Source organism: Solanum verrucosum, unplaced genomic scaffold, assembly GCF_900185275.1.
Source record: "Solanum verrucosum unplaced genomic scaffold, falcon-dt-bn FXZP01000262.1, whole genome shotgun sequence".
Taxonomy (NCBI): Eukaryota; Viridiplantae; Streptophyta; class Magnoliopsida; order Solanales; family Solanaceae; genus Solanum; species Solanum verrucosum.
The window spans coordinates 2,334,396-2,395,343 of NW_026020366.1; the positions used below are offsets into that span (position 1 = coordinate 2,334,396).

Consider the following 60,948-nt stretch of genomic DNA (forward strand, 5'->3'; position numbering starts at 1 on the left):
AAGGGCTGAGAAGTTTTGGGCCCAGATTCCCAAACAAATGAAAAGGCCTCATTGGTTCAATGTGAAGCTTTATCCTTTTTATTTTTCATTATTTTCTTTTTATGCTATTTCTTCTTCTTTTTTTCAATTTGTCTTTGTTTAAATTTATTAGCCACATTCTTTATAAATTTTTCTTTAGATTCTTCTTATTTATATTTTTCATTTTGTTTCTACATAGTTCTCTTTATGTGTACTAAGTTGCAGAAACGATAAATTTTTATTAAATTTTAAAGTGAGTTAGAAAAAATATTTACATAAAATAAAGTAAAATTAAATTTATCCGAACGAAGAAATATTAAAATTGTGAATAGTTTTTTAAACAAAATCTATTTAATTTAATTTTCTTTCTTTAATTTCATTGTATTTTTTTTTTCAATTTTATTCTAAGGAGATGAAAATTAAACTAATCTTATTTGATTTATTGATCATTTGTTTTTTTACAAATGACTAACCTAGTAAATTGAATTAATTGAACTAAAAAAAAGATGATGTCATTTATTTATTTTCTACATATGTCAATATTTACCCCTTTAAAAAATCTTGGTGATTTTTATAGTAACATATGATTGAAAGGGCACTAATTCAAAAAAAAATTAATAAAAAAAATCAAAATAAAATAAAACATGACAAAACTTAAAGAAAAAAAGAGCACAAGAATTTGAAAAAAAACCTCGATGGAGCAGGGTAAAAAGTAAGAAAAACCTAAACGCGGCATAACAAGACAAGTTAAATTTAGCGAGTTAAGATTAATATTTTTCTTTCCCATCTCATGTATTTATTACTTTATACTTCGAACCCCCTTGGCGAACATCCTAGCTCCGCCATTGCATTCAAATCCACTTGGATATCATGCATCTAGAACATATTACACTTAATTTTGACCTCATGTATCCCGAGATACATGTATATGGATGTATCTAGACGCACCAAAATTTGGTAAGATTTGTAATATTATAACCTAATGTATAAGTAATTAGCTTCTAAAGTAGTGGTTCCATAAGTTTTCCAATATAGTATAGTGAAATTTTGGCTTTGAATCTTACTATTGCAAGTTCCATGTGCTTTATCCAAAAGTATTTGGCTTTCCGTGAAAAAAACATGTCAAAAAACTTAAAATAAGCAAATACACATTTCTATCTTATTTTATAATTTAAAGTTGTAAATGGTAGATTCAATAATATTTGCAGATCTTTATGTAAAATTCTTAGAACATGGAAAGTTAAAATGTAAACTGCAAATTTGTCTAAATTGTGAAATTGTTTTAATATATTTCTTTACATATGATTTCCATGGCTCACTCCTCATGAGTCATGAGTGCACTCTATTTTTCATGGGTTGGTTGGTTGGTGCATATTCTTGTTGGCCAATAAATATTCCTTATTTATTTCTTTCATAGTGTTTAATGAAATGGACTATACATTTTCGTAATACATAAATTCTTCCTATTATGTAGGAGTGATAGTCATAGTGCAGTTTACTTTTACTTCTCCATTATTTCAAAATTAGATTTTACTTTTATTTATCACTTTAACATAATAATAAAAAAATTATTTATTTTCATATTTATCATTAGCATTAATTACTTATTTCTCAATTTAATTTTCATGACTTAATACTTATTATTACTCTCTCCGTCCAACAATAGTTGTACACTATACTATTTTGGGATGTTCAACAATATTTGTTCACTTTATGAAATTAATGGATAATTTTACACTTACTTTCTAATTTACTCCTATCATTAATTATAGTCATTTCTCTATTACATTTTACAAGACATTGTATTTATTACTCTTTCTATCCCTAATTACTTGTCCACTTTTGAATTGACACACCTATTAAGAATATAATTATTGACATAGTGAGTTTACCATTTAGCCCCCTATTAATTATGAATTGGATGAATTAAAAACTTAAGATTTTCAAGTAATTTTATATTTTTAAAAGTAATTAATTAAGGGTATAATAGGTCAAAAAAATTGTCATTTCTTGATTTGTTAAAATGGACAAGTAATTAGAGACTACCAAAAAAAAAAAAGTGGACAAGTACTTAGGGACAAAGGGAAAATATTCAAAGGGTGATATAGTAAAATTACTCTTCTATTTATAGTTTCTTAAAAAGTGTGCAAAGTCAATAATGAACAACTATTATTGGACAAATCAATAGAGATGATGTGATAAAATAACCATATCAATTATTATTTTTTAATAAATGTATTAAATTTAAATATGACAAGTAAAACTTGAGCAGAGAAGGTATATTAGCATGTATAGATTGACTTAAAAGTTGGTCAAACATACTTTTACGTCACTTTTAGCTTTTAAAAGTGTTTTGACAAAGTTAAAAATAACTTAAAATAAGTTTTAAATGACTTTAAGAAAAAGTTAAAAATCAAAAGTAAGACTTCTCTACTTTTTATTTTTTAACTTAAAAGTTATTTAAATTTGACTTTTTATTTTTTAATTTAAAAACTACTCATTTAAGTCTATCCAAATTCCAAACAGAGTCATATACCTCTAACATCATGATAAATTTTGTGGGCCAAAGGAATTTATTGCATCAGATTCAATTTGTTTTTTGCACTAAAGATATAGGACACATGTACTCCTTTTTTTGGAAGGGATACTTCCACTTAACTCAAAAAAAAAAAAAAAAAGGAGAGTTGGATATAGACCTAAATTTGTGTTGTGCCAATAAAATTTTAACAAAACATGCATATTCGAATACGTGTAGGATTTGAACATAAAAAAAGTACTTGTAGGAAGAGGTGACTCAAGTTTTTTCCCAAATGGTGCTTTGAGATAGCACATCCCAGTAATTGTTGTAAAATTTTATTTGAATTTGATTTTATATTTTTAAAACTCGACAGTATTTGATTTGCTTTTGATTTTTTTCAAAAAAAATTGAAGAAATAACTAACGAACTGACAAATTATATACATATTTTTTTTATAATTATATATAAATAATATTTTTTTTATAAATAATTATAATATCTTATATATGTTTTCATTACAATTTATTTATAATTTAAGGTAGAGTTTAATGGAATCAACTTGAGGCATGATCCTGTTGTTGGCTCTTTCAGTTTTGATTTCATTTTCTCAACTGCCAATGAAGACTCAACTTGAAAGAAAAAAGTTTATTATGACGAATGATCCTGACATGTGTCTCTTTGCTAACTAATTTGTTTGTTTTTTTTTAGTTTCGCACCTTGTCTTTTGATTTTCGTGTATGGTTAGTAATGGAATAATCGAATAAAATTGAACCAAAATCGATATCAATGTGGCATTCAAATTCTAAATTATGCTTTTCTGACTGACCTGCCTAGCAAGTAAAATTCATGAGTACCGATAGTAATACAATCTAGGGTTCTAAATTCTATTCATGGAACTATGCAAATATCTTTATTTAGATCGTGGAAACTATAGCAACTGAAATCACAGGGAATCGCAAAGGTTTTGGAAACCTTAGGTCTGAAAAAATTAAGAGAAATTGAAGAACTGACTAAATTCTAGGGACCTAATGGGTGAAAGGAACCCACTAGTGAAATCTTACATACCTGGTGACGAAACTACAAAGGAATCCTTTAGATTTCGGGGTTAAATTTGAAGAAGACCTCTGCTTGTTCTTTGGAAACTATCATCTTCATTTCTCTTCTTTTTCTTCTAAGTTAGATGATTTTTTGGAGAATGAGGGTTCTAGGTAGTTTCTGACTAGATTATTAAGCTTAGATTGAGTAAAGCGACGTAGTTTAAGTACCAAACGCATAGGAGAAAAGACCAATGCAGCCCCTTGACTTAAAGCTGACGAAGTGGCTTCAAGACATGATTCATGGGCCGTCTAGAGCACCACAACCCATCAAGTGGGTCGTGAAGATGTTCTGCCCCACATGGCTTCACTATTTCGAGCATAAACTTTTACTCCGAGCTTGAAATTAGGCAACTTGGTGGTGTTGGAAAGAAGATTCAGAGATCTTTAATTTGATAGGTTATGAGCTATCACATTCATTGTGTGCTAAAATATGTGACCGTTTGAAGTTTCCCCAACACTAAAGACCTGACTTAGGTGCAACCTCCTTGACTAGGTGACTTGCACGGACCCCTAGATGGACCGTCCAAGTCACCACGGGCCGTCTAGGAGACCCCTCCCAGGGCAGTCCTGGATGGTCACTCACGACATCCTTAATGGATTGTGGTCCCCTACACGGACCGTCTAGGATGTCGTGAAGGGTCTATGGTCCATTTTGGATTAGTGGACTTGCCCAAATTTCCCCTTTTAGCCCTTTATGGAAGTCCGAGGTGTTACAAAAAGTCTCGTGGAAAGTAAGATGAATTTTGAATTTCTGAAGTTGGTTTTACGGTTGACCAGTACGAGCAGTAGAAAATCCTACGGACCGTAGGTCTCAATTGTAGATCACTTCCGACAGTTATTTCTTAAAGGTATTTGAGTTTTTTCCTATGAATTTAATATATATACTATGTCGTTTTGACCCTAATTATAAGCCCTATAACTACACTTCAACTCCTAATTCAACCCAAAACCCTCTCAATATTCTCTCAAATCCCTAATTTTCATCCAAGTTCATCCTGTTCAATTCTTTCTCAAGCTCAAGGAAGAAAGCTAGGGTTTCAAGCCTCAAGTATCATTTTTCCTCCATTGCTTTTGGACTTTTAATATCAAGGTAAGAGGGGATTCACCAATGGATTCCATTCATCCATTGGGTTCAAAAGATTTCCAAGTTTTTCCAACAAACATGTGTGAGTACAACAAACACAATCGCTTGACACCCCAAAATATATAGAGTGATAGCATGGGTGACATGGAGGATACTAACATGAGTGACATATACCCCTCAAGACCGTTCACACATAGTCAAGCAAAAGATATCCATGACCTACCAACAATGTTTATGAAAAAGAAAGCTTTGGAGGAGCTTGAAGGACATCAAAAAAAGACATACACCGTGTGGAAGTCCATCAAAGTGTAGAAAAGAAAAGTTTTGTGTGTACACGGTCATCTCATAATAAATTTAAGAATTCACAAAAAAAGTCAACCAACTCATTTAGGGTAAAATTATAAATGAGAGTGACTTGTTTATTGTCTAAGTATAAATAGTCGTCTTTTGTTATGTTGAAGACTTAGCTTATGTTGAATATTGAATACTGCTAAATTATAGTGCTACTTTAGTACTTAGTGTAACTCCCTTAAGAAGTTAATAAGTGATTAGTGGTGAACTCGTTATTGTTAGTTAACTTATTTACTTAGTTAATCAAATGTATCATCAATTTGTGGAATTTTGATTTCTCTTTGATTATTGAGTAGGGTTAATTTTAGATATCGAAATTAATTGGAAAGTGAGGATTTTAGTCCCTTATTACCGACAATTTAATTTTTTAAATTTTAATTCACACTTTTTTTTTTCTTGTTTTCTTTAATTGTCCCTTCAAATTTATTAAACACAAAATCTAAATTCAACCCATAATCTAAAAATTCAAATCAAATATAAAAAAAAACTCAAATTTCGATTAAATTTCGGATTAGCCCAAACTATATCCACCCTTATATGTGTCACATACTATAGGTCACCGTCTATAAAAAAAAAAAAAACCCATCCTAAATAAAGATAGAACAAAAGGATAAGAATGCTTCCATAAAGAATTGCTTAAATCCTCTTCTAATCTCCAATGATAAAGGAAGTTTATTGTTATCTTATTAGTCCTTGTCTGGCTTCTTGGATTACGAAATCTAACTTTGTAATCAGTGTATTAACAACGGTTTAATTTATTGTTATTTAATAAATTAGGAAACTTTGAATATCTCTCCCTATCATACAGCAAACACCTGTGCACTTACTTTATATAAACAAATAACAAGAAGCCAAAAAGACCATACACCTGTCCATCTGGTGACCTAAAAAATCACCTTTTAAAAATCAAGAATCTTTGGGCTTTATATATGTCACATATAGATTTGTGCTAAAGTAATTTAGCTAGTCCACAACCAGATGTGGTAAAGCGGAGGAGGCTGCTAGAGGTATCAAATTCGAGTTTTTGATTTGGAAAAATTATTAGAAGGGAGCGCCTTTTTCTGAATGAAATTCTACATAAAACGAGTTTAGAATAGTCAAACTCCAATATAAATATAAGACACCGGATTCTTGAAACAAAAAAAAAAAGTTAGTCCAACCACCCTAACCATTATAGGAAATTAACTTCATCGGGATAATTTATTTAATTTCGTTAGTATCTTAAATTGTATATAGGCTTCATTTAGTAACTAATGATTATCTAAAAGTAAGTTATGATTTGAAAAGATTTTTGGTATAGAATTTGAAACTATATTGTGGCCTTAGATCTTGAAATCTACTTTTTAAAATTTTCAAAAGATTTTATCCATAATAAAATTAAAATTGAAGACTAATTTTTGGTTAATATTGTAATTAAATTTTAAAAAAACATTAGAGAGAAATGGTACCAATCATAATATAAATATTTTAGAAGCTAAAGAAATGTTTTTATGTTGTACTTTCTCTTTAGGATTAAACTTTTCAGCATTTCGCTTTCAGTTACTTCTTTGACAAGTTGGTCAGAAAATTGGGCACACATACAACCTATGTTATTTTTTATTTCGATTTATATGATACTAATAGAATTTGAAGAGTCATTCAATTTTCTAATATGATTTTTAGATATATAAAGTTGTTAATTATTGTAATTTATAATATTTTTTATGTAACTTTTAATAGTATATGTAGTCTCTTTATCCCAATTTATATGGTAGTCATAGATTATATCTTTTTTTTAAAAAAATTAAGTTATTAATTATTGCGACTTATAGTACATTTTAGGTCATTTTTAAATAATATATATTACTTACTTTGTTCCAATTTATGTTGCACATATAAAATTTTGAGAGTCAATCATAATTTTATTTATCTTTTAAATATTTTAAATTGTTGTAATTTATAATACATTTTACGTAAATTTCAAATAATATATGTTACTCTTTATGTCCCAATATATGTGGCATTAATAAAATTTCAAGAACCATTTAAAATTTTTATGTCTTTTAAATTTTTAGGTTGGTAATTATTTTGAGTTATCGTACCTTTTACATCATTTCAAATAATATATGCTACATTCTTTTTTTCATTTTAAGTTGCTAATTATTGGTGATTTAAAGTATTTTTTACGTATAAATTTAAATTACTAATTATTGTAATTTATAATATTTTTAAATATTTTAAAAAGTAAATTAAAACAGAAAAAAAAGAAGCAAAAAACAAACACATCAATGGACAACTACGGACTTTTAGCCGCTGAAGCAATCGAAAGTTGCTTAAAGTCTTTTTTATTAATAAATAGTAAAGTAAAGTAAATTGAAATTCTGATAAATAATTTCTTAGATTTTCTAATCCAGATTTGCTTGATTAAAATTTCAAAATACCTATTATTTACTAATTTGTTCATAAAATCCCTTATTATTAGAGAAAAACATAGTAGAATTTTAGTTGATCATAAATATGAGTGTTACCGTCTAATTTCATTAAATCATGTATTCCACATGTTGTTGTTGTTATGTATTCCACATTTTAACTTTTCTATATTAGAAAAAAAAATATTTCAATTGATTGGCTATTTAAAAGTTCAAATCTCACCTCATAATAGCTTTTTCCATTTCTTTTTTTTCTACAACTAACTATTTTTATTTTTAATAAAATAAAATCTTCTCTATCTTGTGTGGTAGTTTGTATACTAATTGCGCCATCAAATGACTTTTGATTATCGATGTTTATATTTTATGATAGTGCGTCAAGAAACATGCACTATGATTAACAAATATTGGCCTCTTAGATTATTAATTATGAGAAATGTCATGCCACTCTACATATACACCACATGTTATCAATTTGAATTGACTCATTTTAGATGTATTAAATTAAAATAGTTTTTAAATATATTTTAATACTAATATTTAGGTAAACTTAAAAAGTATTTTTTAGCATTTTTTTTTTAAAAAAAATTAAACAAAATTAAAAATATAAATTTAGAAATCTCAACTTCTAGCTTTTGACTTGTAAGTCATAAACTTATATGCTCATTCAAACATGCTTTGAACCGGTTTTCCTTCTTCAAGTACCTTTCGTTTTCCAAATTTTCATAAATTGCAATGTAATTTTGATTTATTTTTTAGCAAAGTCACACAACTATGTTTTCTAACTAAAAAAAATCATAATTTTGTTATCCTACCAACACAAAAATCACATTACCAATCCAACCATCTGATGAATGAAAAAAATTTACTCTACATTTAAATCTATTTTCAATATTAATCTAATAAATAAAGACTCTTGAAATTGGATTGGGTCTAATAAATCTAATAAAGGTCTAATAAACCTTAATAAGTCTAATAAATTTCAATATTAATCTAATAAATAAAGTTTTAATTTATTTTCAATTTTAGAAATTGGATTGGGTCGAGGCAATCCTCTTTTCATTGAGGAGTCAGTATTTATAAGATAAAAAAAAGGGGTTAAATATAGAGTAAAAAATATCACTACATGGAAGATTGAATTTCTGGGAATTATGATTTTTGTGTTAGTAAAGTCAAAGTATTGTTATTTTTCTGTTAAAAAAATATAATTTTGTGACTTTAATAAAAAAAAAAACATTATTATATCATTTTTTATGAAATTTAACCCAAAATAAGTAAAGAAATATTTTGACTTTTTAAAGTACTATTTTGAGTAAAGTATTTCCCATTTCTTCAACTTCAATATATGAATAAGGACTTTCTGTAGTTACTAGGTAGGAAGGACTTTCTTTTATTGCCAAAATCAATTGTGCTCCAAAATTATATACGTACAATAAAGTTAGGCATAGATAATATGATGTGACATTTTTCTATGGTTATGATTTATTATTAATATTTTTATTTATTTATTTTAATTTATATGACATTTTAAAATTTTAAAAATTACTTTTTTTTTTTTACATAATTGCACTAACTTTAAAGAAAAGAATCGTTATTGTATAGAGCAAAAGTAGACATGACATATGAGCAAGTTAGATTTTGATGCGTGAAAAGATAAAAGAGCAATGAATCAACACCGTAGGTGATCCATCTCGAAGAAGTAGAATAAATCAAAAGCTAAACATCAAATCAAATTAAAGCTCAAACACATGGAGAGAGAGAGTCATCAAAGAACGCTAATTGTTGTGTAATCGATTCAGAGATCATTGGACATTATTATGTATATTCTTAGATGTTATTTAATTAATCATTTAACGTAATTAAGAGGAAAATAAAAGCAATAGAATCATTACATTGTATGGGATAAAATTCTATTATTGATACTTTTTTAAAAAATTCTTCTATTATTGATAGAGAAAATCTAGTAGTAAAGTATTTACCAACATCATTACTTGTTTATCAGCTTTGAGCATTTGCCAAGTTCGTCGAGGGTATCTTCACCGAATATATCATTCAATCAAACCGCATGTGCTATATTTGCTTAATCTAATTAATTCATCAATTTTTTCTTAGTTTATCTCTTACTTATAACTTTTATTGCTTATATATTTCATTTTCTTGATCGATTCAATTCATGTGTATTTTGCATACAAATTAATTGTACGTTTTTTTCTTTTTTGGATAAACAATGTGACGTTCATCATGGGGATAAAGTTAATTGTAGTACTGTTCTAATTCTGTTGAACTAATACTAACAAACTTTTTCTTTGTGAAGCTAAGAAACCAATTAACTTAATGATTGACGCTAGAAACATTGATCATGCCAACATCAACATAATACCAATCCCCTCCTAAATGATCCCTTTCGTTTAATTTCTTAATATGGTCTTGGGCAATTGAGTTATAGACAAAATGTGAGAAGGTATAGAGATCAACGTGCACTACTTCAATAATACAATTTTTCCTCCAAAAGAGAGGATCTTAATGTGCCACCTTGTCACTTTGTTATAAGAAAGCATGACAATTAATTTAGAAATATAAGCAATTTTTTTTTCTTTCAATATAGATGAAGCTTCATAGATAATTAAAAAGAAAACTTGTTGAGTAAAGTGAGTAATTTATTTCACAGTTTGAATAAACTCTATTTTTCTCTTATTAAACATTTGCCCTCAAATGTATTCATATTTCTCTAATATCCTCATCATCAAGGTAATGAAATTAGTATCTCCATATAAAAAAATTGTATCATCTGCATATCACAAATAAGTAATATTAGGTCCATTTCTATTACTAGAAAAAAGAAATAAAACGATGCCTCATTAATTGATCTATAGTTTTAGACAATAATTCTGCTCCAATAGTGAAATGAAAGGGTGATAAGGAATTTCCTTATTTATGATCCCTATAAAATTTAAGAAATTCATATATGATTCCATTAATATTGATAAATTACTAGTTAAAACTGAGATACTTTATTATATGTCTTTGTTACTTCAAATTTTAAGGTTGCATTGACATTTGAATTATCTTAAGTTCATAGTTCTTTAATATCAACAACAATTTTTAGGAGGATATATATTAGTATTGTTAGTAAATGAATAAAGGAAGCGGCTAATTAGTGTTTTTAAATTGATTAATTAAACACAAACTTCTTCTTACCGAAAATATTCGTTAGTGTATGTTGAATCTATCTTTATTACTCAGAAAATGGTGGAACATTATTTTTTTTTATAATAAATGTGAATGATCCTAAGCAGACATGAGATCATTAACATGCCTGCTTAGGATCATTCACATTTGGCTTGGGCCCTAAACTCTTTTTGTAGGCTTCATGTATTTTTGTACTCACTTTATTTATTTTTATTTGTTCATTTTAAATTTTATATGACTCTTAAATCAATGATTAATATGTATATTTTACCATAATATTCATTTAATTAATATATAATTATAAATTTTGAAAAATAATTTGAGAAATAAGTAATTAATATTGAGGATAAAACCTATTTTTTATTCTCTTAAGGGATAAGGGTCTAAAAAATATCCAACTTTGGTCGAATTTGCTGTTGCGATACGAAACTTTCATGAGGACCTATTACCTCCCTAGACTATTTAATACCGTATTTTAAACATATATATTTGCTGACGTGGACATAAAAAATAATGCAAATTATAAATAGTAATGTGTCCACGTGGGCACATATATACCTTTAAAATACACTATTAAATAGTTCAGGGGGTAAAAATTACACTATTAAATAGTTCAGGGGATAAAAAATACACTATTAAATAGTTCAGAGGGTAAAAGATACACTATTAAAAAGTTTAGGGAGGTAATAGATCCTCATGAAAGTTTAGTATCACAACAACAAATTTGACCAAAATTGGGATATTTTTCAGACCCTTATCCCTCCCTTCTCTTAATATGCTAAAAATGAGAAGTACAAATAAAATTTTAAAAATATAATGTACAAATAAAAGTGTACGAAAGAAATATTACTTGCTACTATTCTCTTTATGGTAAGTAATTCCAAGGAAATTTATCGTAGCAACTGTGTATTTTTATTTTTTTAAAAATAAAAATTTATTTGTGCGGTAGCACATTTTCTTCACTTCTAAATTACCTGTTTGGCTATAAAAATATGATTTACATTTTTTAAAATAAAATTTATTTTATTTGAGAACCAATGTTTGGTCGTGAAAATTTAAAAATTTAATTTGACATTGTGTGTCAAATTTAAAAAACAACTTACAACTTATTTTTTAACTCACTTTTAAAATAATAGTACATTCAAATATGAATATTATTTCACATTATTATAAAAAAATAAAACTAAACACAACTCAATTTCATAAATTCAAAAAAGAAGAAGAATATTTTTGGGTTTAAATGGAGAAAATTGGAACATAATTAATTGTTTTTTCTACATTATTTTTGTGGTTATTGATGAGATATTATTACATTTTATAACTATGTATACATTATAATTTATACCTATGAATTAAATAAATTATAAATATAAAACTAATATTATAAAATCCGTGCTGTCGATACCTAGTTATTATTAATTAATAATATTGATAAAAAGACAATTTTGATAAGTACTTCTTGTGATAAAAATGACTGAAATTTAAAAAAGGTATTAAAAAACATTACTAAAAGACAATAATGTCAATCTGTGGGTCTTTTGTTTTGTCCAACTACAAAGATCCCGTGAATGATAAATTACATTCTCTAAGGCTATTACGGGAAAGTCAAAAATATCAGACCTAAAAAGGGAGATAAATTATTACTTTCTTTGTTCGTTGTTTATTCTTATTAAAAATAAATAGTTCTTACTCCCTCCATTTCATATTAAGTTAATTTTTAAACTATTTTTCATTTTTCAAATTAACTTAATTGTTTAGTGTTTAAGACTATTTTTAGAGTGTTCTTCTAATTTTACCCTTCATTAGTTAGTATTGGAATTAGTGATTAATTAATATTTAGTTATTTTAATCATAAATTTGACAATAATTAATAAGGGTAAAAATGGAAAACTAGGTTCAATTTATGTTTTAATCTACTTTTCTTAAAGGGTGCGAAACACCTCAAAAATTAACTTAATATGGAATGGAGGGAGTAACATTTGTTTATTTTAGCTTTGAGAGTTATTAGCCTTGAAAATATGAATTTGACCAATATAGAAAAATTAAATGATTAATTTATGTTCATTGATTAATTTAATTAATCAAAATAAATTAATTAATGTTTATTTATTAAGTATTTAACTTTAAAAGAATACTAAATAATGGTACAATGATAAACTTACATATTTCGTTAGAGACGTGAAATTTAAAATAATGACATATAAATAAGACAGAAGGAGTAAAAAAAACAACAGTACTTCAAAATAAAAATAAGTATGCTTGTGCAATTATATATCTTTATACTATATTTTAAGGGTTTTCAATATTTATTTTATTAATTTTCTTACTAAATATTGATTTTTTTTGTGTTACGTGTCACTTATTCTTAAAAAAAAATGAAATGGGAGGGGAGAGTATTTTGTTTAAATTTTTTTTATTCGATGTCTAATATTCACAAATTTGATTAAATTTAGATTTGGGCTAGAAAATCCTACATAGAAAGGTAAGACATTATATAAACAAAGACCATTCCGTATTGAGAGGACTCAAAGTACTTACCATTCCATTATAACTCTTGTTGGTAACTATTATTTATTATATTGAAAAATATGTGCAATTGATATTCATAGTGAAATTCGATAAATTTGAATTTAAATAAAATGATAAAATGCTTCGTAATAAAGACGATTCGGTAATAGGAATTATTTATTATAGATTGTTGAAAAACAGATGCAAGTTCCCAAGAAAGAAAGTCCGAGATCTCTCTCTCTGAGCTCTGTTGCTCAATTAAGTTGTTATTGGCTTCACTACTCCTCATCCCCACCCCACATCCTCAATTTCTTTCTACTGACACCACCGCCACCACCATCTTCTCTGCCGCTCTCCTTTTTCCGATGATACCACCAACTCAGTCACCTCCATTTCTCTCTTCTTTCTTTCTCTTTACCCCTGTTTCACTGTCAATTTCTACATGTGAATTATCTTCAATTATACCTTCATACTTCCTATTGTCTTTTTCATCCACATGGGTTTTTCCTACTAGAACGATCTAAGTGAAAATCTTGAATTTTTGTGTTTGATAAGGATAATAACGAGTGTTTTCTTTTTTGGGTTTTTATTTTTTTTGAAGAAAAATGGATCATAGTCGTGTTCAGCAGCAACCAATTACTTCTGGTTTAACTAGGTATCGATCTGCGCCAAGTTCTTATTTCTCGACCCTATTAACTACTACTAATCCTGTTACTGGTGGGGGTTGTGGTTATGCAAGAGATGATTTCTCTCACTTGCAAAATTCTAGTGCTTCTTCATCTACTGATATAGAGCAAGTTTTCGCTAGATTCGTAGCTAGTATTGGTAACTCCAACTCTAACTCAGGGAATTTCCATACAAATCAACAAATTCAGGAAAACCCCACGAGTAATATGAATGTTAGATCGGATTTTACTGTTCCAAAACAAGAGGTTACACCGCGATTAGTGCGGCATAGGAGTAGTGATTACTCTCTTGTTTCACAAATGAATTATCAAAATCAGAGTCAACCGTTCATTTCACCTGTGAAAAAGGAACCAGAGACTGATCATGCTTCAGCTTCACAAATGAAATACCAAAGCCAACCTCAACAAATTGAGAAGTCAAGGGAAGTCACAGATAAGTCGTTTGTCTTCGCGAGTTCGGCTAGTTTGACACCTGGTAGTAGTGGTGGTGGTGGTAATTCGAATCTTACCCGTTATAATAGTTCGCCTGCTGGATTCTTTGCTCAAATCAATATCGAAAATGGTATGCATTTATCTTTGCTTAAACAGTGTTGATAGAATTTTGTAGCTTCATAGGGTATGGTTTGTTATGAACCTTGTCTTGTGAGACTGTGTGAAGAAACCTCTATATCTATGAGTATGCTTGTGCTTTTAACTCATTTTGTGATTATTGATTCATATAGTGTGTACATGTATACGAAGAACATCATTAGTTGTTGCAGATAAGTAAAGGATCAATTTGATTAGAAACTAATAGGTTGAGTTTCCATTTAGTTTTCGTGTTTCGATATTACTGATGGGAATTGAAATCTAGATAACCATAAGGTACAAATAGGATTCTTGATAACATTGATATCTTGCTTTTATGACACTAAAGGCATCCAGACGGATAATCAATGGAGTGGTAGAGATGGAGATTTATCTATTAAATTATTTTCTTGATAAGTGAGTTCTACTGAAATACCGTATAGGTAAAAGTTAGAGGGTCTCTTATTTTAATAAATCTTTGCCAAGAAGATGAAGAAAGAGTGATTTTTGCTTATGAGCTTTAAGTAAAAATTAGTGGTCATCGTCTCTAACTGCTTAATCTGACTTTAGAGTTTAAGTTTGTTGCTAAAATTCCAGCAATTGACAGAATATGGTGCTATGCGAGGCATAGGGAGTTATGGAACTGGTACTAATGCTGCTACAGAAACTTCATTGTCGACTCCGAAAAGTTTCAAGACTCAAGTTGGATTCTCATCCGGGAAACCTCCTGCTTCTCCCAGGCTAATGGCTCCAATCTCTGAATTTAGAGATAAAGTCTTGGAAGAAAAGAGCACGGGGAATGAACAAAAAAACGATGAGAACTGCATTACAGATTTCCCCATGCCTTCTTGGGAAGATTCACACATTTTGTCTGACGATTTCCTCAAAGCTGAAGACATTGAGATTGAGCCATACTCTAATGAAGATGCATCCCATAATCAGGTATTTGTTATCTTGTTAGAGGAGTTGTCGGCGTGATTAATCATCATCTTACACCTACGTGATTTTGATGATCAGAATAGTGAAGGGCTGGCTCGCCCGCCAATTCCCTTATCTCACCATTTGAGTTTGCCCACAAGTATCATGGAGAAGCTCTTGCAAGATTCAGTACACTTGAATGTCAGAGCAAAGAGGGGTTGTGCAACTCACCCTCGTAGCATTGCAGAAAGGGTAAACACTTTAGCACTAAAAACTCGAGTTTCCTTGTTAAAATTCAGCTCATTAAAATTGTGACTTTTGGATTTGATAAATTGATGTGTCGAATAACTATATCATGGAGACAGGCAGGGTAGTGAGATAAGTACAGAGCTTCTACCGGTTTTTGACATGCACCAGTCTTAATAGGGATGCCAAATGATTCGGTTTGGCCAGTTATTTTCAAAAACTCAAGACATACGACTTACGAGACCCTATTTTTACTGTATTGTGTATAACCAAAATTGGACTTTCTCAAACCGTACTAATGTTAATTTGATCCTTCCGACTTTTGACATGCATGGATCTTAGCATGTACTGATATAGATTTAGTAATAATTTCAGGTGAGAAGAACACGAATAAGCGACAGAATGAGGAAGCTGCAAGAGCTTGTTCCCAACATGGACAAGGTAGAATCCTAACTTATTAATTTCACCGAAATCAGGTACAGTAGAAACGTTAAGTGTATTCATTTTGCTATTTCGATTTCATTGCAGCAAACAAACACAGCAGATATGCTGGATTTTGCAGTAGATTATATTAAAGAGCTGGAGAAACAAGTCAAGGTATATCCTACAGAATTTCGGATCACAATGAGCGCGAGTCCACCGGATTTATAATAACACTCCTTATTTCTTGTGTTCTTTGCAGATATTAGCAGAAATGCGCTCCAAATGTACGTGCATAAATAAGTAAAAAGCTACAGATCAAAAGGTGAAAGTAGGATGAAAGGGAAATGATAACTTGAAATCAGCTAGCAGAAGTGGATTCCCTTTGATACTTGAAGAAGACAATGGGGATGGCATTTTGGTGGGTAGAATATATAGAAGCAAACTCATTTGATTATATAATATACTTTTTTTATAAAAATGATGTTTGAATCAACTTGTGCCCACCTCAATTACGTGATTTGCTTGTATGAATAATTATGTCCACTACAACCTCAAATGTACATATTCTTTTGTCTATTTTACTTGGCTTTTCATGTCTATAGGTATAGCATGTTTGAGATGTTTGGAACTTGTGTTCTTTGTGGATTACACTTCTAATATAATACTTTCTCTGTCCCTATTTATGGACATGTTCCAATTTACTGGTCTATATTGACATATCTATTAAAAAAATAATTATTGACATAGTGAATTTACTATTTTAATTCTGTTAATTGATTGATAGAACTTCAAAATCAATTTACTCATTAAGGAGGTTTTACTTTTTTTTTTCAAAAATATTAACTCTCAAAATAAATTGAGGATATAATAAGTAAAAATAATTATCTTTTTTTTTTTTTTTGTTAAAAATGACAAGTAAAGAGGGATAAGTAAAAAGTTAAAACAAAATAAATAAAAAGGGACAGAGGAAGTAAATGATTATAGTAAACGATAAAAATAAATTAAAAATTAAGTAATAAATTATTTTTTTAATTTTATAAATTGAATTTGTAATAATAAACTCATATTTTTAATAGGATGAGCAAATTAAAAGTGGATTGAGATAGTGGTAACTTTGGATGGTGGTTTGATTCTTTTGTATGATGTATAAATATGTGTGCCACCTTTCAAAAGTTCAATCACTCTTTATTAGAGAAAAGGAATCACAATCTTGTAGGCCCCTCCTTTTCTTTGTTTTATTCTAATACACTTTTAATAGTCATAGTTTCTTTTTCAGAGTCAAATGATAATAATTTTGATTAATATTTTACGATATTTTTTTTTATCATATTGATATCCAAAAAAATGAATTTTATAATACTTTTCGTATAGTTTTTGAATATCCAATTTTTTTGTTTAAAATATTGAATTAATGTAATTTAATTTAATTTTAAAAATTAATTAAATTGACTTTTAAAAAACGAAATATGACAATTAAAAGTGGACATATGGACTAATATCTTTCTTTTCAAGTTTGTTTGAAGCTGCAACAAGATTTACCTGAAACCTTTTCTGTCTCTTTTCCAAAAAAATGTATGATAAAAGAGCTTTATCAGAGTAAAAATAGGATAGGTTAGAATTTAATGGTCGGTTGGTACGAAGGATAAGGAATAATATTTTAAAATAAAATATAAAATTATTTATTCTATGTTTGATTTGACGTATTAATTAGTTTTAAGATTATTTATTCTATTATTTGTATTATAATGATGAGATAAATTATTTAATATATACGATGAAATAACTAACTACATGAGATAATTTTGTCTATCCAATCCCTATACATGTTATTTAATAGTTGTATAGGAGAAATACTATACATGTATTAAATCTTGCATAAGTAATACTATCATATTTGGTAATTTGGTTAGCACGGTATAAAATTAAATTTGATTTACAATTTGATAACTTGCATAACTAATACATGCATAATTATCAGAAAATCTATGTCTAATTTTATGCAAAATAGAAGATAAAATAGCTACTAAAGGGTCCCTTCAAGTTTAATGTAGTCCATCAGCCACTAACTTTGATGTATAATATCAATCTATAAACACATTAGAATAGTTAGAGATTAGCCACTAACTTTGATGTATAATTCTGTGTGATTTCTTTTCAACTTCTGGTACTGAGAATTACTCTTTGTGGAGTTGCTAAAAATAAAATGGGAGTATTGACAAATCGGTGTGAAATTGAAAAAACAATATGTTGCAAATGTGTAATTATACCTACAAACACTTATATTAAGTCACTCGAAGTGCTATATCAAAGTTAGAGGTCAAAGGTGAGTCTTGCAACAAAAGTTCAAATTGAAGGTTCCATTTAGGCAAAATATTTTTAAATAATCTTGTATATAGTATGACTTGGAACATGCATATGTCCTAATAAATAGGGAATTAAAAGGCATACTACTTATAAATTTAAATGTCTTTGAGTCTAGTTTCCAGAAAAACTAACTGCTCGTCCATCCTACTTTAAAGCATAAAGTTATGTTTGTTTTATCAAAGACATAAGCAATACTTGATGTGCCTAGAAATTATCACATAAATAGGCATTGAGGACACTAATTGTTGAACTAAAAAGGGCTCAAATGAGTGGAAATCTACCACTCATCAACACTCCGAGTTAAATTTTTGCTTGTTCTCAAGTAAATCAAGAACACAATTAGTTCAACAAGGGTGTCTTCAACAGTTCTCAACATGTGAGTGTCACCACAATTCTACTAACAAGATATGCAATGACTCAATCATGCTCAAGAAGCTTCAAATAATGACTAATCAGTATCAACACAAGCTCAAGGTCATACATGCTCTACAATAATGCAAAACCATGCTTCAACAAAAGTATTTAAGTGCCCTCACATCAAAAACGATTTCATGCTCTCACAAAGCATATCAATAAATAAGTTAGTAATCAATACAACTCTCTCTCTCAAAGAGAAATACATGCAAGCTCTTCACTTGGAGACTCACACCTCAATTGTCAAAGTTCTTTTCAAAGAATTGTTGTACTCATCTACACCTCTTCTCAAGTTCTTTTCATTCATTTCACTTGGAGACTCACACCTCAATTGTCACTAATTTGTTGGACACCCCTTTTATTTAGTCACACTTTCTTTTTCATTTCAATTTTCACGCTTTTGCTCAATTATTTTTTATAAGGAGTAGTTACTTATTTTTGCAACAAATCTCAAGGTTGAGCCTCACTTTTCTTTCTTCACACTTGACATTCTTTCTCACTAATCAAACAAATCAATTCTTAGAAAAGGATTTTATGGGTGAGAAGTTGGGAATAATTTGGTTCAAGAAGTTTCAGCAAATGGTTTAGGCTCAAATGGTGCCAAGATGGTTGCACACCCTCGCAAGGTAGTCACAAAATGTATGAGTAATAGATTGATTGGTGACTTTTTTTTTTTAAGACAATGAATTATGTGTGTAGTAGAAAAAATGGATGCGTTAAAAAACAAGCCTAAACTTCTATCGTATATAGTGACATGTATATCTCTTTTTGTGACATTATAAAATGTTAAATGCTTAGTACAAGTTTGAGAGAAATTAAAAATAAGTTAATGTAGTCCACTACTATTATGTGTTAGTTATTTTTGTTATTTCTGTGCTTATACATGTAATCTAAAATTTGTATAGTTCTTCATGCCACATATACAAGGATAACTTAATTAAAAGATGAAATATATGTCATATTTGTTGAACAAAAATCACTATTAACCTATATTAATTTTTCAAATAATGTAATAATATCCTTAGTCTTTCATTTTAAGTTTTTATCTCTTTTGTTGGCTAAATGTACTGAAAATTTATAACCTTATTTAAAATATATCTTCTCTTGAAATTTGTTCCTCCTTTGACACTGAAATGAAATATGAGGCGTAAAATGATCTAAGTTGGAATTAAAGGGTGAATGAAAAGCAAAAAAAAAATCATATGCTAGTTTCTAGTTTCTCGTCTCGTTAGTCTCTTTGTCCCATTGGTATTGTACATATGTGTCTTATTTTGGGGCACTTCTTTGATCTATGGTGAGGACACTTAGATGAAATGACTTAATAAAGTCAAACTTCTTATATTATGCCTCTTGTATGCATTGAAATAGCTGCTAAGTAAGATTTTACAAGTTGAGGCTGCATCGAAAGAGGATCTTGAATAATTTATTTTTAAGTTATAAGTTGGCGACATTCATGAGAAGTCGTCTATAGATATATTATTATCAACAGTTTTTGCACATTTTTGGTGCTTGCATTAGTTTAATTTTGTGGAATCTGAATAAATAATCAGAAGAGGTTTATAAGATTCTTGTATAAACTAAATACTTATTGAATGTGTAAGACTAACTTTTTTTTTAAAGATAATGACAATATGAATCGGAGCTAATAGTTGAAATTTTGCATTTGTCTTGTTTATTACCCTTCTCATATTAAAGATAATGAATATGAATCAAAACTACTTTATATGTTCTCCTACTTCTCAAAAATTCCCCCCGTTTGATGATGATAAACAATGCTTTATCACACATCAAGACTCTTTGTCAATCATCAAAATTACAAACACCATATCTCTTATTCCCCAACAACTTCCCCCTTTTTGATGATGACAAACAATGCATCATAGTTTACTTTGTCAAACATCAAAACACTTTGTCAATCATCAAAACTACAAATATCATGTTTCGTGTTTCTTATTCCCCAATCAATTTCTCCCTTTTTGATGATGACAAACTATGCATAATATGTCTCTAACCCACATCATATAACTTCCTCCTTTTAGCATCATTGAAAATCAACAACTAAAAAACTCGATTAACATACAATGAGTGCAATATCATTTTAACTCATGGCTACTTGGGCAAGACTTTCTTGTACCCTTCTACTAACAATAAGGTAAGTTAATCTAAGGATATTAGTCATCTTACACTCACACACATCAAGATCTTCAATGAGAAACAAAATAAGCAAATATGTATTTGTTTAAGCCCTTAGAGCCCTAAATCAAAAGCATATGATATCATGAGTATGAGACCGACACAAGCACATCAAAGAGTCTGAAAAAATAGAGGATAAGGATTGGGATGAAGATTACTAAAGTGAGGATGAAAGGATTTTTACTACCATCAACAATTTTTCAAGTACGCCCATTGTGCACCAGCTCAATCATTATGATCAGTTTCCTTAGAAAATGAAATTTCATCAAGAGAAATATGAGATCCATCATCAGTTAAGCATATTCATTATATATCAAGGAGACTAGGTGAGTATTTTCAAGCATTAGGATCAACAACAACAGAGTTATGACTCCCTTTCTTTGAACTTCTTTCAGCTGCAACATAATTTTAGTTTTTTTTTGTAACTCTGGTCTAACTCCATTAAAATTTTCACTCTGCCATGGCCCTTTTGTTAGATAGCCTTTTCTTGATGACATTTCGAAGGATTACCAAATATAGGTAAGAGATTCATCACATTAATTTTGGTGCAATAGAGATGGGTTTATCGATAATAAAGGCAAACACCGATAATAGTTTGTTCCCAAGAGATTGTTTCCCCTGAGAGATATCTGGTTATACACTTGGAATTGATGAAATATCAATTTGGAATTTGTAAATTTGATTCAGATGTGAGAGGTAAAACAAGGTTCCCCCGAATAAAAGCAAGGGTGACTTTAAAACTGAGGTCCTCATCATTTGATTAGTTTGGGATTGAATGATGCTTATTGTCAAAGAGAGGATTCTTGGTGATTTTTAAAAGAATTGAATTTCGATGATCGACCGGGTTTACTAGTGCTTATGTTTGACACGAACTTAGGAAATTCATGCATTGAGAAAGAATGGTACATACCTGAGTATTTCAGAGAAATCAGGTTCTCCTTTTGTGTGTTCCTCAATGATTTGCTTAATGTTGTTAGTAAAAGAGTAGGGAAAATATCTAGATCTTCTAAATATTATTTGAGATGTGCTTGGAGTGTGTACATATTACAGTAAGCAGATATTCATTGTATAACCACTAAAGCATAAAATTATTAGTTTGCTAGCCAATTATTAAAGGAAATCATGATAATGTATCAGTTTGTTTTGACAAAACCAAGCTCTCTAGATGATTTTTCTTAAGTTCTTCATATTCAAGGTCATCATGAGTATGCCTGCATCATCATATTCTACCAAATTAAAACATCTCAAGCTGAGTAACATAGAACCATATCTTGTATTTTCATAAGCGGTACTCTTTTCGGTTTGATAAAAAATGAGCACACAGCCTCATACTAAAAAAAATATCTGATCGATTTGATGTCAGGTACGATTAATGAACCTATCAATTTCCAATAACTTCCAATAAATAACGATGATCGGGTTCATATGGCGAAGTTCTCCCTAAGGTGTATCAGACTCTAAGTGTCCTGATTTATCTGTTGTTCCCCTTATCTCGAAGACTATGGGATAATCCCAGTAACTCCTACTGCAAGTGCATCAATGATTGTCAGATGTGGATCGGGTTCATCTTTTATGTTCTCTAAATTTGCATCATCAAAGATATTTGATATCAAGTTACTTTCTTCAATGTCAACCTTTTTATTCTGCTTGAATGATGACTTCACATATTTCCTTTTTGTATACGCACCATACACAATATCTTCACGAATTTTGATTTGGGGAATCCCATGAACCAAATCCTTCATGACTAGTTTATTTAAATGAGAGAAACTAGCATGACACATTCTCTTATGTCAAAGTAGAGATATATCATTAATGGTGCCGAGACAAGTAAGATTCTATTCATGAAGACACATGATGTCAATTTTGTACACATTCTTGTGTCTTTTCAGAACCAGGTTCCCAGAGTTAGTGTTTGGCACAAGACATTCAACTGATGTGAATAATACATTATTTTTTTTGTCATACATTTCAGAGATGCTCAACGAGGTGTGCTTCAATTCTTGAACATAAAACACATTCTCTATGGCATGGGATTGTGAATTTTCAACTTTGTCAATCTTGACTATTTCACATTTCTTATCATTTCAAGAACTTCACTACCGCCTTGAAAATCAGAGAGTGAGAGAAATTTTTTACCAATTTTTACAACTGTTTGGAGCATGCCCTATCTAGTACCATGTTGACCTTTTTCCTCTCACCTTCACCTGAAATACTAGTGTAACGACCTGTTTCCGTCGTTATAGAAAAGTCAACGGAGAAAGAATTTGGGTCAAAAACTTTTTGTAGTGACTTGGGATTTTCTAGCCTAGTCCAGATTTGGATGGAATCGAAGTCACGAGAGTCTAGGAAAATCTGGTAATGAATGAGAGATTCAATAATGATTTTGGTTGCATTAAAAAATAGCTAAAACGTTAAGAAATCCGTACGACTTTACAGAATTGAATTCGAGTGAGTAGAACTCCCGAAACTAATCTAACGTGAGCATGTAGTTATTGAGCGTCTTGAATTAAGGTGTGTTGTGAAATAGAGGTTTGGAACATAATTTTTGACTCACTATATCCTTGTAAACCGTTGTGACGGGATTATTCCCGCCAGGGCGGGGCTGCTGTAGCGGGTTGGGAACCGTTGTAGCGGGCCAATCGCGAATTAAGTCGGGAAAAACCCCATAAATGTTATTATTCTACAATTTTCATTCTTGAGAGCTAAGAGACGAACCAAGGCAAGTTCTTGACAGTTTTCCACCTCTTCTAGTGCTAAAGGTAAGGATTTTACTCCCCTAATCCATTTTTCGATCCGTAGATCTTAGATTTTTGGTTAATTATTATTGGGGAAAGTTTTTTGGACTGAATTTAATGGTGGGAAAAGGCCCTACCTGCGCCTTAGGATCATGGGTTTGGTCTAGGGTTATTGGGTTCGTTATAATCTGAATAATTAGACCTTTGATTGTTGATCCTTGCGTATATTAATTGTTTGTAGACCTAGAACAAGTGGAAAGAATCTGGAAAAGGAAGATTCAACTGCCTTTGGTTATTCAAGCTTGGTTTCGAGGTAGGTGATGGTTTGATTTTATGTTTGTGTGATGTATGTTAGTAGTTGCTTCATTGTAATGAATGTATGTATGTGAATGTTGCGCTATTGATCACATCTAATGCAAATGAGTATGAATGAATGATTGTAAGTCATGAATCAACACTTGATTGTATGATTATGAGAATGTATATTGTGATTATGATTGTGACATGTTGAATGGTTCGTGTGTCACGTTTCGACAAACTAACTAGGATCGAATGTCACGTACGTACCGACATACATATTGGAACGGGTGTCACGTTCCGACACACTAACTTGGATCGGGTGTCACGATTCGGCACACTAACAGTTTGGGCATGGGTTCCATGATATGACCATTGACTTGTTATATATGCGTATTATTGAGAATGTGGAATAGTACATTGTTTCTAAAATGATAATTGATATTGTATATGTTCGGTATATGTGTGTTTACTATGTTGTGACTGCTTATATATATGTTTCACTTACTGGAATAGCCATGTGATCCTACCAGTACACTGTGGTGGTGTACTGATACTGCACTTGCTCTTTCTTTGTTGAGTACATGACAACTTTAGGCGGCTACTAATAGACCTCGTTTAGGAGATTAGTGAGCAAGATCGGATTCAAGGGTGAGCCAGTTCTTTCAGGCTGCCATGGGTCTTCTATGTTTTAGTCCACACTTTTCGGACTCAGACTTTCTAGTTAGATATTTGTTTGTTTAGTTTTGGGTTTTGATTTATAAAGTTTCAAAGACACTTCATCCAATTCTAAGTGTCAACGGTCGTTAATCAGTATAAAACCCAACTAAATGAGATGGGGTCGAATCTCACAGGGAGTGGTACATGTTTAAGAGTCAATTGAGAAGTATGAACATAATCAAATCAGTCATAGGACTAAATATTATCGAATAAAGACATCATTCAAATCAATGGGTGACATGAATGTCAAATAGGGGGTTTTGGTTTGAAATTATCAACTACAAACTGTGGCAAACAATACGAAATAACAATAATGAGAGGGTTCTTGAGATGTGATTCGATTATAGGCTAATATAGACGAACAGGTAATTGCAACTATTAGAAAGTAGCTAGATATTAGTGAGTAAGCTAGGCTATATAGGAGATAAACTTTCTCTCGAACAATTTGCCCCGACTCAAGTTAATTTCTCTCGAACATCAACAAGCATGAAAAATAAGAACAACCCACACCTTAGTCCATTCACTCTCTCGAGCTGAATGTGTGGGATTGAGTTTAGGATTCACTCTCTCGAGCTGAACCCAGGTCAATCCAATACCCACAAACCATCAATCACTAAGTTTAGTTTTAAAACCTCTCTCTCGAGCAAGCCAAAAACAAAAGGGTAGAACTGCATTTGCAACTACAATTCTAAATTAAACCACAATTAATGATTAAACTCACTTCTAAATAGCATTTAAACTAACAATTAGCAATACCCATAAACTAAATCAGCCCATAATCACACCCCAATAATTGGGGTTTTAGATAGACATCATAAAAAAGTAAAAACAGTTACCGAATTGATTATCCATTAACTGGGTAAGTGTAGATTCGTCCTTACAATTCTCCAATTAGAAGTATCTCAAAGACCCACTTCCAATTTCTTAAAAAAACTTCGATTCTTCAAAGCTTAGGAAAAACTAGAGAAAACTGTCTCACCAGTTCAAAACTCAATAATAGACTAAAAATATATGAGCTAAGATACTAAACTAAATGTTCAAAAATGTATTTATAGTAGCCAAAAATGTGCTGTGAAGAGTCACTCAGCGAAGTAAGTCGGGATCGCCGAACCATTTGGCTAACCGCCCTTTGGTAATTTCCATCGCCCTTCTGCCTTGACATTCAACATCCTCAAGGTCTGTAACTTTGGGCGATCCAACACCGCATCGCGGAACCACTCGGCGATTTGCCGACTGTTTTTTTCTCTCGCCAACTTGGTTCTTTCCTTCATGGATTGACACACTGGAACTTTAGGTGGTCAAGTAGCCATTTGGCGACTCGCCAAGTGGACTTGGCGATGACTAGGCTTGCTTTTTCTTCATTCTTTCAACTCGCTTTGTTTCTTTTTGCAAATCAGTATCCTTGCTTTGTTCCTCAATCCATATACCTGGAAATCAAGGGTTTTACATCAGTTATTGGCACAAAATAAGCATTTGAGGACACTAAATCTATATAAATAAAGCCCTAAATAAGTCTGAATCTCGGACTCATCAACACCCCAACTTAAACTTTTGCTTGTCCTCAAGTAAAACTCAAGTTCAACAGTTCAAAAAGGATGTCTCAAACAATGCTACAAAAGACTCAATCATGAATGCACAAAACAAGACTGAACTTACTCATGTAAGGATTAATTGTGCACTCAAAGGTTCAAGTTGTGATTCACCATTATCAAAGATTCTCAAGTTCACAATACTTGCTTCAAATGCAAGTTCAGCTCAACAAAGGTACTCAAATGCCCTCACAACAAATATGATTCTATATTCACACGCAATTTTTCAACAATTTATAGTTCCAGAATCACATACAACTCTCACACTCACAAAGATGAACACATGCATGACTTCACCAATAGGTTTGTCCTTATTTTCCAGCCAACATTCGTTTCAGCTCACTCAAGATCAAAAAGGTCTTTTCAAGGCTTGTAACGGAGCTAAGTGTAAAGGTATGTTCATTTAGGCTCAGTGGCTGCAATCCTCATAAAATGTGGTATGAACATCATTTCCTTTCCTTCTCTTCAACATTTCCACTCATGCTCAAAATTCACCCCATTATTCACTTCCAATGGAATACCGGACACCCCATTTCTTTTGCACTTTCACAATTTTATTTCACAACTTTTTTATTCTTTTTTTTTTATGGAGAGGTTCCATCTTTTTCAAAACCATGGATAAAGGGGAACTTCTTCACACTTCTTGATTTACCTTCTCTTTTCACCACACCCCCAACTTACGCTTTTGGCCTAAGTTGGCTATTCAAACAAACAACACTTCATGAGGATTATGGGTGAATGGATAAAGAGGGGTTACAATTGCATCAAGTTTCTTCCAAGAAAAGGATAAGGCTCAAAGGGTGTTCAAACAAGATTCACAAATCTCACAAGGTTGGCCACAAAAGAGGTATATTTTTTAAATTGCTTCACTCTTCAAAATTGTTGTCTAAGATCATTTCAAGAGCTTGCATCACTTAGTCAACCGGACCAACGGAGCAAATTCTAGGTGTCATCACACAAGGTTCACGGTAAGCTCATCACACAAGGCATTGGCACCAAGATCAAATAAGACTCCACACTTTCTCTAATGTGCAATGTTCATCACAAGAGACTCATTCGATAATCGGCTAGTCACAACGAGATGCAAAAAGTCCATATATTGTCGGTGCAACTTCATTTGGCATGACATAACCACATATTCAGTTTTGTTTGATTAAGAGCCCTATTCAAGTCATTGGTATTGATCATAACCAATACTCAAATTTGCACAAAAACAACCACAATCACACACAAGAGGTGGCAATTTTTTTCCAGAAAGGTCAAAAACCATTTGCATTCATAATGAGGAGCCATAAGCTTAAACATCCACAACACGATAACAAAACACAATTTAAACATAAAAACCCAACAATATATACAAAAGATGGTCACAAGAGGTAGTTATGGAAATACCTCACCCACCACAAAAAAAAATGCAGTTGTCCTCAAATGCAACAAAATAGTAAAAAGTCAATAAAAATGATAGAGAGGGAGGTAAAGAAAAGTCATGTCTACACAGTCTCTCTATCTGTCAGGGCATCAATGCATGGTGCAACAACTGCACTAGCTCCACTAGAGCCTGCAATAGATGTCTCTATCAGCGATGTCTGCATAACTGACTGTACAATCGTCTCCTCTAAATTCGATAGGTCTTCATAGATGGTCTTCTCTCGAGCATCCAACTGCTCCTCATCCGTCTTAGCCTTTGACTTATCATCAACAGCATCCTCCATAGGTACATCTTCGAGGGTTGCCGGAGGCATTTCAAAACTACCTGGGACACCCTTAGTCTCAGCTGCCTTAAATAAAGAAGTGAAGTTTGTAGACTTTAGATAGTCCACATCCTTCCTCAAGTCTGCAACCTCGGCTTTCAAAGCCGTCATCTTTGAAGTAGCCCCCTGTCGACTCTTATAAGTCTCTACTCTCACCGTGAGAGCGTCAATAGATGTCCGGGGGGGGTGTCAATGCAGCTAGGATGACCTGCTCGATCATCCAAGGTACCGCGACCTCTAATTGGGTAGCCCACACATCGACAGAATGGGCTAAGTGTCCCATCTTCAGGATCATGGCCTGAGTAATCCTGGTGGGATGGAAAGCAGTAGATGAACCAAGAGCCTGGGAAGAAGTGGAAGCGGAAGCGGGAGTACCTGAAGGCTCGGAGGCCGAAGTAGGCAAAGATTCCTCTGCAAGTATCGACTCAACATCAACCTCCGGGGATGTATCCACCGGAGCCGCTTTCCTCCTGTCTGCCTCCTCTCGAGTATACTCAGCTTCTATGTGCCGGATGTCTGTGGAGGATGTGATGATGATCTCGATGTCCCTCTTCTCGTCACGAGGAACTCCAACATGTTGGCACAACTCTGTAATTATGACCGGGAATGGAAGGGACGTCTGGCGCTACTTGGCCCTCATAGCCATCTCCTGCTCAATGATGAGTCCCAAGTCAATGCTCCTCCAGGCTATGATTGACCCAAGGCATGCCGCCTTTGGATGGCGGAGGATGGACTCATTCTGTGAAGACATAATGAAGCTGCTGATGAATCTGAACCAGTACCGTGCAACTACATTCAAGTCCTTTTTCTCGATCTGGACTCCTGCCTCAATCCATCTCGGGGTGGTGTTAGAAATGAGGGGGGAAAGCCAGCCCTTGAGATCATCCAAATGTGTCGTAGTGGTGGCCAAATTTAGGTAATCAAAGACTGACCCTCTATCAAATACAATGTTTATATGATCGCGGCTGCACCTCATTACTATCCCCCGTACCATGATGGACTATACCAGTCTAAAAGTACTGGCCTTCTTTGGCCCTTGGGTACCAGGTCACCGTATGCTGAGTAAAACTCCTAGACCCATGTAGGAATGTATGGGCCTCAGGGCCTGGTAAACTGCTCGATGCGATGGTACTGGAGTGTGTCCCTCACCTTGGAATATCTGCCCACTAGGCCCTCTATGGACAACAGCTTCTCCTCTAGAATCGTCCTCAGTCCCTCGACCTTTAATCTGTTGAGTAGTCGGAGAGGAGGATCCTGAACTGGTGGCACTGGAACCATTGTTGGTGCCGAAGCTGGCACTATATCAACAGCAAGTGGGGTGGCCTCTGGAACACTAGACGAATCTTGGCGAGACCTAGCACGAATTTCTGCTCACCGGGACTGTAGAGGCTGATCACCATCAGGCTGGAGAGTCAGACCTGAGAGGTAAAAGAATCCCTATCACTGCCGGATTCGTGCTTCGGTCTCTCAGCTTCAGGCGCCTTGCCCTTGCCTTTTCCTCTTTTGGGAGATGTCATCTTCCCTTTTTTAGGAGGGTTAGTTGCCCCTTCATTAATAACTATGCCCCGTGCTCTTTTGCAGGGCGGCATACCCAAGTTGGTTCTGGCCATATCTGCAAAAACATCGTGGAATGTTAGAAATAGTTCAAGAAAAGTTGCAACAATTAGGCTGTAGAAAGACTCACCGAACCGATCGGTGAGTCACCAAATCACTTTGGAAAGCTAGATCGGGCTCACCGAAAGGATTGGTGCAAAAATTTCCCAGAAAAATAGTATGTCGGCGATGGGAAGAGTCTTTCGATGAATCGCTGACCACATTTGGGGAGCACAGACAATCCCACTGAAAGTTACAATGCATTTTAGGGGTTAGGGGCGCAGAAAGGGCGATCAAAGAAAACATTCGACGAGTCGCCGAGTGCATTCAGCGAACTCAGGCTTCTCGCCGAAAGTTACAGAACCAAACTCAATAAAACCATGAAATTAAAGGCGATCAAGGGGGATTTCGGCGAACCGTCGAGTGGTTCGGTGAGCTCGACCTAGCTCGCTAAACTGCCCGACGTGCCATTTTCAACCCTAACTTCCAAAATCAACCCGCAGCCCCCAAAAACAAAATCAAACAACACACCCACTCAATTAGGCTCAAACCCATGCCACCAAGGTACTCAAACTTCCTTCGGTTTGGTAAAAATTGATCATTTGACAACTTTAACCCTTAAGAATGATGTCAAAAGCTCCATCATTGGGCAAAACACATCATTTAGCACAATTTGGGTTACTCAGACTTCACCCGACTAGACCCAACAACAGTTAAGCACAACCCAACAATTTATGATCAATTTTAAGGCATGCAATCCAGGAAATCAACAAGTTAGGTAATATAGGCACGATATCAAAATTAAAATTGGCAAACAAGCACACATTCATGATATCAGAGAGGCCTAGCACACATCAACATAATCTATAACAATGCATTTGAGTTTAACCGCTAATTTGGAGTTTGGAGTTCGGAAAACCAACCTTTATCCTGAAAGATGAATTTGTAAAGCTAGGCAGCAAAGATTTCCAACTCCGAACACAAGATCAACGACTAAAAAGCAATAAAATGTAAAAATATAAGAAATTTAAAGTGCGGGTGTGATTGTATGAAGTTAAAAAGTGAGGGAATGTGAAAGAGTTTGAAAATTTAAACCTTTGGCCTTTTAAAAGCCGTTCCGTTCGCGCCCTTTCGGCGATATTATTTTTCCTCGCCAAACCACTCGGTGACACGTCGAGTGGTTACTTACCTCATCAAGTTTTACAGGACCTCCAGTTAATGTGGGGGTCCAAACGACAGAAAAATTTGGGCTCGCCGACCTGTTCGGCGAGTCGCCGATTTGTCCATGGCCCACCGAGTTTCACAGACTCCATCTTCATGATTTCTTGAGTCCAACAACGGTCCAAGTCAGGCTCACCGATCTCTTCGGCAAGTCACCGACTAGACATTTGGCTCGCCAACCTACACTTTTCAAATACATTTTACATTTTAACCTACACAATCAACACATGTTATTACAAAATAAAAAAGAAAGCAAATAAAAACTTGTGTTGCCTCTCAAGCAGCACCTTAGTTAACATTGTGGTACGACGCAAGTCCTCGCTCAAACTTCATTGCTGAGGTTTGCCATAGTATCACTAGGCAACCCCCCTTGTTTTCTCGGGTTTAAATGTGAAGAAATTTGACCCATTTGGGTCTCCAACTGCTTGATAGAGATGGAATGAGAGGTCACCGTCTGGTTAAGGGTCGATACATTTTCATTCATCTCCTTCAAAATTTTATCGGACCCTTCAAACTTGTTGAGAATACGAGCTAGCATATCCTCAGACCGACCACCCTCAGAATCTTTGGGCTTTTGACGCTCGTAGGGAGGAACATACCTATCTTTCTCCCCATCTCTTTCCTTCCAAGTGGTATTTCGATCTCGCCACTCTCTATCACGATCTCTCCAACCCTCATCCCTATTCTAACCTTAGTTAGCACCCGACCTTGGGTAGTTTGCACGATAACCACCTCATTGGTTGGCTATGAAGTTCACTTCTCCGTTGTACAACGCTTCAAACTTGACCTCATCAGGGTTTACACACCCAACACCTACAACATTTAAACTTCTAGCATCAGCTCCCATGACATTCTTGGCTAAAATGTCAAGTTGGGTCATCATCTTTGCCATGTTTTGGTCCCTCTCTTGATCGTTCTCAAGCTGCTCTTTTGTCAATTTAAAAGTGAGAGGGGAGACCTGATCTTCACGGGTTTACCATGCCTGATTTATTTTGGTCATACTATCGAATAGTTGGGCTGCTATAATGTAAGGTTGTTACATCAAAGCTCTTAGAGAAAGTTGATCAACTACTCTCTTGTTCACCGAATCAAGGCTTCAGTAAAAATATTGCAGCAAAACGTTGTCAGGCAAACCATGAGTTGGCCATTGCAGCACTAACTTCTTGAATCTTAGCCAAGTTTCATGTATTGGCTCACCCTCCAAACGCTTGAAGCTTTGGATGCAGACCCTAAGTGTCATCATCTACGAATGAGGGAAAAATCGCACTAGGAATGAGGTGACAAGCTCTTCCCACGAAGTGATAGCATCTCTTGGCAATTTAGCCAACCACTTACATGCTTTTCTCATTAGAGAAAATGGGAACAACCTCAACTGGACCGACTCTTGGGATATGTTCTTAAAGGAGAACGGCCCGTAAACATCAACAAAGTTCCTTATATGCTCATGGGGATCCTCATGAGCCAACCCACCAAACAACCCTTTAAATTGCAAGAGCTGCAATATAGTGCTTGTAATGTGGAACACAACGTTCCCTTCAGCCGGAGGCAAGCGAATGACACCAATTCCACCCACAAGTTTGGGTCATTGACATTTGGTTCATTTACATCATTGACGTTTCCGATGTCATCTTGGTGGCCCACTTGGCTACCATTGCTTCCATTGACACTCATTTCCTCTATTTTAAAACAACAACACAAAAACCAAAACTAAAAGTAAGTAGATTCAACTATGAGTAAAAAGAACAAAATTCAACTTCACCAAAAGAATCTCAAACAACACTCCTCCCCGTCAGCGGCGCCATTTTGATTAATAACGTTTCAAAGACACTTAATCTAATTCTAAGCGTCAACGGTCGTTAATCAGTATAAAACCCAACTAAATGAGTTGGAGTAGAATCCCACAGGGAGTGGTACATGTTTAACAGTCAGTTGAGAAGTATGAACATGATCAAATCAGTCATATGAATAAAAATTATCGAATAAAGACATCATTTAAATCAGGGGGTGAATCGAATGTCAAATGGGGGTTTTTGGTTTGAAATTATCAACTACAAACAGTGGAAAACAATGTGAAATAAAAATAATGAGACGGGTTCTTGGGATATGATTCGATTATAGGCTAATATAGACGAACATGTAATTGCAACTATTAGAAAATAACTAGATATTAGTGAGTAAGCTAGGTTATTGAGGAGATAAACTTTCTCTCGAACAATTTACCCCGAATCAAGTTGATTTCTCTCGAAAATCAACAAGCATGCAAAATAAGAACAACCCACACCTTAGTCCATTCACTCTCTCAAGCTAAATATGTGGGATTGAGTTTAGGATTCACTCTCTCGAGTTAAACCCAGGCCAACCCAATACCCACAGACCATCAATCAATAAGTTTAGTTTTAAAATCTCTCTCTCGAGCAAGCAAAAAACACAAGGGTAAAATTGCATTTGCAACTACAATTCTTAAATTAAACCACAATTAATGATTGAACTCACTTCTAAATAACATTTAAACTAACAATTAGTAATACCCATAAACTAAATCAGCCAATAATCACATAATCACACCCCAAGAATTGAGGTTTTAACTAGACATCATAAAAAGGTAAAAAAAGTTACCAAATTGATTATCCATCAATTGGGTAAGTGTAGATTCGTCCTTACAATGCTCCAATTCGAAGAATCTCAAAGACCCATTTCTAATTTCTCAAAAGTGAAAAACTTCAACTCTTCAAAGCTTAGGAAAAACTAGAGAAAACTGTCTCACCAGTTCAAAACTCAATAATAGACTAAAAATATATGAGGTAATATACTAAACTAAATGTTCAAAAATGTATTTATAGTCGCCAAATATGTGCTGCGAAGAATCACTCGATGAAGTAAGTCGGGCTCGCCAAACCACTCGGCGAACCGCCCTTTGGTAATTTCCATTGCCCTTCTACCTTGGCATTCAACATCCTCGTCTGTAACTTTGGGAGATCCAACATTGCATCGCAATACCACTCGGCTATCTGCCGACGACTCCCTTCTCTCGCCAACTTGGTTCTTTCCTTCAGGGATTGGCACACTGGAACTTTAGGCGGTCAAGTAGCCATTCAGCGACTCGCCAAGTGGACTTGACAATCACCAGGCTTGATTTTCTTTATTCTTTTAGCTCGCTTTGTTCCTTTTTGCAAATTAGTGTCCTTGTTTTGTTCCTCAATCCATATACCTGGAACTTAAGGGTTTTACATCAATTATTGGTACAAAATAAGCATTTGAGGACACTAAATCTATATAAATAAATCCCTAAATGAGTCCAAATCTCGGACTCATTAGTTGCGCCCCCTTTGCTTAGAATTGTTGAACTTTAGAGTTTTGGTACATTGACTTTCAGGTTCTAGAGGTTATTCTTCCGCATTAGTTAGTTAATTTTGTTCGAACATTTGGAGATTATGGGAACTCTATTTGATTTTTGCATTTAAATCTGCTTCCGTATCTTTAAATGTCTAGCTTTTGGGTTAGCTGATTAGTATTAATGGTTCTCCCACCGGAGGGTTAGTGTAGGTGTCAATCACGACGGTCTGGGTCGTGACAACTAGTCAAATATTATTCTTGGAAATGTAGATTAGCTTGAGCCCCTTTTTGTGAGTAAAATGATGAATAAGATATCTTCTAGCCCCACAAAGGCAAATAAGAAAACCTTTTATCTGGAACATTATTATTCTGAACCAAGTTCTTAATCGTTTCAGCCTCTTCCTTTTTAGTGAACTTAACATTTTTCTGAAAGACCTTAAATAGAGCTTTACAATGATTCCTTAAATGACTTGAGTTTCCGCAATGAGCGCATAAACTTTTAGACATGTGAATAGTGTGTGCTACAAGATTTTTCTATTTTCTAAAACCTATTCCAATTCGACTGGTGGTTTGCCTTTCTTGAATCTGAGTTAAAAATTCAGAGGACCTAGTCCATCTTAGATTTCGTTCCAGATCTAGTTTGTTCATAACAAGATTTTCTTGTAGCAGTCTATTTCTTTCAGTTAAGGCCTGACAATTTATGGTTAACCGTTTTATGTCTTCTTCCAGAGCGAATTGAAGTTCACTAGCATGATTTTTTCTCGTATGACTTAACTCTGGATTCTTAACTTGTTCTTTTAGACCATTGATGGTGTTATCACGAGAAGTAATTTGATCTTCCAGTGTCATGCAATCGAGTCTTAGGGATACATACTCATCCATTAATCGATTCTTTTTAGATTTCACTATATAGTATGCATCAATAAGAATGGAAGACAAGGAATGCAATTGTTTCTTGGAATAAATATTTATTTTAGACTTAGTTTCAAGAAAATTTACCTCTAGTTGTTTTTCTTTCTCTTTATCTTCATTAGAACCTGTTTAAGCCATTAGTGCCTACATTGTTTCTTGTGATTGATGGGGTTTTCTTTCCTCATCTAGTTCGGTTATGGCGACTAGTGCAAGAAAGTCATATTTCTTTGTTTTCTCTATTGCAAGCAATGGCCGATTTTTGAATCCACCATTCTCAGACTTTTCTTCTGTTAAGTTTCCCATCGCGGCAAATGCTTTTTTCATTGAGAGATCCACTTCATGATTAGTTTTTCGTCTGTTTGTGAGAATATACTTATCATTCTTGGTCTCTTTTGCTTTCTATGATCCATTTCTCTTATGCTCTAGAGCCCATAGTGGAAAGTACTTGATAAAGTGACCTGGACTTCCATACTTGTGACATACATGTTCTCTTTGATTTTCAGTTGTTTCTTGAGAGTTCCTCCTTTGAAACACTTGTCCTCTCTTTAACATTCTAGAGAACCTCTTAGAGATTAGTGCGATATTTTCTTCCTTAAAATCTTCAGGTGTTGTGGCCTTCAGAACCAGGTTCTTCTCTTTTCTCTTTTCTCCGATTTCCTTTTCTTTGTTTTTCTTGAGTTCATAGATCATGAGATTTCCAATGAGTTCACCCATAGTTAGTGTATATAGATCATGTGCTTCAGTAATAGCTTCTACTTTGCTTTCCCAAGACTCTGGAATAATACTAAAAAGTTTTCTGACGACCTTACAATTGGGTATTATTTCTCCTAGTGAGTAGATTTCATTAATAATTGTAGTGAACCTGGTATGCATATCTTGGATTGTTTCACCTTCTGCCATTCAAAAAAGTTCGTATTGTATGTTTAAATTATCAATTTTAGACTTTTTTACCTGAGTTGTTCCTTCATGCGCAGTTTGTAGAGTTTTCATCTAGACCTATCCCGCATATCCAGATCTTTTTGGTTTTAGCATTGTTTTGAATTGCAAGTTTATCCGCAACATTCCATTTTTTCCTATCCTTTGGCACCTGAGTGGTTCCATCAGTTCCATTCTTCATGGGTATGGTTGGAGCGTCCAACAAGACTCCCCACAAGTCTGGATTTTCTCCTATCAAGTGATCCATCATCCGGTTCTTCCACCATCCATAACACTTTCCATTGAATAGTGGGGATTGAGTTTTGAAAAACTCCTTCTTGTGGTGTAGCCATTAATCATTTTCAAGATGTGAATTTTTTAATGAAAAGACCTGCTTTGATACCAATTGAAAGAAATCTTACCACCTAAGCGAGAACTAGATTATTATTTGTTTGGCTAGATAACAACGTGACACAATAAAACAATGATTTTATTGTGGAAACTTTCCTCCCTCAAGGAAGGGAAAAAACACACAATGATTTTATTATTTTCAAGAACACTTCAAGATTACAACTCAACAATCAAAAGGAACTAACTTTAGTGCCTTTACTCTTCAACAATTAACTATAATCGAATACTCTACACTCCAAGAAGTTAAACCCACTTCTTGTTACTATTCTCTCACACTTTCTCTCAAACTCTACTCTCCAAGAAGTCAAACCCACTTCTTGTTACAATTCTCACAAACTCACTTTCCTAGAAGTCAAACTCTTTTCTTGTTACAAACTTCACTAACTGCTCTTCAAGAAGTCAAACCCACTTCTTGTTCTTCAACCTAGGAATTATTACAACTTAATAATAAACCTAGAACAAATCAACAAAGACTAATAAACCTAGCCTTTAATTGATCAGACTTCAACATTCAATAGTTCATACTAAAACACAACTCATGACCCTGGTTCCAGTGTAGTTGTGATGAAGCCTTGTAATTTTGCTCCAATGACTATTGCTCTCAAGATGATGACTTTTGTGAATATGCAATAGATATCGCTCTACCTTTGTTGGAAAATTCTGTCAATTTGTGTTTATGCAAAGATGATTTTTCCTTTCTTTGGCTTGAACTTTTTATAGAATTTTTTTTGATAAAGGAAAGAAATTTGTTTCCCTAGAAAACTAATCATTTTCCTTATTGAACTTGCCTCTTTCCTTTCCTGTCTAGGACTTGGTTTTATTTACCTCTTTCCTTCTTGACTTGAATTGCTATTTCTTTATTTATTTTCTTCTCTGCTCCTTTGTTTCAACTATTTCTTTATATCTTTTTACGCTCCTTTATTTTTGCACTTTAATATTTTTCTTCTTTGCCACAAGCTCTCATATTTGTACAGGTTGTCCGCATTCATGTTTGGGGACCTGGTTCTTCACCTTATAGAGTACACATAAGACAACAAGTAGTAAACCATGTTCACTTTATCAATAATCAAAACTACTTTATATGTTCTCCTACTTCCCAACATTATATGTTCTCCTACTTCCCAACAGAAAACTCCAGCTTTAAATGACTGAGAGCCATGTTATTGATGATCTCACCAATAATATCATCCTAGTTTTCACTAATTCAAGATTTAGTATGTCAAAAGACTCTGAGACACAACAACAACCAAAGTGTATTAACTTTTTTTGTCAATGACCCCTACTTCTGTTTTAAGATTGAAAAATTTGATGCTAAAACATTTTATTTATTTATTTCGTTTGGTTTCTAATATCCACATCGGTGACCAACTAATCTGGATTAGCGCTGGATAGATCCCCATTCAGAGAGGGGGTAGCCCTGCATAATGATCGGTTTGGTTTGATTTGAAGTTTATCCGTTATTGATTTATAGACATGCTAACCGTTATATACCTATTAAGATATTGACTTATCATTTATTGATTTATTGATTTATAGATTTAAGCGTTAAGATTTGACACAAAAATAATAATTAAGATTCACTTAGAAATAAGGTGACAAACAAAATGAACCATGCACATGAGTTGACAAATTGCAACTTCCTTAAAAGCAAACATTATCAAATTTTAGAATAACCGAGAGTTTGAGACAAAACGAGATAAGAGTATGAAACTAAACACTAAGTCAAGGACTTTATATACCAAATGGTATACATATAATTATTTCATTTACTATCGGGTTATCGATTAACCCATTGAGAAAAATCTCAAACCGTTAGGAATTGATAACCTGATAATAAGAAAATAAAAACCATTATCGAAATTGCTTAACTAATAACCCATTATTGATAAATCAATAACTTATTTTTGATCTAGATTATCAGGTTCGGTTTGATTTTTAACAAACCTACTCGCTGCCAAGATTTTTTTATATCCAGGGCTTAAACCCGAAAATTTTGATTAAGATAGAAATAGCCTCATCCACTGCACCACATTCTTTGATGGCAATGCAAAAATATTTTATATGAACAAATAAAAATGAACTGCGACGTAATTACTAAGAAAATTCCAAGGATATGTTGTCACTAACGTGGGTTCAAATCAATAACATTTTTTGGCTGGCGGATCAAACCAATAATAAAGTTCTTTATATTCTTGAAACCAAACCTATAACTTTTTACTATATTAGAAAGGACAATTTCAACATGTTAGTTTTCTAGTATTAAATTAAACTATAAGGGTATTAAAGTCTTTTTAAGAAATTTGCAAGATAAACTTGCTTAAAAAAGTAGTATATTTTGCATTGTTATTTGATCCTAAGTAATAACTCGGTCCTCCTTTTTCTATTCAACTACAAACTATACCATGCCATTCAAAAATATGATCGGTCCCACTTTCTTAATATGTCATTGAAGAATATGGCGGGACCCACTTTCATTTTTTTTTACTTATTCATTATTTAAAAATTAAATTTCATTTTGATTATCATTTTTCATATAAATATTTTTTTTAAATCACATTTTATCTATCGTATTAATTAAATATTAAACATCAGTTAATGTAAATAGTGTAATAAAATAACTATATCAATTACTGGAAGAAGATGAGGAATGATTGCATACCCCTTCAGGTCTACAACTAGTGTCTATACAACTAGTTGCAGCCTTGAGGGAGATCTTGGAGGATCAAATTAACAACATGCAGAGTGTGATGAGAATGAGGAGATGGAAGAAAACATTCAACAAATCAGCAGAGCTGGAGACCTATCACCTTGGCATGTTGATAGTTTGAAGCGAGAGTTCAAGAAAGGTAAAGCTATCATACCTTTACAGGTAAAACCAAGGAGTAAAAAGGATCGGAGTGTAGCGATTAATCAATGATTGATAAAATAATTTTTTGGAATATAAGATCAGTCAACACTCAAAAGTCTTTTGAGCGACTGATGATCTACAACGAATGCATCATTACATATATATAGCGATCATGGAACCATTTAGGGATCCCAGTGAACTAGAACAATATAGGAGGAAGCTGGGCTACAGAAATGCCTTGGTTAATAGGGCAGGCGAAATCTGGATTTTTTGGGATGACGATTATGAAAGACATATTGTAGCAGACTTGGTTCAACAACTAACAATAAAATTAACTAGGTACAACACTTTTGTACTGGTTTCGGCAGTATATGCTAAATGTAGCCATGAGGAAAGAATAGACCTATGGGGAGATTTACAACACATAGCTGCTGACTCAGACATTTCTTGGTTTATATGAGGAGATTTCAATGTGATTCTGAGGGAAGAAGATAAACTGGGAGGGTTAGCGTTTACTCAATTTGAAGCAGCTGACTTTGCTCATTGTATAAACAATTGCGGTTTGTCAGAACTAAAATTCTCAAGAAGTTTGTTCACATGGTGGAATGGAAGAGTAGAGGAGGAATGTATATTCAAGAGATTGGATAGGGTCCTGGTTAATAAAAAATTCCAAGATTTGTATCCGTCTAGTGAAGTTCATCATCTTGTGAGACAGGGATCAAATCATGCCCCACTACATATGCGTTGTAGTACTACTGAGGAATCACATATCAGGCCCTTCAGATTCCTACACTTTTGGACTAAACATAGAGGCTTTGAGGAGGTGGTTCGACAACACTGGAAGTCGGATAGACTTGGGAGCCCGTTTATAGTATTTCAAGACAAGTTGAAGAACACTAAGATGGCATTAGCAAAATGGAGTAAAGACACGTTTGGTGATATCTTCCAAAAGATAGCCACTTTGGAAGATATAATCAAGGCAAAAAAAGTGCAGTTTGAACTCCAACCAACTCTTTTTAACAGAAGTGAATTGAGCAAGGCCGAAGCAGAATTGAGGAAATATCTAGTAGTGGAAGATGAGTGCTGGAAACAAAAGGCTGGCATGAAATGGTTTAAGGAAGGGGATAGAAATACAAAGTTCTTTCACTCTTATGTAAGAGGGAGAAGAAAGAATCTACATCTAGACCGCATTACAGACATTAGAGGGACTGAAGTTTCTGATCAGATTAAAATGGGCGATGCAGTAGTTGAGTTTTATCAAGACCAATTCACAGAAGAGGGCAACAATCAGGAGTATGACATGCTACAAAATATCCCAAAGTTAGTTACAGATGAGTAGAACGAGGAGATGACTAAGCTTCCAAGTATTGAGGAAGTTAAAAAAGTGGTATTTACCTTAAATGGAGACAGTGTGAGTGGACCGGATGGCTTCACTAGTAGATTTTTTCAACACTGTTGGGATATAATAAGAGAGGACTTGACAAGATTAGTTAAAGCGCTATTTTGTGGACATGAGTTGCCCAAATTCATTACACATACTAATCTTGTGTTGATCCCCAAAAAGGAGTTTATGCAGGAATTCAAAGACTCAAGGCCTATCAGTTTGAGCAATTTTACAAACAAGGTGATTTCCAGAGTGCTGCATGAAAGGATAGTTAGAGTGCTGCCTAATATTATCTCACCAATCAATTAGGATTTGTGAAAGGAAGAAGCATAACAGAAAATGTATTATTGGCACAAGAAATAATACGGGATATACACCTACGAAATAAAGAGGTCAATGTAGTGGTAAAGTTGGATATGGCTAAAGCATATGATAGAGTGGCTTGGGTATTCTTAACCAAAGTTCTACAAAAGTTTAGTTTCTCAGAAGTGATAATTGATATGGTTTGGAGGTTGATTTCTGCTAATTATTACTCAGTATTGATAAATGGACAGTCCCATGGATTCTTCCACTCAACTAGAGGACTAAAACAAGGAGACCCACTGTCACCAACCTTGTTCATTATAGCTGCTGAGGTGTTATCAAGAAGCCTCAATTAACTTAATGAGCAGGAGTCGTTTAAAGGATTTGGAATGCCAAAATGGAGCCCTAAAATCAATCACTTAGCCTATGCAGATGACATAATCTTGTTTGGTTCAGGGGAGAGGCATTCAGTGATCCAAATGATGAAGGTATTGAGGGACTATGAAAGAGTGTCGGGACAAATGGTCAACAAAGATAAGAGCTTTTTCTACCTGCATGAAATGACTCCTTTAATTGTAACAGTCAGGTTGCGAAAGCTGACTGGAATCAGGCCTGGTAACTTTCCATTCACATATCTAGGTTGTCCTATTTACTATGGAAGAAAGAAAAAATGCTATTTTGAAGGGTTACTCAAGAAAGTTGCTGCCAGAATTTTCTCATGGCAAAACAAATTCTTGTCATTTGGTGGAAAATACATTTTGATAAATCATGTACTGCAGTCTTTACCAATTTATATGCTATCAACACTGTCCCCACGAAAAGGTATTATAGATCAAATTCATCAGATGTTTGCTAAGTTCTTTTGGGGTAACTATGTTGGAGTAAGAGGAAAACATTGGGTTGCATGGTCGGAGATGTGCTATCCAAAGAAGGAAGGAGGTCTAGGCTTCAGATCCCTTTGTAATACATCTAATACTCTCTTTGCTAAACTGTGGTGGGTTTTTAAAACTCAGAAATCATTGTGGAGCACATTTACGTAGAACAAATACTTAAAAAAATCACCCCATATTGGCTCATAATAGGGGTGCATCACATGCATAGAGAAATATGGTACGAGTTAGGGAGGATGTAGAACACGAAATATGGTGGCAACAGAAAGAAGGTACTGCCAACTTTTGGATGGATAACTGGACAAGACAAGGTGCTCTTTATTACATAGAACCACAAGGAGTAGATGAGGAAATTGAGGTTAAAAAGATGATCCTGAATGTGCAATGAAATATAGTAAGACTCCGTCAACTATTGTCCCATGATATGGTAGATTGTATACTGGAAAACATCAGTCCCACCATGAATATGGATGATCAAGATAAAGCTTGGTGGATGGGAAATGCTCAAGGAAATTTCACTATTAGATCAGCCTTTCAGTTAACTCAGAAGAAAAGAGAAGAGAATGAATGGATGAATAATATATGGCTCAAGTGGCTACCTCTTAAAATCTCATTCTTTTTTTGGAGGATCTGGAGACAAAGAATCCCCACAGATGATGTTCTCAAAAGAATTAGAGTAAATGTGGTATCAAAATGTCATTGTTGTAATGTGGGCGAGGAGGAAACTATACAACACCTTTTTCTAACAGCTCCCATAGCCCAAAAGCTATGGAAGCACTTTGCTTTATGTGCAAGTATTAGCTTAGAAAGAGTTTATTTGCAACAACTTATTACAATCTGGTGGGACTGGCCAGGACAACACAAGGTGAAGCAAATATTTAAGGCAATACCACCAATTATTATGTAGGAGCTGTGGAAGAGGAGAAATGCTCGAAAACATGGGAAGGAGGTGTCATATTCGAGGTTGCTGGGACAATGTCTACACACTATCCAAATGCTACTGAAAGTGATGTATCCAAGGTTATGTGAAGGCTTTCAGAACTGGCAGGAGATGATTACAAAACTAAGCGCATATAAACCAACTTTGTACTATAGATTAGTGTGTTGGGAGAAGCCAATCCCAGAGTGGGTGAAATGCAATACAGATGGTGCTTGTAGGGGAAATCTTGGACAAAGTTCATATGGATTCAGCATTAGAAACAACATGGGGGATTTAATTTATGTTGAGGCACAAACTATAGGAGAGGCAACAAATATGAAAGCCGAGATTATGGGAGTGTTGAAAGTGATGCGGTACTGCGAGATACAAAATTTTCAGAAGATTATACTGGAAACAGATTCATTAACACTCAAAAACATGTTAATAAAAGAGTGGAAGATTCCTTGGTCGTATGTTGAAAAAATCGAGGAAATACAACAGTGCATAGCAAGGAAACAAGTTCAGGTAAAACATATATTTCGAGAGGCTAATCATTTAGCAGACTACCTGGCAAACATAGCCCTAGATCAAGCAGAGCATGTACAAGTCCAAAGTTTCTACAATCTACCAAGCACAGAAAGACGAATCATTAACATGGATAAGCAGCAAATTCCATCATTGCGAATTAAAACAAGGAGAATTAACCCAACATGCTAAGCTAGTGCAAGAACAAACCAGAAACACATAGCTACAATATTTACAGATCAAAATTCTGTCTTCTAAGAGACAATCTAGCTATGTCAAAGCCTATTAGCCTCGAGCTATTTTAGATTACAATTAAGGACAAGGAAAAAGGGGGACCTCAATTCGATTCATCCACTGGAGCGCAGACTCGATACAGCAGGACAGAAGGAGCGTCATGGTTAAGTCCCAACAAAAAAGTTCTTGAACTCCAAACATCATCACCGGATTCTCATCGCAGCAGTGGGGAGTGGCGGTATTTGGGAATGGAGTCAACAAGAGAGTACCTTTGCGAGCTGATAAAACTCCTTCTTTCCCATGAATGAAGAATGTTAATCCCAAAGACGGAAAACGAGCAAGAACAAAGAGGAGGGGACAAGAATCATGAAGGAGGCGGGACTTAGGAGAGGGAGATTTTGGAGAGCTCTAATTAGGAAACTCTATTAGGGAAAGACATGAAATGTCTTGTATTTCCTAATTTGGGCCACCCGACTCTTTTTAAATTTGGGCTATTAACCAGCTTGTGTATGTCTTTTTTGAGATGATATAAACGAACCACTGGTCCAAATTATTTTTTTAAAAAAAAAAGAGATTGTAGAAAGGATAAATAATGACAAAATTAAGGAAAATGTTATCATCTTATTGACCGATATTTTTATGGGAAATTAATTCATATTCTCTAATTATAATTAATAAAATAAATAAATGGTATCATTTATTTTAATCTTATATTAAAAATAAAAAAAAATGTTTTACTTTTTTATTTTAATAAATTATGAAAATTAATTATTTTTGGACTTTATCATTATCGTTAAGTAATTATATAAAATACTAATAGGCAAATTAAAATTTTCAAAATATAATTAATAAAATAAATAAGGCATCTTCCCCTATGCTTAATATATATACTCTCTTATTATATAAGAGAGTTCACACTGACGCAAGCACGTCTCTATCAATGTGCCTTGATGAACTTTGAATTTTTTTTCTTTTGTTCTATTATAATTTAATTAGTGTATAATATTTTTGAAATTATGAGATCCGTTTTAGCTATAACTTTTAGTTTTGAATTCATATTATTTAGTTATAGCTTTATTATTTTTAATGTCGGTAATATTTGTTTATATCTTGTATCTACTTTGAGTAACAAATTAACGATTGATGACGAAAAATACTTTAATTATGGACATCTTAATGGATCTCTTCACATTAAATTTGTGCAAACAAAAAGTAACTAACAACTTAAGGACCTCTTCACATTAAATTTGAGCAAACAAAAAATAATTAACAACTTAAAAAATCTAAAAATTACATTAAAATTTAATTAACTTTTTAAATTTTATCTATATAACATTAATTAAAATTAAAAAATAATAAATATTAGGCCCGTGCTAGCACGAGCACCTGTGTTTAGTATTACTCAAAAGTATCTATTTGGAAATAATAGTTCTGTTTCAATTTGTGTAATTGTGTTTTATTTTGCATAATTTTTTTTGAAAAAACAATAACTGAAATTTATAGTTTAAAATAAAGTATCATTATTACATAATTATAAATTATTTTATTAAGAGTGAAATGTTAACAGGTTTAAATGAAATTATACTAAATATTCTTTATGGTTTGATTTGTTTATCTGATTTTAACTCGATATGAAGTTTAAGAAATTAAAGAAGATTTTTGAATCTGATGGTCATAAACTAAAAATACGTAGAATGTATCAAAATATTTTCAATTTTGTGGTCTTAAATATGTCATGTGTAAAATTAAACAAAAATTATCCTAAAAAGAAATCGATGTTTTTATAAAATAGACTTTTTAAAAAAAAAGTAATACAAACGAATTGAAACATATGAATATAAATATGCCATCCGTTCTTTTTTAATATTAACTCAAAAAAATAGTATCAAAATAAATTGAGATAGAGTAATAAAATATTTCCAAGAATAAGGTAGGTGTGTATGAGAGAGACGGTTAATTTGGGCGTGTTTGGTGTGGGAAAATATTTTCTTACAAAACATATTAATTCTTAATTATTTTAAATATTTGATAAGTAAACAAAAAATATGTTATCCTAAGAGTACTTATAAATATTCTAGTAAACAAATAATAGAAGTGTTGCGTGGGGCTTCGAAAATGATGAAGGTGGGATGATCGAAGGATAGGAATATTGGGTGGATGAGAGGATACAATAAATCTAAAATGTCACTTATAAAAAATATTTTTTCTACTTCTACTAAGAAAGTCATTTATTCTTTTTTAAGAAGCTTATTTTGATAGAGAAAATATATTTTTCAAAAAAATTATCGAACCAACCATAAAAAAACAAGAAAATAGTTTTCTTCCTTACCAAACACACCCTAATAGCATTCAAATGGAGTCGGGTCCACTTCAAAAGGAGAAAGTAAATCAGAAAATTCCAAGGATGTGTTGTCACTTGTCATTGTTCCTGCATTTTTATTTTTATTTCATATCAATAAGATTCAAATTCGACACCTCTACTTGGATCATTTCTCAATTTATGCGTGTCATCCTTCTGCAGGGATCATGCTAATTTTTTCTGTATAGTTCTAATTTTATCGGATGTCCCTTCGGGGACTTTGAGATCTCTACTTATGAATGAGGAGTTCTTATCGTTCTATTATAATCCTTGTTGGTATTGTTCCTGCATCATAAAACAGTGAAATAATTTTTTTTAAGTTTATGCAGTAAAGGGTCGTTTGTTCGCTGGTTATCCACATGTCGTTAATGTAATAAATAGTGATGCAAGATTTAATTATTTAGAATATAAGTAATAAAAAAATTAAATATGCACTCACTATAAATACATAAATTATCCCATATATATTCAATTTGTTATATCAGACATTAATTACATTATATATTTTTTAAAACAAAATATTGATTTACGATCATGATAAAGTTTGACAACTAAAAGTTAGGTAATGCAACATAGAGTATATAGTAGGCACGGGAAAATATGCAGTCAAAGTCGTAAATTAAAGTGTAGGGTGATTGAGAGTAAATTTATGCATATACTAGCTTATATATATATATATATATATATATATATATATAACATATATATTGATTTTACTTATACTTTAAGTAATTATGTATCTTACCATTAATTAAGAGTTTCTTATCATATGTTGAGAAAGATTGTACACCTAGATGTATATGGAGAGAGGCGAGCGAGAAGGAAAGGGAGGCAAGCGAGATAGTTATGTATCATAAATACATGCAAACCACGCTAGATACACACTAAATACATGTATTTGTTTTTATCTGCTATGATTCATATGTATTTAGGATATCATATACATAGGAGAGTGGTGAGCAAGAAAATATACTAAACCAATAACCATAGGAGGATATCATATCTGAGATTTTGATTTTAAATATGCTAAACCAATAACCAAATTAATAAGTTATTTTCTAAATCAATTTTTAGTCCTTAATGGTACGATTTTCAATTTAACCAATAAGAAAATACTCATAAATTAAATATGTGCCTTTTCCAATAATTTGGCGCAGCAGAACAATAATATAACTTTACATAATGCTCTTAATAGAAACAATACTAACTAACATAGCTAACGGGCAAAGATAGTAATCAATAAAGTACTTATATTAATATTTAATATTTATGTAGGGACAAAATAGTAAATTATTACAGTCTTAGCGGGTTATCGATTTACCCAATAATCTAATATTAAAAAATTAAAGTCGAACCAATAAATCAGATTATTTTTTATAAAACCATTGAAATTTCGTTAACCCAACAACAATAAATCAATATCATTTTTTTAATTCGATTTATTGATCGGTTCAATTTTTATAGACCCCTAAATTTGGGGATAATATTCGATGTTTAATCTAAAGAGAAGCTTACGTTATCAAATCGCCAAATGATATTATCAAAATTTCATCTATTTTAAGGAGAAAATATGGCCAAAATTTGTTGTAAAAGATAAATATATTCCCCTTTTTAAGATGTGCCACGTAGACCAACTAAAGATCTTCTTTTACATATATATATAAGATAAAAATTGACCACTATATAAGGTGTTTTTTGCCAAATAAATAAATAAATTAGGCTATTCAAGCTTTATATTCAAAAAGTACTAATTCTAATTTTCGAGTTACCTTTCCCATTTAAAATATAAAGTCTTTACGATTAATTCTTTAAAATGAGTAGGTAATTCTTTATAAAATCAATTGATAAAAGCCACAAAAGAATTTTAGCAAAATGCCAAACATTTTTAAAAATTCAAAATCCCTCAACGGCTACCTAAATCCAAAAAATAATTACACATTTTCCTATTATTCCCTCCCAAATATAAAATTCAAAACACACACACAAAAAAATAAATTATTCATTTAAAAAAATACACAAAGCTTCAATCACGCCCCTTCTCTTTCTCTTCTCCCCTGTATCTTCGCCTCCATGGAATCAGCCGAAGAAGATGAAGCTTTTATACCCGGCTCAGCCTTTTTCACTCAGCCGCCACCGAATTTAGTGTCATTATCACCTTTCACTTCATCAGTTTCGCCTTCTCCTCGGCGGCTTTCCAGCTGCTATTCTCAGCCGAGCCAACCTATAAAAGCTAAAAGACAACTTGCATGGGTGTCTCTTCAAGGAAGGCTTATCGGTGCAGAGGAAGCAAGTTCTGCTAGGAAGATTGGTGGTGGTTTAAACCCTAAAGAAGCTGTGGCTTGGGAACTCTTTAGCCCCATTCATCGGATTCTTGTAGTTGCTGTTGTTGCCGTTGCTGCTGCGAATTCAAAGAAGAATAAGCAGATTTGTCGGCTGAAGAAATCCGTTGAACTTAGGGTTAGTTGTTTTTATTTTTGGTAATGAGGTTTTGCGTACTTACATTATTGCGTGAAGTACTGGTTTTATTTATTGTTAAACTGTTTAATGCTGCTGTTACTACTTCTCGTTTTCATTAATAATTTGATCTTTTAAGGATTTTTTTGCATTTTTTGACTGGTAATTTAATTGGATTTGGGGATTTAGTTAATCATTTCTACTACAGAAAATCCTGTTTTTCATTTTTCTTCTATTTCCTCTTTCCTTTTGAGTTGAGGATCTATGCGAAACTTGCGTGTATTCTACCCTGACCACACTTGTGAGATTAAATTGAGTATGTTGTTGTTATTGTTATATGTCCTCTTGCATTAGGATTTGGTTCTTTTCATCTTTTAATTCTTTGGTTTATGCAAAATAAATTCACAAATTTCTCTAGGAAGCAGTTATACTTGGCTCGAATTGTTAATTGTACCCTTCTACTTACGAGGTTACCTATGGGATACTCTAAGCCAATGCAAAATAAATTCACTGTTTTTCCCATTTAATTTTTTTCTGAGCAAATGATAAGGTTGAGTTTCATTGGGTTTAAGTGTTTAGTTGGTGAAGTCGTGAGTAGAAGGTCTGGTTGACAATCTGAGCCAAGTATAAGGGTATCCCAGGCTATTCCGCCAAAATATTGTTATCCAAAAGTTAAAAAGTTATTTACTGAAGTCAAGTACTGCCTTTTTTCCAAATTAGATGATGAGATGTTGGTTCACTAATGTATCTTATATCAATATTGTAGGAGGTTAGTGGTTGAAAGTTCTGTTTGATAGAGAAAACATTTAGTCAGATTTAATAGTTGAGTAATTAAATGTATTCGTATTCTTCAAAGTCGTGAATGTGTATAAAATATTATTGTTAATGAAAGAGTTTTAAATTCTCTGCACTGATGGTTTAAAACATATACTACATTATTAATATAAAGCGTTCCATAGTGATGACGTTTCTAAATGGTAAGTGTCATTTAAATTGGGATAGAAACTGTGTTTGCATGAGTTTAGTTGTCTATTCAGCTATTTGAATTATTTCTTTTATTTTGTCCAGGATCAAGTGCTCTTAGGCATGCAACAGAAGCTGGACACATTATGTGAACAGGTTAACTATTTCAAGGATCAGCCAGAAACTGCAGCAGATACATATGACTATTTTCTTTGTGAGCAACACTTGAATCAGTCCAACAACTTTTACGAGGTAAACAATCCTGACAGGCTCAATTAGGCTTTTGTTCTATTTCGCTGCGAGTCAATTCTGATCAAGGAAGAGGAGGTGATTAGTTATGAAATGCCTCCAGCAGTAAATCATATAGAAGGATAGTAGAATGAATAGGCCCAAATAGAATGGAATGGATGTAGAGGAGTTAAATAGTTGCACCAACTAGTATGGAATTGAGGCGTAGTTTATTTTTGTACTCTTTTTTGGACTTGAAACCAGTGCTTACCATTTCTTTCCTCTTAACTAGAGGAATATGATCAAGGGAGAAGAGATGCTTAAATTTGAAATGCCTCCAGCAGCAAATCAGGTTGAACCAGAGGAACGGCGTATGTCTGATTTGTCGGATTGGGCTGCTAGTGTGACTTCCTCTGTAGATATTCAGGTAATTACAGTATCTATTAGATTTTTCGATTATGCGATGAACTAGCATTGAGCTTTGTTTACATGTGAATCTTTTGTTTTCCAATAGTGTATCTCACCTCAGAATTTCTATTTTCTCATCTTATGGATTTTTCCGAGAGAAAGAACAATGTTTTCAAATGGATGAATATGGGCCTTTTGAGATTGGATATCCTGGAATTTTGGTAACATGCAATCAGAATTTCTTAGGGAAGATAAACTTCAGTGTAGGCTGCTTGCAGTTTAGATGATGCAGTGGACAATTTTGCAGTCTGTTGTTAAAATTATCCATTAGTTTGTTTTTCTCTTCTACCTACTTCGGCTTGTAGAAGTCAAATAGATAATTACTGATGGTAACCACCATTTAGATACCGTGTTAACTCTGTCTTTTAAATCTTTACTGATGAGACAATAGAAGTTGCACGTTCTTTGTTGAGAAACAAGGGTATAGACATGTTGAATTCCCTAGTTTCCCATCATAGGGATTTCTATCTATAGATTAAGTGATTACCAAGGAGCTAATTCGTTCAGTGAGCGTGAACAATCAAGAGCAAGGTCTTGGCATATTTTACTCTCCAGAATCCACATATGATGATTATGTTCTTTGCTTTTATGCTTTACCTAAATAAGTTTACATTGAACTAATTTAGAGAGACAAGAAAATAGTTCCTGACCATTATGGTCTAATTTGCAACATATGTTATTCCTTTCAGCTGAACACTTCAGCAATTGAACAAGATTTTTATAATCTCCAGAAGGAATGTGAAGAAAAAGATGTCACCATCAGGGAGTTATCCACTTTTCTTCAATCATCAGAAGCTTTTGGTGCAAAGGTACCGTAACATGTATTTTTCGTTATACAATATTGAAGAAGAAATGTGTGCTGCTCTTCTACAAAACAATGTGGTGAATACCACTCTTACAGTTACTTATAATTGTCCCATTGGTTTGATCTAACAGAGGACTGGGGAGCTCGAAGATATCATCCGCAGAAAGAATATGATTATTACAAAACTCAAGAAAGATGTTTTAATCTTAGAGCAGAAGGTAATGATGCCTCTTAATAAATGCTAGCAGTCTCTGTCTGCATATGTGAAATAATTTTTTGCAGCAAAATGTTGTCTAGTTGTTTTACAAATTTTTGATTTACACTACTTATTGTAAATGTACCCATCATGATGCCTACTGATTAATGCTGTGATGTCAGAAAAAAATGGTCTTGTAAACTGAATTACGGTCTAATCTTGACAATATATTTGCTTGAGCATATTTGAATTGAAAACAGAATGCTTTAACTTAATGCTCCAAACTAAAATTTATTTTGGCTTATTCGACTGGTAATTTGATTTATTAGGTCGGCACGAAGTGTGAATCATTTTTGGTTTATTTGACTTTTTAACAGGTTATGAATCTAACAAGACTTAGACGACCATCATTCTCTTCAAAAAGCTCAAAGGGGGTGAAGCTTCCTCCATTGACAGACAACATCCTTTATGATATGGACAGTACTACTAGCCCTTCATCTTCAGATTCAGATAGTTCCCCTGGGAAAATAGCTCAACCTCTTTTTGCTAGTGAATATATCAGCATTTGTCATGGTGAGAATACTTTATGGGAAAACCAGAAACAGGAGCAGGTCGAAAACATACCTTTATTAGTGAAACCAACAGATAGACATCCAAAGTCACGGCCAGTATGCCCCTTGAAGGAGAAATCATTGAATCACACACAGGATTCAGTTTCCAGATTGAAACCAAAGCAGGCATCATCTATTAGTGCAGAATCTCGGAGGAGACGACCTCCTATTGCTACGTCGAAGGATGCGGTTGCACAAAAACGATGGCTTTAGTAAGTATTTTTCTTTCTAACTCAAGAAACTACAATTTTTCTTTGAAATTGTATACTGGCTTCCGTGAATAGTAGTACCAAAGGCTTTACTAAGAGAAACCTATGTAACATATGAGTTATTATGTGGAGAACATGGATACTCAACAACACTGTTGAACACAGAACACTAACACTAGCCTTCTTTATTTTCCTTATTGTGGTTAACTTTTCACCCCTTTCTTCAGGCTATCAGACGTAAATGTCACAAGTAAAATAGGCCATGCAAGTTGCTGGCCTGATAACTGGACCTGAAAGAGCTTCAGTGTAGCTTCATCAACTTCTACGGCTGCTTCGCATTTCCATCATTTCCTATGACGAACATGCCAAATAGACAGCATTATATATTTAGGTAGTAAAACAGTAGAGTACATAAAAGTTATCAAACCAGTCTTATATTTAGTTAGACTTATTGTTATATTGTAGCAAAGATGAAATGTGTCAATTATACAATTTTGGGATGTCGCCTGAACTAGCAATTATACTTCCTATGTATATTGCTATGATATGACACATTTTGCTTCTTCTGAAGTCTATGTATGTCGGCAACTTTTGACGACACATTTTCATTTGGCTTAAAACGCCGACAACCCCTTAAATTTATCAATAAATTTCATTCAGAAACTTGAACAGTTGAGCGTCTGAAGTTTGAACACATGATATAGTGTTCCTATTAGACACCTCCAATTCAATTTTTTTTTGCGTGTGCTTTTGTGCGTCATTTAGGTACTTAGTTAAGTTAATCATATATAAAATGTGTCATCTATTTAATTATACATATGGGCCTCAATTGGAACATGTTTGAGGTTTTACGGTTTATTGAGGCTAATGTGATGCATTTCAAGTGGTTTACTTATCTATGTAATTGACACTTGAATACACACCCAAAAGGTTTTCCAAACAAAAATGTTTAATAAGAATATTATATCATGTGTTTAAATGTACAATTAAAATAAGTTGTAATTTGAGTGTTCAAATGAAATTTATTGAAACGATTGACTTGGGTCTACTTAATTACGAGCTTGCTCTCCCTTTTCCTATACCCAACTGATATAGCAATGAGACTCCACTATGCCTCTATGGAAGTTCATCCTCTCTCTGTGTGTGCCCTATCTGGTTTGTTACTCTATTTACCTTCACAACCATTTGGTGTCAAAGGTTATTCATTTTCATACAAAGACACCTTACATATATATCAGGGATTACAAAGCTCGCTTTACATGAGTACGCGGACGTGCATCCATTGATGATAACCTATGAGGTATGAGGTGCATTTTTGGCCTTGATTTTGGAACTTCAAGCAAACAAGAGCTTGCTAGTTTGATGATAAAAGCCAAAAAATCTTGTACTTCATCTTCAAGCTATGGAAGACGTTCCTCTAGCAAATCACTAAGTTGCACATGATCTATAGTCGATGAATTTGCTACCACAGTAATGTAATCCCCGAGATGCTTTCCTTTGATTATCTTCAATGCTAATACTCCAAAGCTATAAACATCACACATTTCCGTAACCTTCATTGTATATGCAAGCTCTGAAACAACACAATTTCCAAAAGAGTATTAACAATTTAAACGTGCAAATGAGATTTAAACAGTATAGAGTGTTTGGCTTTAGCTCATGAAATTTGAGAAAAGGATAAAAAAAGTTAAGTTGGACCTTACCAGGTGCAACATAGCCATATGTGCCTGCAAACGCAGTGCAATTGGATGAGTCTGGCTTGAGAAGCTTCGCTATGCCAAAGTCTGCAACACAAGCTTCATATTCGGAATCAAGATAAACATTACTGCTTGATATGTCTCGATGAACAATCGGTGGTGGTGAACAATCGTAGTGCATGTAAGATAAAGCAAAAGCAACACCCTTGATGATATTCACCCTTTTCAGCCAATCCAATTTCTTGGACTCAACTTCATTGCTCAAAATAATAGACAAACACCCCCTCTCCACATCATAAACCAAGAACGAGTGTTGTGCATTCGAACAATAGCCGTAGAGGTTCACAATGTTTCGGTGCTTAATCCCCAGTCAATGCCCTTACTTCATTTAAGAAGCTTTTGGGAGGTGTATTCTCAAATGAAGAATGAAGTCTCTTCACAACTATATTCCCTAATGATGGAAGGTCTACCTTGTAAACGCTTCCATGCCCTCCATGCCCGATGCAATCAAACTCCTCTGTTGCGTTTAAGATATCCCTATACAATGCCTTTCCATCTAACATAGATATCGAAAGCCGGCCATCACCATCCCGTCTTTCAACATCTCCAACTCTCTTTTTATTACACATAAAGAGAACATCAATGAAAACACAGAGCAGTACTAGTGCTCCAATAACAGGAAGTACAATGATTAGGATGAGCTTACGACCTTTCGCCATTGAGTGTTTCTTCGCCACAGAAGATGTTGAGATAGAAAGTTTTCATAATAATAACTCGTGTCTAAGCTCGTTGACAATGGCAGACAACACAACGAAGAACACGAAGTTATCTTCAAGGGTACCTAAGTCTAAGTCTTTCTTGTCTTTAGAGAATACAAAGAGACGTGGCACAAATCCATCTGTAGATAACAATAAAGGAAAGAGAAAGCATCTGGACCATCCATGTTATCCAAGATCAGCCCAAGGTTACAGCTGTAGTGAACCAATTCTTAATCCTTCTATGAAGCACGTGAATGACACACACATAACATAGAAGATAATAAAATCTGTTAGACAGTTATTTACATAGCCAATAGAATTTAGACAAAATGTATAGGATTTTATATATTCTTTTATTGCTTTTAGATATTACATTTTCTTGTATAAATATGGGCAGTCTTGTACATATCAATACAGAGAAAATTTCCCAATACTGATCTTGATTAAATTCTTCATGGTATCAGAGCAGTAATCATTTCTCAATTCATAAGCAATGACTGGAGAATCATCTTCCCGTACGGTTATCACACCAGCCACTGTCCCAGCAGTCGGCGTTACCACGACCATCAATCCTTATCATCCTTATCATCTTCATGCTTCTGATGCACCTGGAATGGTACTGATCAACAATATTTTTGATGGGAAAGGTTATCAACGTTGGAGGAGATCTGTACTCATTGCTTTGTCTGCGAAGAACATGCAAGGTTTTATCAATGGTTCTCAACCTTCTCCTTTAGCTGTCTCTCCAGATCTTCATCTTTGGAGCATATGTAATGATATGGTTACCTCTTGGCTCTTTAACTCCCTATCAAAAAACATTGTAGACAATGTTATCTTCTCAAGCACAACTAGAGAATTATGGCTGAGTCTAGAACATAGGTTTGGCCAATCAAATGGTGCAAAGCTTTTTCATCTACAAAAGGACCTTAGTAGGTTGATACAAGGGACTAATAACATTGCAGGTTACTTCACAAAGCTGAAGAGATTATGGGATGAGTTGGATTCTCTTAACTCTAATTTCAAGTGTAATTGTGTCTGTGTCTGTCATGGAAAACAGAGGTTGGAAAAGTCCCTGCAAGATGAAAGACTGATCCAATTTCTCATGGGTTTTAATGACACTTATGCCCAAGCTCGGGGAAACATTTTGATGCTTAACCCTTTACCTGACATTAATCATGCATACTCTTTAATTTTATAGGATGAAAATCAAAGAGAGACATACATGAGTCCTCTCATCTCTTCTGATTCCTCTTCTTTCATGGTGGGAAATATGAATCACTCTAGAGGAGGAAAGCAGTCGCAGAAACTTGCTGTTACTTCACAAGGAACTGGGAATCCACATCCCAGAATTAATCACCTTCAGCATCCACAAAAGTTTCAAAGGCCAAATCTGAAGTTCAAAGGCAAGGGAGCACAGTATAACCTTAATGTATCTTGCACTTATTGTGGGAAAACTGGGCATGTGGAAGATAATTGTTTCAGGTTGATTGGCTTTCCGGATGATTTTCAGTTCACAAATGACAAAAGTTTTCATGGACAAATCAGAGGAAATGGAGCAATGACCATGGGAGATATCGAGGAAAGGAACAATCACTTTGCAGATCAGGGAAAGAACACTCACTTTGCAGATCATGGGAGAAATACTCACTATGTAGATCATGGAAGGAACCCTTCATATGCAGATCATGGAAGGAACAATAACTATGCAAATTCTGCATTCACTACTCAACCATACAACAAGGACCAATACAACTAGTTTAAACAAATGTTCAATCAAATGAAGGTGGAAGAAATAGCTCACACCAATAGAGGATTTGAGATAAATGCAAATGCAGTGGCTGGTACTATTCTAAAATATATTGGCTCATGTTTTTCAGTTCTCAATCCTCACACCTGGATCATAGATTCAGGTGCCTCTGATCATATGTGCTTTAATCCTGATTATTTTATGTCATTATCACCCCTTAAAGTACCTCTTACTATTAATCTTCCTAATTGTCAAACCATCATTGTTACTCATACATGAACTGTCTCTATATTTTCTGATCTTGCTTTGCAGAATGTTCTTTATGTTCCTAGTTTCAGATTCAATCTCATGTCAGTCCACAAGTTTTGCACTCAATTTCAATCTGTCCTATTTTTCACTTCTCTTCATTGCATGATGCAGGGCCTTTCCATGAAGAGGCCTCAAGTTTTTGGTGATGCAAATGATGGACTCTATCTGTTCCAGCCAAGTCCTATAGAGTCTAGTCTTAATTTTAGACAATATGTTCCTAATTTATCAAGTGTTAATTTGAGTGATTCAGTTTTAGTTCCTGTTTCAATTCCTCCTAATTCTAGTTCTATTCCTGTTTGTACAAGTGCAACTTCTAATATAAAATTGTGGCACATTAGACTGGGGCATTTGCCTTTATCGTCAATGAAGAATGTCAGTTTTCTCTCAAATTCCTCTTTATCTGTTTCTGATTGTTTTTGTGATGTTTGTCCTAAAGCCAAACAATCTAGGCTGGTTTTTTCTCTCAGTCAGATATCAATAAAATACATCTTTGATCTCATTCATATTGACACATGGGGTCCTTATAGAGTACCCACTCATAATAATTATAGGTACTTTCTTACAATAGTTGATGACTATAGTAGGGCAACTTGGACTTATTTGTTAACTACCAAGAGCAATACATTTTCCGTCTTACAATCTTTCTTACAAATGGTTGAAAGACAATTTAATAGAAAAGTGAAAAAGATAAGATCAGATAATGCCTTGGAATTGGGACTAAGTGCAGCAGGCACACATTTTTTTTGTTCCCAAGGGATTATTCATCAAACTACTTGTGTTGCTACTCCTACACAAAATGGCATAGTTGATAGAAAGCATAGACACCTCATTGAAATTGCAAGGGCTCTTTTATTTCAATCACAGGTGCCTATATCCTATTGGGGTGAGTGTATTCTCACAGCCACATATTTGATTAATAGGCTGCCTTCTCGAGTCCTTCATGGGAATACTCCTTATGCTGTCATTTTTTGCACATCACCTTCTTTTCAGAATTTAAGATGTTTTGGTTGTTTGTGCTATGCTAGCACACTAGCTCATGAGAGGGGGAAATTTGACCCTAGGGCTCAAGCTTGTGTATTTTTAGGATATCCTCGTAATCAAAAGGGATACAAATTGCTCTCTTTGGATAGTTGAAAAGTGTTTGTTTCTAGAGATGTCCAGTTTCATGAGGAAATATTTCCTTTTGTTACAAGTGTTGCTCCTATTTCTCCTTATACTTTTCCTATTCCACACTTAGCTTCTTCTTCTGATGATTGTTCATTGGATCCACCGGTTTCTACATCTTTACCAACTAATTTTCCTGTTCCCATTGCTGACCTTGCCTCTACTTCATCATCACAACCTCTAAACACTCTCATCAATCCTAGTCCTAGGAGATCTACCTGAACCACCAAAGGCATCCTCCCAGCCCACCTTAAAGATTATTTCTGCAATACTATCTTTCTTAGTGATGTCACTACCTCTTGTTTCTCTGCTCCTATTCAGACTCATATTCTTTCTTCTACTGATCTTTCCCCTTCTAATCAGTTTCTTCTTCATTCTATTTCTCAGATCACAGAACCAACCAACTATTATCAGGCTTCTATTCACCTTGGATAGAAACAGGCCATGGATGCTGAAATTGCAGCTTTACAATCAAATCACACTTGGGATGTAGTTTCCCTTCCTCATGGTAGAAAGACTCTACCTTGCAAATGGGTTTATAAGATCAAACAACATGCTGATGGATCATTAGAAAGGTTGAAAGCTACATTGGTTAGCCGATGAGACATCCAAAAGGAGGGCATTGATTTTAATGAAACATTTTCTCCGGTGGTTAAAATGACTACGATCAGATGTTTATTATCTATTGCTGTAAAAAAGAACTGGGCAGTGTCACAATTTGACGTCAATAATGCTTTCTTGCACGACGATCTACAAGAAGAGGTCTATATGAAATTTCCAGCAGGTTTGCCTATCTCTAATCCTAATTTGGTGTGCAAACTTCGCAAATCCCTTTATGGTCTCAAGTAGGCATCCAAACAGTGGTATGCCAAACTTGTTGGTGTTTTTAGCTTCAAGGGGTTCACTGTTTCACTCAATGACTACTCCTTATTCTTCAAAAATACCGGTGATTTAGTTTCTATTGTCGTCGTTTATGTTGATGACATTCTTATTACGGGAGATAATCACAAAGAAATACAAGCTCTTAAGGATTATCTTCACACAGAGTTAAATTAAGGATCTTGGGGCTTTGCATTACTTTCTTGGTATGGAAATATTAAGGGAACAACAGGGCATTATCATCACTCAATACAAATATACTTTGGATTTGCTTCAAGAATTTGATGTAAGTCATTTGCCCTCTGTTTCTTCCCCCATGGATCCTTCACACAAAGTTATCTGCAGATTCAGACGATTATATGTCAGATCCTACCCTATATCGACATATTGTTGGTAAACTTAACTACTTAACTCACACAAGGCCGGATCTCTGTTTTGCCATTTTGACTCTCAGTCAATATTTGCAAAAGCCTTGTACCTCTCATTTTACTACAGCATTAAGAGTTCTAAATTACCTGAAAGGGACTCCAAACCAAGGGATTTTTTTGACTGCTTCTCCTTCTTTCTCTCTAATGGCGTTTTGTGATGCCGATTGGGCTACATGTCGAGATTCTCGCAGATCTGTCAGTGGGTTCTTTATCAGCCTAGGAGGATCCCCTATTTCATGGAAATCCAAGAAATAATCTTCCATTTCACTTTCTTCGGCCGAGGCTGAATACCGCTCGATGTGTTGCTTGGTTGCAGAACTAACTTGGTTGACTCGTCTACTCTCTGATTTGTCTATTTCACCTGAGTTACCCATTCCTGTTCACTCGGATAGTCAAGCGGCAATCCACATTGCTCGCAATCCCATGTTTCATGAAAGGACGAAGCACGTTGAGCTAGATTGCCATTTTGTTAGGCAACAATACCTCGTCGGCCTCATATCTCTTTCTTTTGTTCCATCCTATGATCAGTTAGCCGACATCTACACCAAATAGTTGTCGGGGACTTCTCATTATCACTATTTTCGCAAGCTGGGTATCATTCCTCTCCCCTCCATCTTGAGGGGGGATGTTGAGATAGAAAGATTTCATAATAATAACTCGCGTCTAAGCTAGTTGACAATGGCAGACAACACAATGAAGAAGACGAAGTTATCTTCAAGGGTACCTAAGTCTAAGTCTTTTTTATGTTTAGAGAATACAAAGAGACGTGGCACAAATCCAGTTGTAGATAACAATAAAGGAAAGAGAAAGCATCTGGACCATCCATGTTATCCAAGATCAGCCCAAGGTTACAGCTGTAGTGAACCAATTCTTAATCCTTCTATGAAGCACGTGAATGACACACACATAACATAGAAGATAATAAAATCTGTTAGACAGTTATTTACATAGCCAATAGAATTTAGACAAAATGTATAGGATTTTATATATTCTTTTATTGCTTTTAGATATTACATTTTCTTGTATAAATATGGGCAGTCTTGTACATATCAATACAGAGAAAATTTCCCAATACTGATCTTGATTAAATTCTTCATGGTATCAGAGCAGTAATCATTTCTCAATTCATAAGCAATGACTGGAGAATCATCTTCCCGTACGGTTATCACACCAGCCACTGTCCCAGCAGTCGGCATTACCACGACCATCAATCCTTATCATCCTTATGAAGATGAATACAAAGAAACTTTCCCAATACTAATCTTGATTAAATTCTTTAGAAGATGCTTTTTCACAGGGCGGGAGTCCTGTTACATTGCCGCAAAGACCTTTATTAATTTCTAATGAAGCATTCATAAAAGCTTTATTATTAGGGATTGGACTTTCCAACTCAGTGTATGACAATACGACATCCTGCAAACCAGTTTCCAATTTCTGGTGGTAAGCTGCAGGATGTCCTTAATCCCAGTCAATCCCCTTACTTCATTACGTAAAAGATTTGATTGATCTGCGGGTAGCTTACCACCAATGTTATTTCTGGCTACCCGCAGATCAATCAAATCTTTGCATTCCAGTTGTTGCTAAGTTCACCATGAAAATCATTGTCACTCAAATCAATGAACAAAAGCTCTGGATGTATGCCAAAAGCTTCAGATAAATTTCCAATGAAACTGTTATTATTAAAGTGAACCCATTTGAAACTCGAGCATTTGCTTAAGCTGCTTGGTATTGGCCCTGTGAGCTTGTTACTAGCTACCGTGAAGTTCTCAAGTTTCCCACCTTTGCAAAGCCGCTCTGGCAAATGGCCTGAAAATTCATTGTAACTTATTGATAAGACAACCAAGTTATCCATATATGCAACTTCTTTTGGAATGGAACCAAAAAGTTTGTTGGTACCGAGATATAGTGACCGCATATTTCTCAAATTACCAAAGGAAATGTGAATTGGACCACTAAGCTGATTATCAGATAAATCCAAATAAGTGAGTTTTTTCAAATTTCCCAACTCACTAGGAATGGGACCAGAAAGTTGTTTTAAATAAAATTGCACACTTTTGAGCTCGGTTAAGTCTAAATAAAGTTGGGGCATTAATCAAATCAAAGATA

General features: G+C 33.8%; 2 protein-coding genes, 1 non-coding gene and 2 pseudogenes across 3 annotated transcripts; 2 read left to right on the top strand and 3 right to left on the bottom strand.

Annotated features, from left to right (window-relative positions):
• Positions 1 to 13,768: 13,768 nt before the first annotated feature.
• LOC125837920 (transcription factor bHLH122-like) lies at positions 13,769 to 16,481 on the top strand. Its single transcript, XM_049517000.1, has 6 exons — positions 13,769 to 14,421; positions 15,034 to 15,368; positions 15,444 to 15,596; positions 15,966 to 16,031; positions 16,119 to 16,187; positions 16,273 to 16,481. The coding sequence occupies exons 1-6, from the start codon at positions 13,779 to 13,781 to the stop codon at positions 16,315 to 16,317; spliced, it is 1,311 nt and encodes a 436-aa protein (XP_049372957.1). The 5' UTR covers positions 13,769 to 13,778; the 3' UTR covers positions 16,318 to 16,481.
• Positions 16,482 to 34,471: 17,990 nt separating this feature from the next.
• On the bottom strand, positions 34,472 to 36,321 carry LOC125837865 (uncharacterized; annotated as a pseudogene).
• A 9,721-nt stretch (positions 36,322 to 46,042) lies between these two features.
• Positions 46,043 to 46,145, bottom strand: LOC125837932 (U6 spliceosomal RNA). Its single transcript, XR_007443544.1, has one exon. It is a non-coding gene; the product is annotated as a U6 spliceosomal RNA (small nuclear RNA).
• A 1,803-nt stretch (positions 46,146 to 47,948) lies between these two features.
• Positions 47,949 to 51,864, top strand: LOC125837919 (uncharacterized). Its single transcript, XM_049516999.1, has 6 exons — positions 47,949 to 48,383; positions 49,449 to 49,595; positions 49,864 to 49,998; positions 50,729 to 50,848; positions 50,976 to 51,062; positions 51,418 to 51,864. The coding sequence occupies exons 1-6, from the start codon at positions 47,997 to 47,999 to the stop codon at positions 51,862 to 51,864; spliced, it is 1,323 nt and encodes a 440-aa protein (XP_049372956.1). The 5' UTR covers positions 47,949 to 47,996.
• A 1,237-nt stretch (positions 51,865 to 53,101) lies between these two features.
• Positions 53,102 to 60,198, bottom strand: LOC125837923 (MDIS1-interacting receptor like kinase 2-like; annotated as a pseudogene).
• Between the last annotated feature and the right edge of the window lie 750 nt (positions 60,199 to 60,948).

Excerpts from the sequence above, each read along its gene's own strand:
- LOC125837920 (XM_049517000.1), top strand. The coding sequence starts at position 13,779 with ATGGATCATAGTCGTGTTCAGCAGCAACCAATTACTTCTGGTTTAACT. Across the intron at positions 14,422-15,033 it reads TCAAATCAATATCGAAAATG|AATATGGTGCTATGCGAGGC; the intron begins GTATGCATTTAT and ends AGCAATTGACAG. Across the intron at positions 16,032-16,118 it reads TTGTTCCCAACATGGACAAG|CAAACAAACACAGCAGATAT; the intron begins GTAGAATCCTAA and ends ATTTCATTGCAG.
- LOC125837919 (XM_049516999.1), top strand. The coding sequence starts at position 47,997 with ATGGAATCAGCCGAAGAAGATGAAGCTTTTATACCCGGCTCAGCCTTT. Across the intron at positions 49,999-50,728 it reads CTTCCTCTGTAGATATTCAG|CTGAACACTTCAGCAATTGA; the intron begins GTAATTACAGTA and ends TATTCCTTTCAG. Across the intron at positions 50,849-50,975 it reads CAGAAGCTTTTGGTGCAAAG|AGGACTGGGGAGCTCGAAGA; the intron begins GTACCGTAACAT and ends TTGATCTAACAG.